We start from the raw sequence: 72,089 nt of genomic DNA, 5'->3' as shown, positions 1-72,089 counted from the left end.
TTTTTGAATCCCGCAAAATTGAACATACCAATATAATTTTTATATCAATACATTAAAAGAAAATAGGACTGAAAACAATATAAACATAGCAAGGGATATATATGAAACCGAACGTACCAAAATAAAAAATGATGTACAAATATCAATAATATGTACCAAAATTGCAAATAAACGTATCAATCAAACTTTTTTTTTTACAAATTCAACCGTACCCATTTGGAGGATTGCAAGCGAAAAGCTCAAGATTGATCATCTTGATGCTACAAACTTGCTTCCATCTAATAAACCTTGACGGTTACCACAATGGATCCAGTAGATTCAAATCGGAATATTCAGACCCAATAAATTCCATTTTCTAAAATTTGCACATCTTAAAACACTAGCTATTTCACTTTATTTCTAATTGGTCTTGACTCTTAACCCCCCAGCATCACTTACTTCCCACCCCCTCCTATTTTCTTGACCCCGATTAGTCTAATTTGATTCCTTATAACAATTTGATAGCAATCCAGAAATAAATAGTAAGAAGAATTTGCAAGCCGCCTATTCTATTAGTATCAAACAAAAGAAAATCAACATTTTCTTAGGTATGCATACAAGGTATAGTTCTCAATTCATAACCAATTTGTTTGTGTGATTTGATTTGAATTCGAAATTTTATATGTTTATCTTATTTGTAGAGTTAAATAGCTGATGAATCTTTATCAAATTGAAGCAGTTGGAATGGTTTTGTGGTTTTGTGAGTTGGTTTTGTGGTTTTGTGAGTGTTGCTTAGGTAAGAAGAAACAAAAGCAAAGTGTATACTTGAATTGATTCTAAAGTTAATATCTTTTATGGGATTGTTCGTGGGTTTGTGAGTGTTGCTTAAGTAAAACGTGGGTTGTCTAAATTTCTACATTTAAGAATGCGATTGTATTGCTGCAGGATTTTCATTTAATTTTTCTATGGATATTTTCATGTCTGTTGTCAGATATAGTTTGAAAACCCGCAGCAAAGTGCAGGCATTCCTGCTAGTAACAAACTATGATAGCCTAGCTAAGATATTGCTAAATGTGCTACTGACATGGAGCTACATTGTTGATCTGTGTCTTCAGAATTGTTGTGGTTTTGCAATTTTCTTGGGATTTAAGTAGAAGAACATTTGTGGGTTTTTGTCTTTTTTTATTTTTATTTTTTCACCATTTAGCTTGTTTTTCTCTTGTTTGAGCTTCCCTGGATGTCTTTTGATTGTGTATGATTTTTAATTTTATCTATTCGTTTAGCAAACTCTTGGTCTGGTGCCTGCATTGATTGAAATCGAAGAATGGCCAGACCTCTGCATCGAGGTCTGTTTAGGCTGCGGATGTATGGCAGTAGCAATGATTTTTTATTTTTGACTCTCAATGAAAGATAAAACAGATAAAGAAGATTTGGACAGAAGAGCTTCTTCTGATAACAATAGTTTTACATTTAGATTTCCTATTCGAGTAATTTCTCCGGACAATTCTCCTTCCAAACGTGGAAATACCGAAAATGGCTCTACATCTGATCCTTTCATGGCTGGTACTCCCAGAAGTCGGCACAAGTTAACGCTGCTACTGTTGAAGTTAAGTGTATTTTTATTCTAGCTCTTACCGGATCCTTTTGGTGGACACTCGCCATCTTAACAACTTCAAGAGCTCACATGTACCATGGTTACCGGCGACTTCAGCAGCAACTAGGTTCTTCATGGTTAAAAGACTTGGAGTTTTGTCCTCAGAGTACGAAAATAAAGTTCCATGCTTCAATGCTTCATTCTGTTCAGCCTCCTTGATGTTTAATGGTGTTGAAGACAACTCGCACTTAATTGCAGAAATGAATCAGCATCCTTTTTTTAGGATATTTTCATATAGGCGTAGCAGTTTTGAATTTTTTAGATTTAATATCTATGCCTTTTAGTGATTTGATTATTATTATTTTTTTTTTGTCATAATTTTGGTGCTATATGCACATTATATTGTAACAAATTTCCTATAATCTAGCCTTTTAATTACACTCTCATCCATTAGAGATAATTATTTAAAAAAAAAAAAGTTGGTTAGATTCAATTTATTTTCACAATAATGCTACAATTTAGCAATAATTATCTACGATTTAAAATGTTTTCTTTCCAAAATAATTTAAAACATTTTTAAATCCCATAAAATCAAACGTGCCGAAATAAGTTTCTTTTAGTACGTTAAGAGAAAATAGGATTTGAGAATAATATAAACGTATCAATACACAATGTGTACAAAATAAAACGTACCAAAATAAAAATAATGTACCAATATTAACAATATGTATCAAATCAAAAGTACGAATATTAACCATATATGTCAAATCAAATGTACCAAAATTGTAAATAAACATACCAATTAATGATTTTTGTAAATTCAAATATACCTGCAGATAATATATACGTAATGTATTGTACCTAATAATAATTTGTCAACAACTATACTAAAAAAAACAGCCAAAAAAAAATATAATTTCACAAAAAAAAATTGAAAAAATTACTCGGAACTTTTATGTTGATCACCAACTGTCACATCCCGGCCTGGGGTGGACCACTTCCCGGGCCCGCTCCACCACCATAGCACGATATTGTCTGCTTTGGGCTTACCATTCCCTCACGGTTTTGTTTTTGGGAACTCACGAGCAACTTTCCAGTAGGTCACCCATCATGGGATTGCTCTAGCCCTATTCTCGCTTAACTTCGGAGTTCCTACGGAACCCGAAGCCAGTGACTCCCAAAAAGCCTCGTACTAGGTAGGGATAGGAATATACATTTAAGGATCACTCCCCTGGGCGATGTGAGATGTCACAATCCACCCCCCTTAGGGGCCCGACGTCCTCGTCGGCACACACGTGACCAGGGTTAGGCTCTGATACCAATTGTCAAATCCCAGCCTGGGACGGATCATTTCCCGGGCCCGCTCTATCACCGTAGCACGATATTGTCCGCTTTGGACTTACCATTCCCTCATAGTTTTGTTTTTGGGAACTCACGAGTAACTTCCCAGTGGGTTACCCATCGTGGGATTATTCTAGCCCCCTTCTCACTTAATTTCGGAGTTCCCATGGAACCAAAGCCAGTGAGCTCCCAAAAGGCCTCGTGCTATGTAAGGATGAGAATATATATTTAAGGATCACTCCCCTGGACGATGTGGGATCTTACAATCTACCCCCCTTAGGAGCCCGACGTCCTTGTTGGCACACACGTGGCCAGGGTTAGACTTTGATACCAATTGTCACGTCCCAGCCCGGGACGGACCACTTCCGGGCCCGCTCCACCACCGTAGCACGGTGTTGTCCGCTTTGGACTTACCATTCCCTCACGGTTTTGTTTTTGGGAACTCACGAGCAACTTTCCAGTGGGTCACCTATCATGGGATTGCTCTAGCCTCATTCTCGCTTAACTTCGGAGTTCTTACGGAACCCAAAGCCAGTGAGCTCCCAAAAGGCCTCGTACTAGGTAGGGATGAGAATATACATTTAAGGATCACTCCCCTGGGTGATGTGGGATGTCACACCAACTATTTGGAAAAAAAAAAAAAACCATTTGGAAAAATAAATAATATTAAACGTTTGCATGACAAAAAAAAAAAAATATTGTGATTGAAAAAACATATCTGGAAGAAGAGAAAAAATTACTAATATCTCCACGAAAAGTATCATGCAGATAAAAGGATAAATTCAAAAAATATTTTAATTTTAAACAACATAATAATGACATGTAATTTAACTTGAGCTGATTATTGGTCAAAGCACTTTAATCAAATTTTAAAAAGGCACAGATGTTTAATATAAATGATATAGAAAAATTGTAGGGGATTCTAATTTTCCCCTTTTTTTTATGTGGTAGTTGGAATTGACATTTGGGTTAATATCTCACACATCACCCTTGGTAGCTCGGGTAATAAGTAGTTCAAATTGTTTCAAATGCGTTTGCATTTGTATTTTTATAGTTTTTTTTATATAAATTAAATTGTATTCTTTAAAAAATTTAAAATTAAAAAAAAAAAAAAAAAAAAAAAGAAGAAGAGAGAAAATAGCCATTTTAGGCTTCACCAAAAGTGTGCTCTAATTTTAGGCATTTAGGACCAGAGCATTCGGTGTGACTACAATTAGGAGAGGCATGATTTTAGTGTTGGAGGTTCATTCCTTTGTTGTGGATCCGTCTCCATTTCTTATTTATAATAACCATTTGGCTACCAACTCAAAGAGTAAATACTCTTGCCAATCTTCCAAAAGCAAAAGTAAAATGTATAAGTCACAACTAAATGAAATTTGACAACGCCGCAAATGGCAGTTGCCTGACTATAACACTACTAAGGTCGGTCCCAACCACATGCCCCAGTTCTTGTCCACTGTAATTAACTGTCAACCAACCAAGGACGGAAACTGTGACAACCCGTTCCAAATTTTACGTTTTTATTTTATTTTAAAAGCGCGAATTTACGAAATTGCCCTAGAGGTAAGGACTTTGACTTCTGTTGACCATCGTCTAGAGAGACGTATGATTTATTCTTTTAACATATTCTCGTAATACTCGTGGATGTGAACGCATAGGCGAAAGCCGTTTGCGAGTCCGGATTATAACGGTATAGTTACGGACGTTCGAAATTAGTTATTCAAGGTTTAGTGTTAATTAAATTAAATCCCCAATCAGAAATTGGTTATTTAAGGTGAAGCCAAATCAGAAATGGAGGAAAAGAAAAAAAAAAAAAAAAAAAAAAGTGGCTTCCCCTCCACCGCACCCACCACGAGTTCCCATTTTCCAAGGCCGATTCCGGCCAACTCCGGTGGAGTTTTTCGATGCCACCACCACCATCTTGAAGCTCTCATTCCCCTCTACAAAACCCACCCAAGAACCACCTTGATTAATCATGTTATGTGGCGGTTTGAGGCCACGAAAGTTGACGAAAATCAATGGTGCTCCGGCCACCCTTTTCGATTTTCCGGAAAATCGGCAAAGCGATGGCCGATGCCACCACTTGGGATTTGTAGCCCATCATCCCAGGAGCAAAACCCAACCAACCTTGACCCCGTTGGACCATCGTAGATGACGAATCGACGTCGGGAAGTTTTAGGCACCCGCCGGTTTTGTGGGCAAAATTGACCATCTTCCGTCCATTTTTGGACTTCGTGGCAGGTATGAAAGTTGCTCCACTCACTGAGATTTTCATTTCTGTGAAGTTTGAGAATTTTTGGAAATAGTTGGATTTTCCGGCGAGTCGGGGCGGCCGACCGCCACCCGCGGCGGCGCGTGCGGCGGCGCGTGGCCAGTGGGCCGCAAATGCTATTTTTAGGCTATGTCGAATGTCTTGAATTCAGTTTTGTTATTTGAATGACATAGGTTGATCGTTGGAACCTAAATTCGTTACGATACATTGCTTGATGAAAATGTGAATCGACGATCCGACCGTTGGATCGTCACCAAACTTGGTTACATTATAATACGTAATATTTAAAGATCATAGGAATTTATGGATCGGGAATCCAATGTACGGATCTTCCCGAATTGAATTTGTAAGTTAGTAAAATAAATGTTCACATCCACTTGGTTTTGGGCAAATGGCGGAGATCCAACCGTTGGATCGTAATAAAATTTTAATATGTTATTCTAGAAAAATATTGTGGATCGTTGGGAGTTGCAGATTGGAAATCTGATATGCTGAGGTCAAGTTATACAGGGTTGTAAACCCTACCGTCGATCTTTGATCGACTGTTGACTTGTGGTCAATGGGTCTCAAACTATTTTAGAATGTCGATGAGGTTGTGTTTTATGTGAATTACATATTCTATAGATAAGAGTTCTGAGATGTGATTTGATAATTGGTCACAGGGACCAATCATTGAGGACGCCTCGATGCGTGCGCTAGAGAATCATAGCGTGGACTCCAAGTGAGTGCATCTTTTCCTTTTTATCGTACATATTATTGAGAGTTCTATCGACACTTTTAAATTGATTAGGCATATTACTTTCATATATAATTATTGTGAATGCTTGAAGTACTATATGAACTACGAATGGCTTGATCCCTGTTTAGGGTACGTAGGCAGTCTAACGAGACGTTAGATGCAGCCATAAAATATTTGAGATAAAAGCCTTGCTTGGGAAATTGAGTAATGCGAAGGAAATTGGTAAAGACAAGTTTTAGTTTTATGAATTAGTTAGCTAAATTAGTGTTGATTGGGTTGTCATGGATAATTATCCCTGAAAATAAGTAGTTTGGGAGAAGGGCGTTATTGATTGTACACTTCTCACCGTATTGTTTATAATTGAAAATGCTACGACATGGTTGAGTATTAGATTGCATCATGGTATATCCATATGTATATTACTTGCATATAGTTATTGAGAATGTTTTCAAGTACAAAGGTGAACTCAGGACACCTAGGTAAGTTCAGGTGAGTTTATGGTATTAGTTGAATCGATTGAGTTATAGCATGACTACAGTTATGTGTTAGGCAACTTCGATACTATCGTACTAGTTGCCATGAGTTCCACATGTTATATTGAGATGCATTGAGAGCTCATAAACCTGCACCCCGGTATTAGTGTTCCCGCCCATGGCCAAGGCACAGCCATTCACGTGATGTTCACCTCCCGCACCTTACGCTCACCTTGGATCCAAGGTAGGTGCATAGTCCTGTCGTACAGATCACTTTAGGTGGTTCTGACTCGTAGGTGACCCGCGATTATTCGCACAATCTTCACGTGATTGTAGCACTTGAGCGTATTTATTTACACCCAGTCCTGTCGTACAGACCACTTTAGGTGGTTCCGACTCGTGTGCATGTATACTTATTGAGCTATTTGCTAGCCAGGATTGATGAGATATGGATAAGTCGTATAGGTCACTATAGGTGACTCCGACTTATATGCTAGCCAGGATTGATGAGATATGGATAAGTCGTACAGGTCACTATAGGTGACTCCGACTTATATGCTAGCCATGATTGATGAGATATGGATAAGTTGTACATGTCATTTTAGATGACTCTGACTGATATATCACTTTGTATTGATTAAATTCATTTGGCCTACTTATTAATGTATGATAGAGTTGATGGCAAACCGTGGTTTTGGTCATTTCTAAGTATGGTTTGGATATATGTATATATGTTGTACTGTCCTATAGAAAACGATAAGGGAATTACAGTGAGGGGTTATTACTGTTAGAAAGGTAATAGTTTTGGGAAGCTTGGTTTTACTACTTACTCACACTTTCTGTTTTGTACCCCTTCAGGTTTTAACTGCTGGGTTCGTATCGACGAGGATATATAGCTAATCTTAGTATTGGTGGCTACTTTTAAGGGTATGATTCTTACCCACACTACTGTACCTTACTTATGCTCTGACATCGCGTGTGAAATGAGTTTGCTCCTACTCGTAGCGCACTCTGGTACTTAGACACTTTTAGATTCAAATTTATTTACTTTTTATGCACTATCACATTTTATGGCTTCGTCATCTTCCAGGTGTCGGCCATCACAGCTCGATTCAGGGTCCAAATGAACTTTCTGGGTCGGGGTGTGTCAGAAACCAAGTGTCCCTATTATTTTTAACATTTTTTGTTCTTGGAAATTGCTTCCGCTGGCTCTAATATGGTGTAGTGTTGTTTTAGGTACAAAGCTAAGTAGAGGAACGGATTTTTAGGTGGATACTCGTTGTTCTATTTCTTAAAATTTTAATTATGACAAACAATTTTATTTTAATTTCATATTTGGTTTGTAATTTTAATTTTAATTTTGTTGAACTATGCATAATTTTTGTTAAAATTACAAACCAAATATGAAATTAATATAAAATTGTTTGTCATAATTAAAATCTTAAGAAATAGAGGAGTGGGTATCCACCTAAAAACCCGTTCTTGTGCTTAGCGTTGTACCTGAAACAACACGACATCATATTAGAGCCGGCGGAAACAATTTCCAAGAACAAAATATACAAATCAAAATATGTTAAAAATAATAAGGACACTTGGTTTCGGTCCTTGGTTGATAACTTTCTTAGACTAAACTCTTATTGATTCGAAATTGTTCTTTGTGAACGGTGATTAGGTTATTGAATCGATAATTTGTCATTAATAATTGGATAATAACCAATGACTAGTTTGGTGCTAAAATTAACTCACCGAGTTCAATGTTGGATGCAATTAAGAAAGGATTTTATCACAAATGATCCCTGAAATTTATCTTCACCATCAAGATGGTTCTTAAAATTAAAAATCAATCAATGTAGTCCCTGAAAATAGGTGTGGCAAATCAATGTGGTCATTTCATCACAATTCTGTTAAAAATTCAATTAAGTGTTGATGTGTCACATAAATGGGTCTCACAAGATTTACGAGTTTTTATTACAATGGTTCCTGAAATTGACACACACATGAGTGACGCAAGTATTATCCATTAAAAATTGGGCTGAACCAACAGTCTTAAAACAGATTTCTATGCTTTTAGCTTTGAGCAAAATCTGATTTTGTATATCCATGCCACTAGTTGTCCTCATTTTTAGAGGAGAGAAAAAAAAATACCCATGTTGGACAACAAAAATTCGACGGTGAGGAGATTTTTAAAACGGGAGCTTTAATGAAAAGGGTTTGAGTTAACTTTAATTTAATAAAAAACTACCTTATGTTATTATTTAACCAAAAAAACTTCATATTTAATCATAAGGATAAAACTAATCTGTATGAGACCCTACAAACATCAATCACACATGGACTGAATTAATAGCCCAAAATGTAATTAACTTTTTTTCGGCCTTGCCCCTGACGGAATAGGGTTTCCGTTAGCCAAATTCGTTAGAAAAAAAGTGAAAGCAGTGGTACAGGATAAATTGTGTCTTCATGAATTGTTTAATTCACAAGAGCGCTGGTGCATGCTTGTATTTTTTTGAACCACAACTTTGAAATCTTTTATCAATTTGATACATACATATATATATTTGTTTTTTTTGGGTCGAATATCAATTTGATTGGGTGTGTTTTGAAATTTGATCTTATAGAATCTTGAATTTGAATGGGTTGTGCCGACGTGTTCGACATGCTTGCCATTCGCTCGTTCAATATCATTTGTTATTTCCTAATTTTCTTATTGATTTTTAAAAGTATATGGATCAGGATTTTTCATTAATTCTCCTAATCAGGCCTTTACTTCGTTTCAGGAACTTGGCCTCATCCCTTCCGTCTCAGTTCATATTGTTCATTTTTGAATTATGACGATTAATCCAACTTTTGGTAGCCTATTAGTCTAATAATTAAAGACACTGTCGCAAGTATGTGCGTTGTTTGGGTACGCTATCTGGCTAACATTGGAGTAAGGCGGTGGTGCTGGCAGTGGTGAATTCAGAATTCCAATGCCGGGTTGTGTAGAAGTTCTGAAAGTTCCAGCATTGACCATCTTTGTAAACATCATCAGTTTCTATCAAATTTGGTTCACACCTTTATTTTCCATCAAATTTGGTTCATATTAAAAAATCACAGTTAAACTCAGATGTCCAAAAACCAACAAATGCTTATCGCCACCATAATGCAATTATGACTTTCCAAAGATGTAATTGGTTGGCATTACACACATCAATTCAAATGGTTAACAGCTATATTATAAATTGGTACTAAGAGTTTAAGATTGAAAAACTTACATGAATTTGTAGAAAAATGAATTAGGTGGTGGCACGGCAGGTGGTGGTGGAGAGAGGTGGTGGCGACTGGTGGGGTGGAGAATTGGGAAGATTGCACATTGGGCCTGGAACGTCTGGGTTTCTAAAATGAATCTGGGAATTAAACAGTGGGAAGGAAATGAGGGTTCTCGGGTTTGTAGTCTACAGGAAAGAGAGGTTTTTTTTTTTTTAATAATTTTTATTATATACGATCTGACTCAAATCGATGTCATTTTGGTCAAGTCATCTAAAAAGAAATAAAATTGTCACTCAGTACTACGATTTGATAGTATTTCTTTTTATTTGTGAGTGAGAGCTCTTAGTTCGAATATCGTGGATGATGAATTCAATACTAAATTAAATTGTCCATTATGTAGTTTAACCGAACTCCGCTCTCTCTTTAGTATAAAATATAAGGAAAACTAACGAAAAGTAACAAAAAGTCCTAAAAAATGTTAGTTTTTAATCAAAATGACAAAATAAAGGTGTAAGTAAATAGTACCAGAAGTGATTTTTCAAGGTAAAAATGATTTTTTTTCGTTAAAAGTGAACAGTATGAAAAGTGTTTCATTAAGATTTCCTAAAATATATCGTTGTACTGAAGGAAAAAAAAAACTTTTTTCTTCCAAATTTAAAACCTTCTGCCTACATATCCATGGAGACAATGATCTCTCCACCTTCAGGTCGTTTAAAAAGAAAAAAAAAAAAAATTAGAACCTTTTCTTCTTCCTCGTTTTGTTTGGGCCCAAAAAAATATTATTGGGTCGAGCTTAGGTTTATGTTCGGCCCAAGGCTCTTCCACTAATGCTATGGGCTGTCCAGTGGTCACAAGTCGCCTAATTAGGTTGGTCGAGTCCTATTGCAAGAAGGATTGATCTAGATAAGAGCGAATAAGTCGAGTCCTGATACAACAAGGGGATTTCAAAGTTGAAGATGTTGAGGAGATGGGAGTGAACTTGGTTCATTATGGAGCTTGGTTTAAAAACCTATTGGAACTCGGGTCGGCCAAATCCTAATCAGATTAGGCTTGGGAGTTTTAGTCTGAATACAACTTTGGTTCAGCCAGGAGTAGGTCCGCTGCTATATATATAAAGGGGAGTGCATGATTGAAGTCCTTCCAATTCAACACACAAACTGCCCTGCGCAAACTTTCCCTCTATGCGAAACCTCTCAAACATCTTGGGATTTATTTTTTTTTTTTCGCCGACGCATCTTCAATTTGGATAAACAGCACTGTGAAGACAACCGGTGAACATCTTTAGTTTGGATAAATAACATTGTTGCCGTAGAATGAGCCGATTGCGGAGTACCTTCAGTTTGGATAAACAACACTACATCAAAGGCTGACTAATTACCTATCCAAGTCTCGACCGACAAGGATTTTCGAGTCTTTGTTAGTAGAGGTCATCTCATTAGCCTTCTTGGCGAAATGAGGTGTTACGAGTTATTGGGATCGGCACATTGAACGTCGAGTTGTTTATGATTGGATCTTCATAAGTAAGTTTTAGAGTTCGGCATTCTGACGGTCGAACGACATTCACCATCAAGACACACATCTCTTTTGAGTACTTGTGTCCAAATAGTTTGGTACCGGTTCGGCTTTTACGAACATAATCACCGGGACCAAACCCGGCGCTGATGATCCGTGAACTTCGCAAGACTAGTAGCCTTGTCTTCAGGCTCTAGAACCCGAAGGCCGAGATGTGTTCCTTCCTCGGCCGCAGTCGCAAGATCAAGAAGTCAGCAACACCCTTAACGCAACATCAACACGTTTTACTCCTCGGCTGAGCGCGGCCGATGAGTTGGCACAAGCCGCATCAATCGAATGATGTAGTTAGCTCATTAGATACTCGGCCTGTGCGCCACGTAGACTTGATAGTTTTTAGGGTCAACACGTTTATAAACTTTTTCTTTTTCCTCATTTAAATTAATGTTGTGTTCTGCTTTAAAATGAGATGAAATTCCATAAGCACCCAAAAACTGGGAAGAAAAAAATAAGATTTAATGTCGGTTTTTGCATGTATATATGTTTAGTTTCAAAAATAGTGTTCATGTTATGTTTAAGAAATAGTGTAGTACCCGTGTTTAATTTCAAAAACAATGTAGTATTTCTATACACTATTTATGAAACTAGACCAAGAATTAGACATTATTTATGAAACTGGACCAAGAAAGAGAAACCATTTATGAAACTGTACTAACTACTGTACAATATTGATGAAACTAGATCAAGAATTAGACACTAATTATGAAACGTGACAAAAAAGTAAGCATTATATATGAAAGTGGACCAAGAACTAGACACTATTATGAAACTGAACCAAGAATGAGACACTATTTATGAAACTATGCCAATTGCTATACACTATTTATGAAATAGTACCCAATAACTAGACACTCTTTATGAAAGTGAACCAAGAACTAGACACTATTTATGAATTTGGACCAATAAATAATGTTGTACCGTTCAGTTTCATAAATAGTATAATACCATTTAGTTTTATAAATAGTGTAGTACCAGTCAATTTCATAAATAGTGTAACACTGTTAAGTTTCATTAACAATGTAGTACTGTTTAGTTTCATAAACAATATCTGTAATGGACGTACGAATCCCGCATGTCTATTTTTTTTTTTTTTTTTTCTTATATATAATTTTTTAATATTAATTAAAATTTAGATTCTTTTATCCTCTTCATTAAAATTTTAAAAAAATTCATAAAATTTAATTTTTTCATTAAATTAATTTATATCATCGTTTTCCTAAAATAAACAATGGAATCCCATGGCATAGTTCTCAATTCCATATTGTCTCTCCATCAATTTTTTATTTCGGTCAACTAAAGGCATGAACCTTTATTCAACACACAACACAAATTTACAAACTACTGCCCACAATTCTTAAAGGGTTAAAGAATCAAATATCAAAAAAAGAACACAACCAAAAAAATTTCTCATAAACCAAACAGTGAGAAGTAACCAGCCTCAAAAATAAAAAAATAAAAAAAATAAACACAAACACAAGCAAACAGACCAGGAGCCTTGGATTCTTCATGAGGCTATGGCTTGGTTTTGTTCCTTTTCTTTTTGGATCTGATTATCTCGAGATTTCAGCCATGATTTCCCTTCGGGTTTGTGCTAGGTGGTTGAGTCTCTCTCTCTTTTTCGTCATCATCGTCTCCAATTGGAACCTGAACCACAAGCATAAGGAATTCCAGGTACTGATATTGAACAAGAAAAATAAAGGAAGCAGATGGACAAAATCATACAGTTTTTTAGTCCTTATCATTAGTTTTCCTTTTTAAAATTGACCGCCACGGTGGTGGTCACGATGTCTTCAATGGTGGTTTGCAGGCCCGATAAGGATTCTCCAATGGTGGCTTCTATCATAGAAGGTGGAGACTAGGCTTGATTTTTGGCTGGATAGAATCATAAACACTTGGTACCATTTTCAATCCAAAAGGTTTCGTAACTGAATTAAAATTCTAATTCAGGAATAGAAAACTCGAATTTCATAAACTCATGCCACTTCGGAATTTTCAGCAATTTTTGGTACATAATACATTTAACACAAAAATAATGATCATCAACATGAACCAATTTTTATATATTCACACATCAAAGTCAGTTCTAATTATAAAACATATTCTCAAAATGGCATAACTGGATCCACATGCCTCATACTTTCCTAAACCAGTTTTCTTTCTAATTTTTGTTTGACTTTCAGTCACACCCTTCAATGAAATTGTTTTTGCCAATTGTAATTTTAATTAAAAATATGATACTTTTGTCCTCTCATTTTCAATATATATATATATATATATATATATATATATATATGTTGATGAAACAAAGGCAAGAGAGAATTGTGGAGAAGCATAGCTGGGGATTTGAACCTAGAGATGGGGAACGCACAGAAGTTATGGACAACCACCCAAGGATGCATGCTTTTTGCTATTTAATCAAGCTATCTCAATCTCAGGTCATGCACTTTACAAAGCAGAAGTACAATTCTTTGCTTCAATATTATACAAAGTGCAGGTAATCTATCGTCATTTGGAGCTTGGAGATGGGGGACCTTCTAAGCGAAGATAATCATACATAATACCCTGGAAAGGGCCTGTTGTGCTTCTTGGTTGCGTCAAATATATAATATTGTCTCCCTCGACAAGCCGAGAGCTTGGTACGTCTACATTGTAAAGCCAGTAAAGCCCGTGGATTCCATGCCTTGCTATTGAGTTGTCTTTCCCTATCATCCCGCTCGTGAATAGAGGGCGATTTGCCTTTGGATCGTTCACCCTAACCTATATATATAGAACATATACAGTTAATATTCACTAGTCAAAGCAGAATTTAAAGAATATGTTCTCGCCAAACCGCCTCAAAACATTAGTGTGGATTTGATCCATTGATAATCAAGTTGATTATTTTATGAATGCATGGTACGCACATATTCTTTACAGTTGGACAATATAAGAATCTATCTAGTAACATAAGTTTGACAATAGAATATATCCACGCGTAAAAAAAAATCCATGCATGGCACATTAATGATGAAATTATAATCAAATAGTGAGTTGTGAAATATACCTGCAATTCTGAATAATTTGCAGATGCAAGTGCCACTCTTAGCTTGTAGGAACCAGTCTTGTCTACATTCTCAAGTTTGAATTTAATTTGCCAAGTAGTTCCTTGATATTTATTATCATCTTTCTTCCTGTATATGGTAATCAGCAATAAAATGCCATAAATATTAAGCCAATCGATACACTGGTCATCGGTATTCTTGCTTCTAGTACTACATGTGATAACCGTACAAATTGCTTGTGGATCAAGAAAAAGCGATTATATATAGTATGGCATGGGAAGAAGTGGCACCTAGTAACCTGAGCAAAGAACCAGTCTTTACTGTAGTCACTGACACCTACGGTATAAACCAAGTCTTGATCAGAATATAACTCTGAGTATCTTTCCCACAGTCCGTACTGCCTAAACCTGCCAATTGAAATCTTAGTTCATACCTTATATCGAGTTGTTCCTCATTTATGCAAAATCACAGTCTGCCTCAAATCATTCTTATAATTTTTATAGTAATTTTGTATACACATGTCAGATAGTGATTTGCTGGTACTTGAATAATAATATGCTTAAAAGTACGAATAACAGCAAGGAGCATATAATTAAGCAAACCTGTCAGGATGATTGACAAAAAGTTTGTTAATGTACTTCGGATTAGGGTCGGGAACATAAAACTCTGCAGCAGAACGATCAGGAATGCCTATTTCCCATAAAGTAGGGCCATCTCTGGGAGGCTTATATACAAGATCACCCATATCAATGTCACAACCTGCATTGCATACATTGTTAATTCCATTTTTCTTTTCAACATTTTAGCATAGCCGATAGGCAAACGGAAAGAAGAAAGCCCTAAAACTAACAGTAGGGAATTAGTTGGACCACCTGAGGTTATAGTTAAGCCCTATACAAATTAACATTAGGGAATTAGTTGGACCACCTGAGGTTATAGTCATAACAACATCGTAATGATAATCTCCAATAAAACCAGGGACTGATGCATTCAAATTATAATCGCCCGTGCGTACCCCGTTGATGCAAAAGTAGCCATCTTCATCGGTTGTGGTCCAGAATTGATAGTCCTGATTAGTAACGAAATGTGAGATTAAGAGCAAATTAAGTTGAGAATTATATGTTTGAACTTAGTTTGAGCATGTAGGATTCAGTCACCTTGCACTCTCTTTGCCACGATCCAACATCTCCTGGCGGGGCTAACCCAACATATGCACCATTGACGGATACATAATCATCGCTAACGTATCTTGATGTTGAAAAAAATCAAATACCAAAATTCCAAATGGAAGCTTGTTTAGTGTCCATAGTCTTGGATTACAAGTTAATTATCAAAAATATTAAGACGTGACTAAAATAATTAATTAATACTTATAGTTGTGTACCTGTCTTGAATAAGTAGTCGGCCCCTAACATTACCCCGTTGGCGTGACTTGGGAAAATCCTCAGATGCTGGGAAGCTGTAGGGCCAGCACTGGACTTCCATCACCATCTGCGGCAGCAGTACAACTTCAATTTAATTAATTCATTGAAGGAAAATTACTTCTGCACTATTTCTGTCCCTTGATTCTTCGTTGATTTATTAAGTCCAAAAGCTAGTTAGGATTAAAACAGGGTTTGTAGGGGAGAAAAAGGGTGTCCAAAAATCACATCCCTTCAAGTGAAATGTCACTAAAATATATGTAAATCACCACCATTCATGTGATCTATATATAGTGTTTGGAAGAAAATTAAAGAAAATTTCATTAATATTGCTATTAATTAATGTAAATTAAACCTGTGATTTAGCATCCTCCCATAACGAAAGTGGATCATTTCCTTCATATGCAGAATTAACATACATAAAAACTGGCCCAAAGACTTTCTTCCATTCCTCACCAGCTGCAAATTTTGGCACCAAATCTTCTCCAGAATAGTGTGCGCTTAGAAACACCTGATTGTGTCATTCATATTTAAGCAAAAAATAGAACTAGCTAGAGCATTTAACCCAAAATTAGTTGGCATTGTTTGGAGAGGGAAAGAGTCAAAATCTTTTATAATACGTTGTTAGGTTTACTTTTCCAATTCTAGGATAAAGTTCAAGAATGACAAATTAATTAGGAGTTTGAAACAGACACTGTAACAAACATAGATGGTTGAGTTTTTTGGGTCACTTACCGCAAGGGTGGTGGGGCCAACATGGGAGGTGAGGTTTTGTTTAAAGGGTCCACCAGATCGGAACTCTTGGCTTGGTGTAATTAGCCAGAACCCTACCGGCGGCTCGGTGCATATCCACCCATGTACCTTACTATCCTTGTTGTCACATGAATATTGGTACTTATCATCCACCTGATTAATTAAGCATCAAGTAAGCAGGGTAATTGATAAGATTGTCATCTCTAAAAAAAGTTTTCTTTTTCATATTTTTTTCCTATGTAATACAAGATTCAATGAGAAAATAAATATAGATAGGAAAAATTGTTACTTCTCCCTTAAACTCCGGCTCCACAGGATTGACAAGAAGAACTGCCTCCGGATAGGCCAGGGCTTGGCCTCTCGGTGGTAAACGGTCATCAGGCAAGGGCATGTATCTTTTCCTATTGTCCGCCATGGCCATATAGTGAAAGCTTTTTTCAATCCAAAATGCCACACATATCACTAATTAGATTAACCCTTTAATCCTAGTAACTTTTTAAGCGCTAATAAAGTGCTACGTGTGTTTGGAGTAATTTTTAGTGTACATAGAATATCATCACGTAGTGTTACTATTTCACTCTAATTATTTAATATATGTATTTGTTTTTTGTTTTGTTAATATACCCTTGATCTATCTTTCGACCATATTGTAAGTGTGAAACAGTAATACCACGTAGTGGCATTACAGTGCACATAATTTTGTTTCTCTTTCGTATATAAAAAATTGAGAGAATTTGTGTACTTGTCTTTCCGGAGTTTGAAGGCAATTCTGGTTTCTGCAAGCTGGAAAGCAGGCCAGTCCTTCAAGTGCTCGTAAATGGCATAGGAGTAGAAGCCTGAGCACCCTCGAAGCATAATGAACCTACGTGCAAATCTACGTATGATCATTCATAGTAATCGAAACATCTTCAAGATCTATATATTCAATTAAAATGATGGCAATGTGGATAGAGAACAATGACCTTTTATCAATATTTAAGGGTACGAGTTGTCCCTCTTGGGAGGGATCCCAGGTTCTTGTGAAAGAGAGCTCCACCTGTTCATCATTTTGCATTATAACCGTAAAGCTTGTTCCTTTGATCCTGCATGCATATTGCTTTAGTAATGTGCACACTTTGTTCAAATGGAACATTGTTACCAACCGAAATTATAACATACAACTTAATATTGAAGGAATTATGTAGCGAAAAGGGGATAGGTGTAGGATCATCGTAGTGACCATGTATTAACCATATAGAACCTTTTATACATTTCAATGTTTTCCCATTTTCTATTTTAAGAGTTTTATCGTCCTGTTCTTGCTAAGAAGGTAGTGTGTTGTAGAGAGGAGCATATATTTCATGTAATAAGTATTACTAATTAGTTTATATAACTTTTAAACTACGTACCAGCCAACTAGTTGAGCTAAGCTAGTGGTAACGGTGTGATCTTTTCTCAGCATTGGAAGTACCATTTCTAAACTCAAGTTCGTCGACCAAAAAAGAAAAAGAAAGCAAATAAGAGATCCGTTGTGAAATTTCATGTTCATAGTCAATCGTTTTAAAATTACAGATTATATAAAGATATTAGGACACAGATTGAGGAATATATTGTGTTATGTTCTGATTATACCATAACTATAACTATAACTATATATATATATGGGACGTACACATCAAATGTTCCTGTTGTTCCAGTAGTAGCTGAACTCCAAACAAGGTCCCAGTACCTACAATATTTTCCATTCAAATTAACTACAAATTAAATAAATAAAAATTATCGATCAGGACTATGTTGTAAGCTGTAAAAATACCCTCTGTTAGATTCCTCGTTACGAATTTCAAGCAAGTTATCGATGCCATTGTATCGGATTCCAGTCACGATTCCGTCTGGCTTTGATAGCGTCACTTGGACAATCCCATTATCCATCATTACCTGCAATTCATTTCACCATGAAAAAGTTTCAAACCAAACCAAAACATGCATGCATGCATGCCTACAGATTTATCAAACTAATATGCAGAAAAATTAAGAGTAATTTGCACTGTAGATTTTATCAGGTAATTTACATGGTCATCTTGGACAAGCAATTGCACCCCAATAGGTGCCATGATGGATGATCGATCGACCTAATTTCTGGAACTTATTTATGTACTCCAATGGGAATATCAGTCTCAATTATTTATCTAGTTTTATAGCACTGACCTTCTAAAAGAAAGAAATAAATAAAAAATAAAGAATAATGTGCTTACTTGGACTAAAATGAAAGCAAAGCATTTCCAGCTTTCTTTTGTGTAATATATATATCGTTACGTAGTCGGCACCATTGCTTAATTGTTAGGCGTACAAGACTCGTTATGTAGAGCAGGCCAGCCGCTATTATAGGTTACGATTCTGGGATCAAATCTTTTACATGCTCAAGCATAGAAAAAGCTCGTAATCGCAAGCTCAAGCTCAACTCGGATAATTTTTCAAGCTCGAGCTCGGCTCGACTCGACTCCGCTTGTTTGTAAACTATACATGAGTTTTTTGTTGGCTTTGCTCAACCCATTCCTTAAACAAGCTCAAGCTATGTTTAGTTCGATTTAATTTTCATTAAAACCTAATAAAATAAACATAATAACAAACCGTTGATATTACTACTGCAAGAGTGTGCACAAAATAATAAGTTAAATGCTTTATATTGACTGCATATCCAACATAAAAAGATACGAGCTTCTCAAAAGCTTTGTGAGTCGAACGTACCAAAGCTTAAGCTCAACTCATTTTTTTTAACGAGCATAATATTTTGTTCAAGTTCAGCTTGTTTAACATACGATTCACGCATGAACGAGCTCAACACAAGTCAAACTCGAACCGTTCGAGCCGACTTATAACCCTAGGCATTAGCTATAAGTAATAGCCGTCTCAGGCTCCAATGCAAATCAAACAACCAATGAAACTCACTTCAGATACCTGATAAGTAATGTACAAAGGTAATCTCTTTGGCAATAGATAGATTATTGTATACATCGGACAGTGAACAATGCACATGAGTACCATTGAATTGTAGGTATGTAACATTTTTATTTTATTTTGAGAGAGAGAGAGAGAGAGAGAGAGAGAGAGATCATACAACATAGCATATATTTTATTTTGAACTACAATTACATATATGTATGTAATATTATTCAATTGTATATATGTAGATATATATATATATATATATATTTACATGAAATATTACACACGCTGATGCAGACATATGAGTTTCAATCTAAGATGGACTCAAATTACAAGGCGGGGGGACCTTCAAATCGTATATAATCGTACATAATCGCTTGGAAAGGGCTGGTGCATCTTGGTTGTCTGAAATAGAAAGTATTCTTCCCCTCAACAAGCTGAGTGCCTGGTACATTAATGTTGTACAGCCAGTAAATCCCATGAATTCCAAGTCTCGCAACCGAATTGTCCCTCCCTATCAATCCACTAGTAAATAGAGGTCGCCTTGAATTTGGATCATTAATCCGAACCTTACGAAAAGAAAAGAAAAGATAAATTAGTGTGAGTTATAACTACCAATGAGAAAACTCATGATATACTATACCTGCAATTCGGCAAGAGTTGCAGATGCAATTGCCACTCGCAATTTATAGGTACTGTTCCGATCCACATTTTTCAGTTCAAACTTAATCTGCCATGTTGTTCCTTCATGTCCGTTGTCCGTTTTCCTGCAGTACACAAGAACTTTAAGCACCAGGTAACCAACACGAGTCTCACTTTCCTTATGATTTTCACAATGACGGTCATTATTTAAAAGAAGAACCGCACCTGGGAACCTGAGCATAGAACCAATCTTTAGCATAATCACTAACACCAATAGTGTAAACTAAGTCTTCATCAGGATATATTTCAGCATATCTGTTCCACAGCCCATATTGCCTGAATCTGCCAGAAGGACAAGGTCAAGATTTTAATAAGTTATTACCGAACTCTTGAGCATTAACATGGGTTTGAGATCCTAGGTTGGTTTCCTCCCTCACCCACTATCGTTTGCATAAAAGAAAAATATAGGCGCTTAATTTGGCTGATGGATCATTTTAAATGAATAAAGCGACGTACAAGATGATACAGATAATGTTTCCACCATTTGCATGTTCGAACTTACAATTATACAAGGCTAGTTTTGATCACATTGGTATGACCTTATGAAGATCGACAAACAATCAACACTTTAACACTGAAATAAGATAGCTTACCTGTCAGGATGATTTATGAAAAGTTTGTTGATATATTTTGGATCAGGATCAGGAACATAAAACTCCGCAGCAGAACGATCAGGAATGCCTATTTCCCACAATGTTGGGCCATCTCTTGGGGGCTCATACACAAGATCACCCATTTCAATAAAAGAACCTGCATCACAAGTTATGAAACCAAAATGTTCAATAAAGGGAAACAAGAATGAAATGTAAAAAAAACAATTGAATCTACAATTATGAAGTTCACAGAAGTTGAGAAAATATACCTGAGGTTATGTCAATGACAGCATCATACCGGTAATCACCAATAAACCCAGGCACCCATGCATAAAGATTATAATTGCCAGTACGCACGTTGTTAATAGCAAAATAGCCACGGTCATCTGCTCTTGTCCAGAATTGATAGTCCTAAGAAGTGTGATAATGAAATAAGAATGTCTTTAGACATGACTTATGGACTTTGGATGGTGTTTTGGTACATATAGTATATAATATGGTTGCTTCATATAGTTTCAATATTAAGAGATATAACAAAAGGCATGTATCAACGAAGTATGCTATGCCATAAAATAGATCACTTGAAACTTTTTCTGACACAAGATCACGTAAAAAAGCAGCTCAGTGATAGCAGCATTATCACAGTGCAATTCATATTTCATCAGGCTCCTCAGAAATCATGAGTTATACTGTTTCCAGTTGCATCATTTTGAAGCACAGTTTCCTCATTAAGAAAATAAATCTTAACATCTTGCAGGCTCTTTATTATATGGTGGACATGCAATTGACTGAGAAAGTAGCATTTTTTAAAATATGAGATAATTGTTTGGGGTAACTGTGAGACCTTTAACACAAAAACCACAAATGTGGGATAATGTTCCAGTGCTCTGTGACTGTGGCCTTTAATGAAGCCAAGCTATATTAAAGAATAGAACCCTGATCTAGATTTCAAATACCTTATCAGAAAATTAACATAATTATAAAAAATAAAAACCATAAATTTTCTTCGACGTAGCACATAACTAATCAGCAAACATTGTGCAGCAGCCCAATATGTAATTGATATAGAGGTTCACAAAATTCACCTTGCATTCTCTCTGCCATGATCCCACATCTCCTGGTGGGGCAAGACCAACATACGCACCACCTGCTGGTGTGTATTCTTCACATATGTACCTGGACATTGTAATTAAGAAGACTGAGATCAACTTATGCATACTCAGAAAGATTTTGAGGTAAAACAAATGTACTCGACCATTAGTTTTCTTATTTTTCTTTCTACAATGAGAGCCATCAATGTGATACTTAGAAATTAATTTATCATCCACTCATGTTAATTAATTGCTTATTTTCAACTTAAGTTTTCAAATAAACTAAGAAAAGAAGTGAAACTGATAGTATGCCAGCAAATCTTTTCAATACTCAGATTTAGTAATTAATAGTACAAACCCTAAAAGATAAAACTAATAATACAAACAAGTGTATCTCGATACGAACCTGTCCAAGACAAGTAGTCTACCACTCACATTACCCCGTTGATCCGACTTTTGAAAATCCTCAGATGCTGGGAAACTATATGGCCAGCTTTGTACTTCTGTCATCATCTGAATACCATTTTGTATCAGCAATTTCTGATTAAAAACTCTCTTTCCTAATTTTCCATCTTTAGAATGAAATTAGGTTTGCTTTCGACGACCAACCTGTATTTTAGCATCCTCCCATAGCCAAAACGGATCATCTTTAATTGTGGAAGAATTGAGATAGATAAAAACAGGGCCAAAAACCTTCTTCCATGGTTCACCACCTCTAAATTTTGGCACCAGATCTTGTCCCGCATAATGACCACTAAGAAACATCTGATGACACCAATAGAAAGGTCCTAATCAGACTAATATCCCAAAGTTATACCAACATCTCTGACAAGCAAGTGATCCACATTGCAAAATGTTCACAGTGACTAGTATTCTAAGAATAATCACATACAGCAAGAGTGGTAGGGCCGACATGTGAGGTTAGGTTCTGTTTCAGAGGTCCACCCGATCGAAATTCATCACTGGGCGTGATCTGCCAAAACCCGACTGGTGGGTTGGTGCATATCCACCCATGAACCTTATTATCTTTGTTGTCACACGAATACTGGTACTTGTCATCCACCTACAGCTCACAAAATTATAACAAAAGAATCAAAACATAACAGAGGTTTTTATGGCCTTCAAAGTCCAGAACTTTAGTTTAGAAACATCTTGACCCACTAACGGGGTAACTTCCACCCAAAGAAAAACAATGACAATAGTAAAATAACTTGGAAGAATATGTGAGAAAAATTGGCTCAATAGTCCCACGCCACTATCACTCCCGAAACAGAAAAAAACTCCAATGCAGTACTATACAGTAGGAAGTTGTGAGAAAATACCTCTCCTGCGAGTTCTTTCATCTTGGGATTGACAAGTAGGACAGCTTCTTGATAGGCAAGGGTTTGGCATCGTCCTGGTAACCGGTCATCAGGTAGGGGCATGTATCTCTGCCTGTTGTCTGATACAGCCATGTATTGGAACCTATCCACTCAAATTGTACCATTGTTAATAATTCATATACAAGCTAAAATACTAAAAGGAATATGTTTATTACTAATTATTTGTTATAGCATATGCTGAGAAGGTAATGTAGGACACACACACACACAATAAGTCAATAACCTTTTTTCTCACTTCAAGTTTGAAACGGTATTACGAACACAGAAAAAAAATATACTTCAAATAGTTAAACACAGAAAAACAATATACTTCAAATAACTAATCCTGAGAAACTCTACTAACTACAAACTAAATAATCCTGGAATTCTAATACATATCCTTAGTTTGCAACTTTGCACCTACCCAAAATTATATACTCGTATGTAACATAATGTCTACTAATAATTAGTTTCTACAAAACCACTATGCAAAATGAGAAATAGTAGCTAATAATATGAAAGCAGAAGTATATATTGTTTACTTGTCTTTTCTCAGTTTGAAGGTTATTCTGGTTTCACCAATGTCGAAATCAGGCCAATCCTTCAGGTGCTCATAAATGGCATAGGAGTAGAAGCCCGAGGAACCACGAAGCATTACAAACCTAAATGAAATACAGATAATACTATCACTGACATAAGAGGAATCATAAGGTTACAGTCAGTTTAAATAAGCCTAGATCCTAAAGTATAATTGGAATTCGCTGTACTCATAATAATAGAAACTTTCTATAAATTCAGGAGTGACCTTTTGTCTATATTTAGGGGAACGTATTTCCCCTCAAGAGAGTGATCCCACATTTTTGAAAACGAGAGCTCAACCTGTTCTTCATTCTCCACTATAACCTTAAAAGTTGTACCTTTTATCCTGTATAGTTATCAGATAATTTCACTCCATCAGATAACCTAAAAAGTTGCTCCACTATATATGTAGAGAGAAAAGAGGGAAATACATACACATCAAATATTCCCTTACTTCCTGGTGCACTCCAAACAAGGTCCCAATAACTACACATTCATTGGAATCCAAAGTCAATTCTTAATCCTCAAAGACAACAAAGGCTGAATATATTATATTAAACGCTGAAGAAAACAAGAGAAAGAAGGAGAAGGAAGCGGAGGGACAAAAACAGAAGCAACTAAACACGGTGATCATGTACCCTCTGTTCGTTTCCTTATTAAGAGGCTCAAGCAAATTGTCAATGCCATTATATCGTATTCCAGTGACAATGCCATCTGGGTTCGATAAGGTGACTTGGAGTATGCCATTATCCATCACCACCTGCACATGGAATCAAGTTCAACCACATAACCGAAACCGAAAGAAATTCGTTTTTCCTTAACAAAAATCCAAGCTCATCCATTGATCAATTCAAATTATATCTAATTTAGCAACTTGTAGCCTACAATAAGGCCGATAATTCACTCACATGGGGACCTTGAATATGCAATCGCACCGCGGCAGATGACATGGTGTGAGACTCTTGATATCAATTGGAACTTGTTGGCCACAAGAAAAAACCCAGAATATGAATTTCTGGAGAACACAGAAAACCCAAATTCATGATGCGTGGCACAATCAGATCATGGAAAATATGTGATTTGCAATAACTACCCAGATGGATTTTAATTTACCAAAAACACATGTATGTATGTAAAGATCAAAACTTTAAGACATGAAAACAATATTTGCGTTTGTTAAAGTTGAGATCACTTACACGAGAGAGATGGGTTTGCCGGGATTTGTGAAATTACGAAGATGCACCGGAAGATGTCATCGTCTTCTTCCCTCGATGAGGGCGGGTGAGTGAGAGGGAGTGAGTGTGATGGGGTGGTGGCATATGATGATTAATTTGATAGTTGATGGCGGCCGTTACCGCGCACTAGGGAGAATGAGGACGGTTTCGGTAGTTTGATTTAACGGACGGAACAAGTCGGTTGGGTGGTAAATATTGCCAAATTTCCTCGTCTTTATTTATCTAAAATTAGATTAATGAAATTCTTTTTGTCAATTTCGTAAAAAAACATCTTTAATTTCTATCATAATATAAAAGTTTAAGATAGTAACATAAGTTTACAAAATAAATATATATTTTTTTAAATCTAACCTACATGTAAGTTTATCATCTTTAATTAAAAAAAATAAAAAACAATCTTTCTTTCTCTCTCCCACGTTCTCTTCACTCGTTCTCTCACACTCTCTTCCTCCCTCCTGCCTTTTAACAACCAAAGTAAACAATTTCACACATTTTATGTATGGGCATATATTAATTTATTTATTTAATAGAGCTAAGCAAGGGAACAATCAACAGACCGAATTTACAACCAGATGCATAAACATGATATTACTGAAAAAATGTCATTATTATTCTTTCTTTATTTTGATCAAATGCCAAATTACCAAATTTGTTTAAAAAAAATTATGGCAACAGTCTTAACTATTGGGACATCGGTGCAAAGGTCTTAACTCTTAACCAATTAAACTATAACTAGTCTTCACACACGAGCTCACGCTCGTGCAGAAGACATTTTTTGAATCACAGCATACCATGCGCGACTTACACGTTTTAAATGTATTTATATATGTAAATTGACAAAAGGAAAATTAAATATATTTGAAGTAAATGAATAATTTTCGATCATGCTAGAACAAACCCCTTATAAACTAATTAAAGTCGCTGAATTAACATAATAAAATCGGTTTGTATAAAATTTACATTAGGAATAGAGAAAATGATATTTAATAAACAATTGATTGAATTACATTATTGTTAACCCATTGTGAGGTTAAGCGCACTCCCTTCCCCTTAGTATGGATAATATTATTTGTTAAAAAAAAATCATTTGACAATTAATTTAATCACATTATTATCCGCGTGCGAAAGACTTTTTTTATAAAGAAAAAAAAATGATCATTTGACAACTAATTGAATCATATTATTATATGCATGCAAGAAACTTTTTTATAACCGGCACCATGCACCTCTTAATTAAAAATTGAGAAATAATATTTAATAAACAATCGAGTGCAAAATACATTTTTTCAATCACAGCGCTACTCGGGATTTATACATTTTAAATGTTTTTGTCATTTGTTTATTTTTTTCTTTCTTCCCCTTCATTTTTTTATTCTTTTCTCTCTTCCCACTTATATTTATATTATATTTTATGATAGCTAAATTACCAAAGTACCCTTACTGCATTCAATTTTGCTGTTGTATTTTTTGTGGATGAAGGGCATTTTGGTCCAACCATGCGTGACCCCAAAATTTTGGCTGCATCTGCACTGTTCATCCCAGTTATGACAAAATTATTTAAAAATAAATTTACCAAATTACCCTTGGATTATTTTATGCATTCATATTTCATGATTTGAAATTTTTTTGGCTGAGGGGTATTTTCGTCCAATTATTCTTGTCGAAGCCGGTGACACCAAAGTTTTCTTCAGCATGTGCACTGTTTTGCACTGTGCACTTTTCCATTGGCATTCTACATATAAGATAAGATAAGATATATGATCGATTAGGAAAGTTTCAAAACACATCAAATCTAATTATCTATTTTCTCTACCCACCGTCTATTATTTTCCTCCACATTCATTTCTCCAAATTTGTTATATGTTTAGCTCATAGGTAATAATAATTAATGATTTGTTAAGAAATATTTTTAAAATAATTGAAAGGAAAAAAAAAAATTTGAATTTCAAAAGCACTTAATATGCTTCCTACAAAAAAAACCATTCATGTGAAGGCACAAGGGAGAGCCCGAAAAGGTGGAGCTTTAGTCCGAAAAATAAATTATTGTTTTAATCGGTTGGATTTTGGGCCAACTAGCAAAAATAGGTGAGTTGACAGAATCCAGTCCCAAATATTGGGCTCCGAAAGGAAATATAAAAGCCGAATCCCGGTACATAGAGTTTAGAAAACTAACTGTTGGAAATGGTATCAATAAAAGAAGATAATGCAAGAATCTTTATACTGCTTCATATACAAAATTACAAATACAAAAATAAAGGGAAACCTCAGATCTTCAACACCCCTGAAAAATGAAGGCATCAGAACAGTCATATTAACTGTGTAACACTGTCCATAATCATGGCCTCACATTACTTGCAAGCACCCTTCTCCGGATGCTTCTCACAATTCTGCAACGTCACCGGGAGGATCAAGCTCGCGAGGAATGTTTCCAGGATAGACTCCATCAAACTGCCAAGGCAAGACCAAAACTTACAATTCTGCGCAGGTTTTCCAACGACAAGCTCACCTCCTATCAACAACTAGCACTGAACGATGCTCACAATTAGCGAAGCTGCATAGAAACAACAAAAAAGACAACAAGAAAGGTAATCTCCTTTGTCTCGACTTTAAAGATGAAAATTTCATATGGAAAATGACATAAAAAAACAAGTAACTTGTAAAACAATCAACAATATTCAGTTAGAAAAAGAACATATTCAGTTAGACAAGCAATCAAAACCAGAGCTTTCTCCGGTACATAATCACACTAAATCACTTGTCCGTGAAAGATCATTTGCAGGAAAAAGAGGGCGATACTCGATAATGTTTCTTCTCTGCTCACATGGATGATCACCCTGCAGTGACAGAGGAAACGCACATTTAACTGCAGTGTTAAATTAAAACGCAGTGGTTATGCGGAGTGTGGGAGGAGGAATTTTGAAATAAACCTCTTTACACAAACATTTGTATGAAAACTAGGTGAATAAAATATGTCCACAGTAGTGTGGATATAGGTATCACAACTTAACATATTGAAGAAAAATACATTTACCTGTTGGTGAAGTCTCACTGGCACGGAACAGCTTCAAGGTAAATTTGATCTTCACCCAGTTGAAAAGTTAAACCATTTGCAAAGGAAAAATAACCAGTGAAATACGGAATCTCAATCTCTCTCGCCTCACCTTCTACACAAAACTGTGACAGCTGATATTAGTTTTAACATAAAATGACGTACCAGATGGTCCCGGCAAAGCTCGACCCCTATAAATGGTGGGTGTTAAGACTTAAAACTTTTGGAGGGTCACGGTTCCCTGCATTTGCAACCACTTGAGACAGACATCTATTCTATCTGTGTATGCTTCACCCCCACAGACACATACAATGCTACCACTGACCAAAACAGGTTGTTTTTTTTCTTTTCTCAACTTCCACCAAGTGAAACATTATGACTCGTATTTGTTTGGTATACAGGGCAGAGTCTTCTAAAAATAGATGCGCCTCGACAAACTGCAACTAAATCCTTTCAAAGAACGTAGACTCACCAATCAAGTATTCAATCGATTAATCAAGTAGTTTCATACATTAATGAAAATCAACAGTTAACACCTTTCCACATTGCCAAAAGAGCTGAATCTACAACTTAAACCAGTAACACGTAGGTCCACGAAATAGTTTGATCAATTAGATTTATTGTTAAACTTACAATTACATTACCACTCCAATCAATTCCAGAAAGTGGTCGGCTATGAAAATTGAAATGGAAAAGAATATAAGCTAAATGTTCAGATGCTATGCAAGATTCAATCAAGTGATCTCTATTACAAGGGGCAACCACAGGCCCACTTAGTACAATTAAGATAAAAGCCTAAGAAGAATGTGACAGAAACAGAAGACTGTTAATAACATGACGTACCAAATGTTCCCGGCAAAGCTCACCCGCCGTAAATGGTTGGCAGATTACACTTGAAACTGAATGATGGTTACTGTTCCCAGCATTGCAACCTGTAGAGGATGTAAATCTTTTCTGACTGTATACGCTGCCATTGGTCAATAGACTCAATACAGGTTCCTTTTAGATTTTCAACTTCCACCAACCAAGTGAAACATTCCGACTCTTTTTTGTTTGGTATATAGGGCACTGTCTCTTCAAGAGTTCCAACACAACAGTGCCTTGACAAACAGCAGCTAAATGTTTCGAGAATCATAGACTCATACAAATCAATCACTCATTGAATTACACAACTGAAAACTAATTTCTAAACCAAACATAAAATTCACCAAATATTCAGCAGCCGCAAAAAGATTCAGTAATTCAACAGCTATCATCGCTTTCAAAAGGAGATACATCTAAAAGCAAGGCCGTAAAGTCAGCAGACGCAAAAGTCAGGTATATGCATATACGAATAACCTAGATGCGAAGAAGTTGTATTGAAGAACAAAATCGACTTGACTCTGTATGTAGTGGAGCAGATCATCCTACGACTACGCCTATCATGTGGAGTTATTGGAGAAGACCCAATTTGCTATTCTACACTGTAAAACCTCAAATAATGATGAGAATTAAAATCTGTCTATTTCTCTTCGATCCATGTGCTTCACTGCCGGATCGTTGACCACTTTCAAAAACTTGGGGAAATTAGGGTTTCGTGTAAAATCTAATAAGTGAAGTTGAATTCTTCCAAAAATAAAGCTACAAAATTGAACCGAACAACACGCAAACCTGGGTCGTCAGTGCTCAACCACCACGGATCGGATCAACGATCTTCTGCTTCTTCTGAAGAAGAAACTCTTCAACCGCATCGTTGTTTGTAGAAGATTCACACTCAGAAAGCCGCTTCCTTTTCAGATTTGTCGATGTAGTACCCAGACATGCGGCTGCACTCCTTCTCAGCGACCTCTTCTTCTTGGGAATGATGATGGGGACTGACGAAAACCCAAAACTTGTTTTCTTGTTGGGCCTTCTTCTCAGAGACGACCGCTTCTTCCTCGGAACGATCGGGAAGGAATCAATATCAGATTTCAATTTCTTGGCAGCACAGAAACGGATGAAATCTGCAACAACAGAAAATTCATCAAAAATCCACCTTTTCTCTTCCTCCCAATTCCGAAGGACAACCGCAACCTCCGACAAAAGATTCAAATTCAAACTCATTCTCACAAAACCAAATCAATTCAACAGAATGAGAGAGAGAGAGTGGGTTTAGTGTTTCGGATCAGTAGTCAACAGAATGAGAGAGAGACAGAGTGGGCTTAGGGCTTTAGGATCAGAATTCACAGAGACGGAGAGAGAGAGAGGAGTGATCGATCAGGCGCTGTTTGCACAGAGAGAGAGAGAGAGAGAATGAACCGTTGGGAGGGGAGATGGATAGATAGCCGCTATAAGGCGGTTCAACGGTCGATTCTAGAGCGAGATTTCAAATTTCAAATTTCAGAATTCCAAATGCCTTGCATACGTCCTTGCATACGTCAGACGAGTGACGATTATAGTGATTGGACTGGAATTGGAAGCTTAAGTCAAACCTGGTCAACTCTCTCACCATTTTTTTTTTTCTTTTGCATAATCCCTAAAATCAATTTTACCCCTTTCTTGTTATTTTAGAGCAGTTCTGCCAATAAGGATTTTGTGCCAGCACCTAGCCCATTTATCCACTTTAGTGAACAATAATATACTCCAATGAACAGTAATAGACCAAAGCATATCCATCCCTAAAAAAATGCGCTGGCACCTAGTCTAAAAATGCAATGGCACAAACAATCTCCACCCCTACAAAATGCGCTGGCAGTCAGCCCATTTAAAATCTTATTAATTTTTTTTATAAAATAATAAATAAATAAAATTGTTTTAATTTCGGATAGGATTTTTAACCAATCTCGTCACGCTACGTGTCATTATCCGAATGTACTATTTTAAGTTTATGTAATTTTATTTAGTGTTTTTTTTTTTTAAGTTTATTTGGTGAGGTTATGTAAATTTAATTGGTGTTTTTTTTTATTTTTAAGTTTATTAGGTGAGTTTATGTAATCTTATTTAGTGTGTTTTTTGGTGAGTTTATGTAATCTTATTTGATGAGTTTATGTAATCTTATTTGGTCAGTTTATGTAATCTTATTTGATGTGTTTAAATAAAGTACAAAAAATAAATTTGAAATTGCATAAAGTTCTAAAAATTTAGACGAAATTACATAAAGTAACATCTTCACACAACGTAGTGTGCACCCAACATTCACACAACGTAACATTTTCAATGAGCTTCCACGAAGGGTTTTTTTTTTCTCTCAAAGTGTAGAAAATATTGAAATGTTGAAAGTGTAAAAAATATTGAAATATGGTGTAAGGTGGAAGATGAGGGTTAGGTATTTATAGAAAAAAAAAGTTTTAAAAAAATTCTCTATATATTTTTTTTAATTTTTAATAAATTTTAATGTATTAATTTATATGTACCGTTAGATTTGAAAAATATTCAAATCCAAGAGCCAAGGAGCTGCCACGTGGCCAACGGTCATAATTCTGATTGTTGAGCCTTTTTTTTTTTTAATTTTTGGGGGAAAAATTGTGGACCGTTGATCTATGATCGAACGGTCCAGTTTAAAAGTAAAATTCAAATTTTTTTTACCGTTGGAAATCCAACGGTCTAGAAAAACTAGCCGTTGAAAATCCAACGGCATAGAGAGGGCCACGTCGCCTACTTTCGAGTGAAGAGCAAGTGGGCTGATAGCAGGCCCCACCGCCTGCACCCTTGTCCCCTACTCGCGCCCACGTGCGAGTGAGCTGCACGTGTCAACCAAATAGGCCAGTCCTTGGGTCAGTCAAAAATGGGCTAGTCTCTTGCCTAGCTTGGGCTGGGTGCCAGGCTGTTTTGTGCGCTGGAGTGGATTGATAGACCCCCAGTTTGGGTTTTTAACTGGGTGCTTGGCTATTCCACCTCTGGTGGAACTGCTCTTAGAGAAAATTCTTAAACGGCAATTTAAAAATTAAACAATCTGAATTATTGATTCTTCGTAGGGTACTTTAATTCATGATTTTTAGCCATGACGAGATGCCAAACCAACTCCAAAATAGTCCCTACTCAATTTTTTTCTTTCAAGAAAACTAATGAAAAGAACTTGAAAACTGAGTTTTAACGATAAAAACAAAATAAAAGGTAAAATGAATAGTACAAGAATTGATTTTTAGTATAAAAATGTGATTTTTCATTAAAATAAATAGTATCAGAAGCTTTTCGTTAAAATTTCTTTTTTTTTTCTAGCCCCAAGGATAGTCATCTATAGCTAATGTCAACCACGTTTTTTTATTTTATTTTTTATACGAGACACGATGAGTGGCCAGACAAAAAAGTTGTGCATGGTGCCCGCCCCAATTGTCTGTTGCACACATAATAGCTACTTCAACAGCTCTATGAGGCGTGGCACAATCATGTCCATCCAATTCCAACGGTCATGATTTTATTTATAATAAGTTGTTACCAAACAAGTTTTATATTTTCATTTTATTTACAGTAAAAACGAAAAAATTAATGCAGAAGTGATTATCAAACAAGCTCGTAATGGTTTCCATTGAAAAATTACTAAACGAAATACATGATTAGATCAAGCTTGAGTATGGATTAGATTAAGCTTGAGTATTGACCTTGTCAAGTTTCGTTCGGCATGCTGTGAACCTTGCCCTTCAAGCTATCGCTTAAGACATTAACACATAAGTCAGTTCCAACCATAGAACGTCTTCTATGTGTGCCTGCATGACTGACTGGGAAGACAACGTGCGATCCAAAAACAAGTAACTTGTAAAACAATCAACGACATTCAGGTTTCCCTAACCTTTTAAGACAACTAAATCTCCGTCTCCGGTGTAAAAATAAACCACCAGCCCCTGAAAAATCAAGTGTTACTTGCATAATCAGACCCCATCAAACTGCACACAGAAGACAAATTATTAAAATTCCGAATAAGCTCCACTACATATATGCGTGTGGTGTCAAAATATAACGAACAAGAAGCTCACCTCCTATCAACAATTACCACTGCACGAAGCTCACAATTAGCAAAGCTGCATATAAACAGAATTCCACTCTCAAGCTTAGCATTCATACAAAAATTAAGGAGAGAAAGAAAAGGACTAGTTCTCCTTAGTTTAAAGAACAAATATCCGAGACCAGTAGAACGTTTTTATACACATACGATTATAAACATTATCCCGTGCTGCAGAGGTACATCTATCCCGTCTCTGTATGCTTCTCCCCCAAAACAGCCGCTGCTGTCTGCAATGTCCTACAAGGCAACTATTGGTCAAAACACAGTCCTTCGACCTAGTGAAACCTACATAAGACTTTACCAATCACTCAATAATTAGTCAAGTGCAAAACTGAAATAATAAAGGAAGCATGTCTCCTCTTAAATCAAACTAGTCCATAATTTCACCTATTCGAGAGTATTCTCGGCAAGCTAACCAATGGATAACTGCTTCTGCTTTCATTATTTAAAGAGCCTCCATTAAGTACAGTATCAGGATGCGTTTTTCTTCTCCTCCTATTATGGTCAGCCAAACCCTTACGGCAACTTCTCTTCCCTTCATCAAGCTCTCGAAGAGCATGAAACCTGTACATGAGTGTTAACCCTGTTACATTTAATTCAACAAAAGAAAACTTCTGCAGAACCCAACAATACTAAAAAAAGATTGATGAACAGCCATGGACAACAAACGCATAACAAGAAACTTACACAACCAAACTCTGTATTTCATCTTCAATAAACAAAATCGTGGAAATTTTTCGGCCAAACAAGAAATAACAATAGAATGGTACCAACCTGCTACACTGTTGACAGAACCGCTGCATAACATTTCCAACCAGTGCATTAGTTGCCTTGAAATGCATGTCACAGACCTTATGTCGTCAGTGGTAATCCTTGGCATTGCAAGATCAGTAAAGAAAACAAAAGCAAATAAAATAGCATTTGATACGGAAGAAGATTGTTGCATATCTCATGTTTACTTTTTACAAAGTCGTATTTATTCCAACCAAAATGGCGAAATTAATAAGTATAAAACAAGCATATGGCAGTATGGCAGAATCAGTCAGTGTATTATCACAGTCTCAATGTAGTTTAATACGGTTACAGAAGTGGGTACGACTTCAGAAGATTTAAGATACATATAAATTGGAAGCTTGAAAAAGATCTACATAACCCAATGAGTATATCTTCTCAGTTGCTAATGCACACGACTCTCGTCTGGCTTTCTCTGGAAAAAAAGAGACCCTAATAGAACAGCAATGCCTGTTAGTGCAATGGTGAATATAAGCCGCTTCTGTGAAACCTCGTTTGCCTGTCTTCTTGGAGGACCTTGTCTTCTTTCAGCTGGCCTAGCATCCCTTCAGATGAAAATCCAAGGATTAATACCCGACAGATGAAGACAACAGGAACAACACTTAACCAGTCACCGTAATTATAAGATTAGGCCATCTCCTAATGTCAACCAATGAATACACACGCTAAAAGGTTAGGCAGTTTCAAATGAAGTAAACAAAATAAAGTCTCTCCCAACTCGTTCAAAGATGGTGAAACGCTGACAGTGCAGGATTACAAAACCAGGGTTATTCACAAGATTCACCAACCCAAAGAAATCTAACGAATCTGATCCACTCATAATCAGATTGTAACACCATGCTAAATAACATGTAAATCAGCTTGTACTGAAAGCAAGAGCTAGAAATCACAATATCGTGACTCAATTTGACTTCTCTTTTGTTACTTTACAGCAATAAATAACAAACAGTTGCAAATGAACCCAAATTAAAAAGAAACTGACTTCAAAGACTGATCAGTCAGAAAGATTTGTGTAACTTTACCCTAATTAATTTTTTTTCAATTAACTTGAATAAAAAAGCAGATGAAGGTTTAGCTACACACTTAAGGCATCAATAATGGAACAATTGAGGACACTTTTCTTTCTCTTTTTCTTTCCAAATAAGTAATTACGTCTTTTTGGTATCAAGGATTTGATTGGGTAACTCACTAGATTCAAGATACGTTGAAGTACGAAAAGGAGGCCAACATCCAAATTTTATCCATGGATGATGAAGGTTAGAAATATATTAGTCATGAAGGAAACTTACTTCCTTTCTAATCCAACCATTTTGTGGGGATTGGAAGGTAAAGTTTCCTTCATGACTACTCCATCCTTTCACTTGGACAAAATTAAGAAATTGACCTTCAATTCTTACTTTAACATAGATCAAATCTAGTGGATTATCCAGTTTAATCCAATCTTAGGAACAGAATGTGACCAAAAAGGATAAAAGTCTGTAATATTACTATGAGTAACTACTACTGATACTAGCATTGCTACCCAAACAGAGGACCAGCATGGTTCTTTAATCACCCTAACATAACAAGTGCAACGTTACAACACTAAAAAAATTCTGAGATGCATAATAAAGGTCACTAAATTCAAACCAATTATGAAATTATCAAAAGAGATACAGAAAAGAAAAAAAAAAGAAGCATGCAAACATAAAACAGCACCCAATGTTACATCATTCACAATCAATTAAGACTTCTGAAGTAGTTTGTGAAGAACACTTTGCCATAAATTAGGTTGATATACACACAGTACAGTTTCTAATAAAAACAATACCATCCACAGAATTAGGGAGGGGGGAAGGAAATAAGAGATGTCCAAGAATCGATAACTAAACCTATGAAACACAGGTAGTTGACTATCAATTATAGGCTAAAAGATGGCAAGTGAATTTGTTCTTACGCCTTCCTCAAAGATATTTCACTAAATTACTCAATTACACACAGCTATAAAATTATACCATACCATTTAATATATGGAAAATGCTAAACGATAGTAACCAACCTGGAAGGACCAGCAGTATTATCCGAGACACCATTACACCTAATTTCATGGTTATAGCGTTCTCGCAGTCTGATGTATCTGTTACAAAGATGACAAAGTTCTGTTCGATTCCCGCATACTTCCTACAATTACAAAGAAGCACTGAGATAACAGTAACACTCATTTGGTGCTGATGTATATTATTCAATGTCATCAAATTTAAAATTTTGTTCAGTGTTTACCTGATGCTCAGCAAGATCAATTGCAGGCAATGGGAACTCACAGAACTCGCACGTGACAATTCTTTGAGGGCAGTTTTCACCTTTGTGGATGGCTAATATTTCACGTTCCATTGTCTCACTACAAAGTGAACAGGCTACCTGCAATAATACACGACAATTTGGATGCAAATTACAGTTAAATGGTAATATCTACCCAATTTAAGATAATCCTAAACAAATAAGATGCGTTGTTAAAAAATAGGGTGAATTGCCAATTTAGTCCCTGATTACCACTTGAGTGAAAATTAGGTCCCTAAACTATTTTTTCAGAAAAATCAGTCCTTGAATTATAAAAATCTGCCAATTACATCCCTAATATTAGATTTGAAACTACTATATTCAATTTTCCATCAAATTAAGTCACGTTACTTGCATATGATCCACATTGGAGGGTAGACTGCTGATTTTCCATACAGAAATTGTGTATGGAGTTAACTTTGGAGGGTAAAGTAGACGTTAGATTCGCAAACTATATGAAAAAAGGTGCATGTTCAGGCTACACCGCTACAGTATAGATGAAAAGCCTTCACTCTATATTAAAGGACATGCAAGAGGCATAATTAATGATTTGTATGCTTCCAGAATAATATGAAGCTTTTGTTTGATTGCTAAGTAAACTGACAAGGAGCTTGATACAGAATGCTGAAGTTACCTTTATGATCATTAACATGTTTTAATCATAATGTAGCAGAAATAGTGTATTAAAAACCTACTTGAGACACTTGCTGCCCTACAAGGGGTTCGATAAATAATGACTAAGTAGTTAATAATTTCCAACATTGTACTACCAAGTTTCAACAATTACTATCTAACAAGTAACAGTCAACTCAACAAAGCCCCAAACTAATTAAATGGAATCTCTTTTGCTAACTATCCCAGTTTGAAGAGACATTCTTTGATAGATACTAACCATGTTCACGTGTACAGACTACAAGCATGAAAGTTCTACAAGTGCATATCAACTTATTGTAATAAAATAACTAAGTCACTCTTAGTGTCACTGTCAAGACAAGAATAACGGTTGGTCGTAAATGGATTCTCATATGCCTCCAATTATCATCTAGAGAAGGCATCTCTGTATCCTCAAATACTTCTAGAAGCTTTAGATTAAAACTAAAGACCAGGTTACATATGTTATTATGATGGCCTAGGACTTGAAGAATTGAGGTCTCTGAACGTTACCATGGTGGAGTGACTTCTGAAGGGTTTAATTTAAATGAAAAAATTTAGGGAAAACTTTCTTATAAAAGTATTCAGCAAAGAAGTAGCTAATACAATTGATAAGATAACAGAAAAATGAGATCCTTTAAACCCAGAGGATGGCAACACTCAACACACATATTAAAATATTGTAATCTAACTTTTCTCATTGAATACGGGTAAAAGCTGGAAAAATTTAGGCGAAACAAAAGCAGTGCAACTGTAGGTTTTCACTTAAAACTAACAGGAGAAACTGCATTTTGTTTAATGTTTCATGAACTGCACTAGGAAGAAAAAGCGAATATGGAAACACACATACCGGAGCATGGGTGTTCGAGTAATGTTCCTCGGCATATTTTTTTGGAACCATATCACCACAGACTTTACATTTTTCTAGATTGCGGAAGCAATGAGCAGAGTGCAAATCAATATTTGACGAGGGGATAGCTCTGTGACTGGAAACATAAAAACAAATATCCATTAGGAGAGTACAGTTAGTGCAATGAAGCACCTGAATGTTTACAAACATCAAGCAAAGTAAACAAATTTGAGGCATTGAACATCTAAAGAGTGTGTTTGATCTTATAAAACCGAAACAAAGAATAAACCATTTAAAAGTACGTAGAGGGAAAACGAAGTTGATTGACTCAATGCCTAAATGATCTCAGCTCAAGCTGGGAAAATTCACACATTTATGTCAAATTTAAAAATATTAGCATCAACTGGGGTATCTCACAAAATTCAAACCAACTGCCAAAAATTTAAAAACACAAGAACCCACTTAATAATTATGGTAATCCATGATTTATCTAATCGGGGTATCCCGGATTTCTCAAATCATTACAATTAAAACACAGAAATCATGCATAAACATGTATATATAATACCAGAATTACGAAATTCGAGACGGAAACTGTAAAAAAATAAAAAATAATAATAATGAAAAAAATCACCAGTGATTGCATATTGTGGTTGCTTCTTCAGATGCAACAGCCATATCGTTTCAGAAATCTTGAAAAACAAAACAAAATATCAGCAGGAAACAAATTAGGCAAAAATCACATGAAATTATCGGGGGGAAAAAAAGAAGAAGAATTTGTGAGATGAAATCTTACAGAGAGCAAAAAGGAGCTTCTGGGTTCGGCAGGCTAGACAATTATTGTTAATTTTTTGATCGAACGAAAGGGAAGGAACTCAGAAATGCTTTAATAAATTTAGGCAGCCTGTTCCCCTTTTATCCCTTTTTTTTTAAATTTTATGAAGACTTTTGCACCCAATAAAACAGAGTAGCGGTCTAAATTGACCATGGATTGTTTGAGAGAAGGCTCAGCTGTCGGTATCCAACCAGGGCTTTGGGCCTTCTTGCATAGGTTTATCTCTCTCTCTCTCTCTCTCTCTCTCTCAGTCTACTGGGTTGCCGAGATTAAAATAAGGACGTTGAGAATAAGTTCGTGTCAAACTGGTCGTTTAAAATTTTCAAACATAAAAGTCTTACATTGAGCAATTCAAACCCAGCCCAATGCAGTTACTATACACCTTGAAATGTAATTGCCTTAGTGTAATTATACTTGTTTTATCAATGTCATCGCGATCACTATTCACAAACACACACACACACACACACACTATTTTTCATGTTTTCTCGAATTTTCGAAACATTTATTTTTTTAGCTTATGATTGCATAAAAGTTTTACGAAACTTTGTTATTCCAAGTTTAACTATGTAGTTGTTCGGCCAAGTTCAATTTGAACTCTCATTCTCTTGGCTATAAGAGCACTTCCACCACCGATGGATGGCAAGAGTAAGGGCTTGAAACATGTTCTTCAACCAAAAATCACCTCCATCAGGCCAAAGTAAAGAGGGCAAGTGGTGGGCCATGTGAAGTCCCCCAAAGCCCGAGCAAGTTAAGCCCGACTTTGCTCCAGCAGACAAGAATGATGTTAGCATAACTTTAGTCGTGTTATATTTTTTTATTTTTTTTGTCGGGAGCGTGTATTACACACGCAAGGGGGAGAGTGGCCGCCTAAATTTACAACGGTGGGTTCCCCTGCGGTAACTCATCAGAAAAACCCCACCGGCTCTATGACGTGGCGTGATGAGAGCATTGGATTTCTAAGGGCCTAATGATCTGGACCGTTGGATTTTCAACAGTAAAAAAATTGAAAAAATTTCGTTGTGACATATGGCACATTTTACTACGTTTGATTTTAGATGACATGTTCTAGTGTGTCGTCCGTTAGATGCAGTAGGAAAGTATAGATGTTGAAATGTCTTAGAGACGTTTGAGAATCCTTTATTGGATCTAAGAATTATCTTTGAAGAATCCTTTATTGGATTTGATTGCGTTTCCCATAATAAAGGAATATGTCTTCAATTAGGAAAGCTTAAAGGTAAGAATTAGTTATTAACTCTATCTTTAATTTTCTTACCATATCTCCTTGACATGGGCAGAGGAGCTTGGAGAAATTGTATTCTACAACTTAAGCCTTCTTCATTGGTTGAACTGCTAGTAGAATGACTGTGGACCTCCCCAAGCATTCTCGTTAATTTTGAACGCAAGTGCATGTGTTAGTTCTAGAATTTTCTGAATTATTTTTGGCTCCACAGCAGTGGATGGAAAGCAATTATGCCTATGCACCATGATGCGAGTTCGATCCACAATGATCCCCTCCCCCCTAAAAACAAACAATTTAACCCACTAATACTATCGTTTGTCAAAACAAAACAAAACAAAACAAAAAAAAAAAAAAAAAAAAAAAAAAAAGCTAATGTATTTTATCCTTGATATTAAAACACATTGAAAGTCTATTTTTACTAGCTAGAAAGGACTAGCATAATCACTAAAAGAGAATGAGAAAAGAACATGCAGAGACGGAGAAGTAAAAGGATTTCCGGTTTGCTTATACTCAACTTCTTTGTTGTAATCTGACTAAACGCCTTTACTTTTTGAGCAGTAACATATGTAAGTCCAAGGCTACAAACTACTTTGCTGGTTATCACATAAATGCCAATACTTAGTACAGTGGTATTCCAATGTCTGAATTTGCACATACATGTATAACACAAAAACCAAAAAGAGTGTATATTTAATCATGTATCCAGTCCTAGTAATGGAATTCTTTTTCTTTTTTTAAAAAAAAAAAGAAAGTAAAATTTCCTTAACATATGTACAAGTAAGAAAATTTAGAACATTCAATGGTTCAGAAAATGACTCCCATGCCAGTGCTTCAGAGCATCATCAGTTACCTAGAGATAAGTGTTAGGTGTGCATCCCAAAAGTTTGGCTCAATGATATTACAGTTTGTTTCAAGGATTCTCATCACAATGTAGAATTTTAGAGCACTATAACAATTTCAAATTTTTTTTTTTTTTGTTATACAGCTATATATTCTTAATCATGTTACTAATTACCTCTTTGAACTTGGAATTTTTTAACTATTATATCACTCAAAATTATTGGGACAAAATCAATCACAGACAAGTTGATCTTATTAACGAAAGAAACTAAGAAGGATCTCTAGAGAGATGAGAGAGAGTTGAAGAATAACAATGGCAGAAGAAAGAATTGTACTTCACAGAAAAATGGATTATTACACAATGATCATTTAATGATGGCCTCTATAGCTATATATATATATATATATATAGCCCTCCATACACTTGTCTGAATTACACTTCTACCCCTCTAACTATATTGATCAAAACTAACAAACTCTCTTAATCATCAAATGACACATGGCATTATTGTTAACAATTTCTATTATTACTGTTATTACCCCTCTCTCAAACTGAGCTTAGAGCTCTTGAAGCTTAGTTTGCATCAAGTGATTGAAGCATCAGAAGAATGGAGTGATCGATCTGGAATTCCCAAGCCAAAACCCCTACAATGCTTGAGAAACACATGACTGTGTTTGGTGAACACATCTGCAATTTGATTTTCAGTAAGAATGTATTGCACCACCAAGTCACATTTCTGCACTTTTTCCCTTACAAAATGATAATCCGTGTCAAAATGCTTGATTTTGGAGTGGAACACTGGATTTGAACTAAGAGCCAAGGCAGACAAGTTGTCAAACTGCAGTAATGGAGATTTTGTAATTACATATCTTTAAACAAGGATCGAATCCAAAACAAGTTTGCAACCAAGTGTGCCAATGCTTTATATTCAGCTTCTGTACTACTTCTTGAGACAATGGTTTGTTTCTTTGACTGCCAAGATAAAGGATTGAGTCCCAGATAGACCACAAAACCTATGAATGAACTTCTTGTGTTGATATCCATAGCCCAATCAGAATCTGAATATGATGTGAAGTTAACTTTAGACTTTTCTTGTAGTGCAATCCACATTCAATTGTACCTTTCAAGTATTGCAGTATTCTTTTAACCAAATGAAAGTGTAAATTAGTTAGTTTTGTCATGAATTGACATACCATATTCACAGCATAAGTTATATCAGGTCGAGTGAATGTCAAGTACTGAAGAACACCTACTAAACTTCTGTACTGAGTAGGATCAGCTAGGTCAAGACCTTTACTCTCCAACAATTAAGTACATGGTTTTGAAAGTGTTGATGTAGGCTTGCAAATCTCCATCCCAGCCTTCTTTAATAACTCTTTGGTATACTTTGACTGAGTAACAAATAGAGAACCATCATCTTTGTATTGAATATGTAATCCCATCATCTTTGTATTGAATATGTAATCCCAAGAAAAATGTGAGTTTGCCCATATCCTTAAAATTAAATACTTTTGCAAGATCTTGAATCACAGCTTGAATCTTAGCTACACTGGAACCATTCACAATTATGTCATCCACATATAGTAGTAAGAGAATAATATCATCACCGTCAACTTTAACGAACAAGCTAGTAATTGATAATGAAGTTTTAAAGCCAAGAGCTGGAAGATAACTTGTGAATTTTGAATTCCAGGCTTTCGGGGCTTGTTTTAAACCATACAAAGATTTAATCAATTTGCAAACATAATCAGGACATGATTTATCCACAAAACCTTGAGGTTGTTTCATATACACCTCTTCCTCTAGGTCTTCATGCAAAAATGCATTTTTAACATCTAATTGCCTTAGACTCTCAACCATATTATGCAACTAAAGAAAGAATGACTCTCACAGTGGTGTGTCTTACCACTAGACTAAACGTTTCAAAGTAATCCAAACCTTGTTCTTGATTGTACCCTTGAGCAACCAACCTTACTTTATCTTGAGTTTCAAGTATAAATTTCTTTCTTATATTCCAAAATGTCATGAAGTTACAAAAGGAAGATGAGATATTTAAAGGGTAGGAATCAGTGCATATGCCATGCACTCAGTCATCCAGAAAACTCTATTAAACACTACAAAAAAGCTAGTCTAGGAGACTTACACCAATGCTAGGAGACTTACACCAAATCTAGGAGACTTACACCAAATCTCCTTAAATCAAGGAGTTGACAACAAGAGAAAAGACTTACACCAAATCTCCTTAAATTAAGGAGCAGCTAACAAGAAAAATAATACATACAAGTTGACAAGGTAACACATAAAGCAGCACCTAGTCCCTAGAGCTAATACACTATTGTACCCCTAATAACCACCATCACCATTATTCCAATACTCCCCCTCAAGCTCGATCCAGCAAATTAATGGAACCAAGCTTGCCCAAAAGGCGTTGAAACTAATGCATAGGCAAGGATTTAGTGAATAGGTCAGCAAGTTGATCAGTACTTCGAACATAGTGAGTTTGAATAACCTGTGTTTGCACTTGTTCATGCATATAATGACAATCCACTTTGATGTGCTTGGTTCTTTCGTGAAACACTGGATTGGATGCAATGTGTATGGCTGCCTGATTGTCACAATAAAGAAACATGAGCTGAAAATTGAAGACTCCTAAATCACAAAAGAGACCTCGCAATCAAATTAGCTCACAAGCAGTGGAAGCCATTGATCTATACTCAGCCTCAACACTTGATCTGGCAACTACTGCTAATTTTTTGCTTTTCCATGTGACTAAGTTTCCTTCCACAAAAATGCAATTTCCAGTTGTTGATTTGTGATCTATTGAATTTCCAGCTCAGTCAGCATCACAATATCCCTTTATTTAAGTGCTTCCATTGTTCTTCATGACTATGCCACGACCTACTGATCCTGTTAAGTAACAAAGGATTCTTTTGACAAGATTAAAATGCTCAATAATAGGTGCATGCATGAACTGACTTGCAATACTCACAGAATATGAGATGTCTGGTCTTGTTATAGTGAGGTATATCAACTTACCAATAAGTCTTTGATAGTAACCAGCTTTGTGAAGAGGTTCACCTTCCAAACTGAGTTTAAGTTTGCTATCAAGAGGTGACTTGGCTGGTTTGACATCACTCATCTTGGCTTCCTTGAGTAGATCAAGCACATACTTTCGTTGGTTTAGAAATAGGCCTTTATGGGAATAAGACATTTCTATACCTAGAAAATACTTCAATACTCTTAGATCTTTGATGTCAAACTGTTGTTGGAGAGCTTGTTTAAGATTGGCAATTTCTTCATCACTATCACCAGTGATAATGAAGTCATCAACGTAGATTAGTACCACCAATTTCCCTACATGTCCTGTATGCACAAACATGGAAGAATCTGCATTGCTTCTATCAAAACCAGCATTTATGAGAACTGAGCTGAGTTTGGCATACCAAGCTCGAGGTGATTGGTTAAGATCATATATAGCTTTATTCAACTTGCATACCATCTGTGAATAACCACTTTGCAAATGTCCAGGAGGCAATTTCATGTAGACATCTTCTTCGAGATCCTCATGCAAGAATGCATTTTTAACATCCATTTGATACATTAGTCATCCCTTACTCACAACAACTGAAAGAAGTACCCTTACTGAGTTTATCTTTGCAGCAGGAACAAAGGTTTCCTTGTATTCAACATCAAGAGTTTGTGTGAATCCACGAGCTACCAATCTTGCCTTATGTCTTTCAATTGATCCATCCGAGTTGAACTTAATCTTATATTTCCATCTACATCCAACAACCATTTTTCCTTTTGGTAACTTTACAATGCTCCAAGTGTTGTGTTGATCGAGTGCATGTAGCTCATCATGCATAACTTTCCTCCACACTTCAGATTTATTTGCATCATGAAAATTTTGAGGTTCTGTGATCTCATAAACCTTGTTGAGGAATGCACTGTGAGCAAATGCCAGCTTGTGGTAAGAGACATAATTAGAAGTTGAATGCCATGGCTTGTAAGTCACATAGTCTTGCAATCTAGCAGGCAATTGTCTTTCTCTTGTAGGATTGCGTCGTGGTGCAATAGGTGTTGATTCATGTTCCATGGCTTCTAAGGTCACACTTCGCAAGTTTTCACACCCTTCATCGGCAGGATTGCTAAGAGACTAACCCTCATTGATTTGTTCACTTGAAGGAAGGGTTACTTGAACACGTAGGTTGAGACTTGAATTTGAATCTTCAATGATCAAGACATTTGTGGTTGGCAAGGGAAACAGATCCAATTAGTTCTTCCCCTGAGTGTTAACTTCAAGATTCTTACTGTAAAAAAGGTTAGTTTCATGAAGCTTAACATCCTTAGGCACAATAAGTTTCGTAAGTTGAGGGTTGTAACATTTATATCCTTTTTGAGTTGAAGAATACCCAAGAAAGATGCACTTTGCTGCTCGAGGATCAAGTTTGTCTTGATATAGAGATTGAATGTGCACAAAACATATACATATAAATACTCTAAGATGAGAAAGATCCACTTTTCTTCCTTTTATTATCTCCATTGGAAACTTGAACTTCAACACCCTACTAGGCAATCTATTAATTAAATAAGCAGCTGCCATAACACCATGTGACTAGAATTTCTTAGGCACATTCATTTGCAACATAAATGCCCTAGTTTTCTCCATAAGTCACGATTTTTTCTCTCAGCAATGCCATTTTGCTGAGGGTTATAGCTAGTTTGATGCATAATGCCATTGTTGCTCAAGTATTTTGACATGATTTGAGACATGTATTCTGAGCCATTATCAGACCTTAGAGTTTGAATATTTGAAGAGAAATGATTTTTGACAAGATTATGAAAGTCTTTAAATATATCCATTACTTGACTTTTTGATTTCAAAAGATACAACCAAGTGGCCCTTGAATAATCATCAACAAAAGTTACAAAATATTTGTAGCCATCAAAAGATTCACTAGTAGGACCCCAAATATCTGAGTGTACAAGTTCAAAAATCTTGCTAGCCCTAGATACAGACTCTCCCAAGGGTAATCTAGTAGCTTTGGAAATATGATAAGTTTCACCAATTGCTTCTTTGCTTGAATTGGGAAACAAAGCGGACAAAACATGTTGGGAAGGATGAGCTAGACGTTGATGCCACAAAAAATTGTCTTGGTTAGGAATTGACTTGACTTGAAATCCACTTGGATTGTTTTTTGAGATGTAATACAGTCCATCTAGGAAAAAAAAACCCTTACCAATCATCTTCTTGATGATACAATCATGAAAAATGACACTTTGTGGTGAAAAAAATGACCAAACAGTTCAAAGTATTTGTGATTTTCCCCACAAATAAGAGCTGGAAAGGAAATGAAGGTACATACAAAGCCATTGACTCGATTTTATCTAGAATCAGATGAATTATTCCCTTTCTTACAACCTTAGCCCCTTCACCATTTGCAACTGACACTTGTGATGGTTCATTCAATTTTTCAAACTCTATTAGTTTTTACACTTTGTTAGTCATGTGGTCTGTGGCTCCAGAATCAACAATCTAGAAATCATGCAACAAATTAACATTTAGAGCAATTTTGAAAGACTTAAGATACCTTGATGATCTTGTTTTGGTATGTGATCAACATTTGCCAAAAAACCAGCAAACTTGCCCAACAAGGCAATGGTATTTCCAACTTTAGGATCAATAGCTTGATCAGCTACTTTTCTTCTCCTTCCTTTTGTATGAAGGTTGCAAACTTAGTTATAAGATCTACAGGGTTAGCTGTGAACTGGTTGTAATGATCATGACTGTTGATAGTTGAAGATGAAGCCATGTTGGCTCGGTGGGAAAGTTGTGGTGAATGATATCTTCTAGGTGGAACCTTGTTTTTCATAAAATCAGGTTTCAACTCTGGATGCAAAATCCAGCAAGTCTCCTTATCATGCCCATTGTAATGACAATGCTGACATTTCAAGTTAGGGTTTTCACCCTTGTATCTCTTCTCATTGGTCATATAGGCTCGAGCTTCAGTTACATTCACTTTGGTTCCTGCATTCATAACCTTTCTTCTCACTTCCTCTCATTGAATGGTAGCACAAATGCTTGTGAAGGTTGGCAGTCCGGGATTCATGAGGATATGACTTCTTAGATCTTCATAGTCTGAGCTTAGGCTAGACAAGAGTTGAAAGATTTTATCTTTCTTAGCCCTTTTTAGGAAAACTGTGGAGTCAGTGGTATGTGGCAGCAGTAGACATCCAGTTCATTCCACATACCTTTTAGAGATCCAAGATGCTAAGTAAAGCTCTTACCTTCTTGCTGGATACATGATATGTCTTTTTTAAGTTGAAACTCGCGAGCAGAGTTGTTTTGGTTCTTATACATCTCCTTCACAGTTGTCTATAGCAAGAGAGAAGACTCAGAATAGGTGAAGATCTCAGTTATTTTTCTTTCCATGGAGTTAAGTAACCATGACATAACAAGTTGATCTTTGCATAGCCAAGCTTTATAATCTGAGGATGAAGCTTTTGGAGCAGGAACATTACCATTAATGAACCCAAGTTTGTTTCTTCCACCAAGAGCAAGAACAACTGCCCTTGATCACGAAAGATAATTGAACTCATTCAGTAATAATGAGATTAGCCTTTGGTTGGGATTGGTATCCACTTCAGACAGATTCTCAAGTCGAGAAGTGATGGTGTTTTCGACTTCCTGGTTGACTGAATTTTCTTCAGCCATTTGTTTGAAGATTAGAGATGTTTACATTGTGATACACACAAAAACAGGCTCCAAAGAAGGTCTACTCTGATACCATCTTGAGATTCAAGTATAGATTTCTTTCTTCAATTCCAAAATGTCATGAAGTTACAAAAGGAAGATGAGATATTTAAGGGGTAGGAATCAGTGCACATGTTGTGCACTCAGTCATCCAGAAAACCCCATTAACCACTACACAAAAGCTAGTCCAGGAGACTTAAACCAAATCTCCTTAAATCAAGGAGTTGACAACAAGAGAAAAGACTTCCAGCAAATCTCCTTAAATTAAGGAGTAGCTAACAAGAAAAAGACTACATACAAGTTGACAAGGTAACACATAAAAGAGCACCTAGTCCCTAGAGCCGATACACTATTGCAGCCCTAATAACCACCATCACCATTCTTCCAATACCTTATATCTGGAAATCGAGCCATCAGGGTTTTTTTACAAATGTGTGGTTAGTAAAGTATAGAGAGTGCTGTTGAGAATGAACCTGGAAAACCCTTTTTTAAAACTAATGAGATGTTATTGGTAGGGTTGCGGACCTTGTGATTCTTTAGTTGAGTGCCAGTTGAATGCCCTCGGACTACACCAGTAACGGCGTGCAACTGCAACGGCTCCCTCGATTAGCTATCATGTGCATTTTCACTTGCAGGATTTTCATTATATTTTGACACTGCTATTGCCTCCTGGGTTTGGAGATTTTGGATACAAGATGAGGTAATGGCCGCTGCGATATATACCCTCGAGCATGTAATTACGTAGCAATATTTAGTTATAAATATGAGCTAACTACTCAATGGTGAGAGCAATCCAGTTACATGGTGAGATCAAACTGAAGGGGACGTGTGTGTATTTATGGGCAGAGTTACTCTTCGTTGGCTAAGTTTGTTTCAACTGTCATAGTCACTCATATTTTTCATTTGCTTCTTATAATTACCTTCTATATCCTTCTTTTTATCTATAGGTTGGAGATCCTGATTGACAGATAAAAGAAGTGGTGGTAGGTTTAGTTGGATGCTGACTAATCACCATCGTTCACCAAAAGTTAATTCGTTTTAAAATATTTGATAAGTTCATCATGAATAAACAAAACCAAATATAACAAGTCATTTTTCTCGATGCATCCATCTTGAGGCCATTATTCTAACTGTAAGCTTTTGTGCAACAGAGAGAAAAAGATACATGAAAGGAATAATTGTAATTGAAATAATTTACAATGCAACACGTCTTTTGGTCTAATTTTAATTTTGTAGATTTAACTTTTAACATTTCAAAAATCATTTTAGCATTTTTGTGGATCAACTTTTTCAAATATCAAACATATTCTTCAGGATAAGAATCATGTAATAATTAAATATCGTGATCAAGAATCCGTTGCATACCAATGATTCTCATTTATTAAAACTCAGTGCAATGCTCTGGGCATATTGAATAAATAATTCATTATGTTGACAAAGTATTCAATAAGAAAAATCTATCACAGATAATTATATAAATAGATTAGTTATTATCGTATTTATAATGAGTCGATAAGAGATAATAACAGCTCGTCTATCATGTCATTAAATAAAATACAAATAGTATGTGTGCGCATGCATATATTACTTTTACATAGGGCAAATTATCTCACGCGCTTGGTCATTTTAAGTACTACAAAAAGCCATGATTCCAACCACTTGTCGATAAGTCCTATGTATAATGTGTTCAATGTGGTTGGCAAAAAGAAAGTGTTGACTGTGTTGAATGGTTATTTGGTGGGCATGAAAGTGCAAGTGGGTCAATGTATACGGTTGATGGTACCAACTTTGGAACTTGTTTCCTAGGGCGAGGGAAATTTCAGATTTGGAAGAGGGGAATCAGGTCACTCAGGTGCTTTGGCAACATCAACAAAGTGAACTAAAGTGAAATCATGGCAACTTTCCCGTTTTGGTAACCTTGTCCTTTGGAAAAAACGAAAATAAAAATTGTAGTCTTTCATACCACTTTCGACTTCCCACGTTGTCATGTTCTGACGTGGCTTGTGACCTGACACATTTTATATTAAAAAATTAAAAAAATATTATTAAAAACTAAAAAAAAAAATTTAATATTTTTTAACTATTAAAATAATAATTAATTAAAGATTTTTTTTTTTTAACCCTAAGTTTGTCTTCCCCCACCCCTGCAACCCAAAAAGAAAGAAGAAGAACCATCTTCAATAAGAAAAATATATGTGATAAGTAAAAAGCGGTTCATAAACTTAGTTTCCATTTTAATTTGCAGGCACATGAATTAGGCACTGTTTATTTTAAAAAGCACTAGCCATATCACAACAATTTTATTATAAGTTTATTTTTAGCTAGCTACGCCCGTTGGAACTCGATTTTAATCTCATTTTGCTCTCTGTAACTCAAAAGTCGTTACTTTACTCTATGAAACTCAATTTTGATCCCATTTTGGCCCATAAAACTTGAAAGTCGTCTCTCTGAAGCTCAAAATTCACTCCGTAATGCCTTCAATTTGTTAATTTCTTATGTGAGTTTGCTTTGGGTGTGCCAGGCTAATCAATTTTTTTCATCTCTTCAATTTCTTTTCAACTTAGTATTCTATGATTCTTGAATGTTAATGCATAATGGAGATTTATAATCAAATTTATTGCACATGTGGCATAGTTTTATTGGGTGTTAGCATCCCACATATGTTTTAGGAGGCAACTCATAAGTTTCAACGAGAAGAGAGAGTCCACAAATCAAACTAGAACAAAGTTTGAGTTTCAAAGAGTAAAGTGGTGGCTTTTGAGTTTCAAATGGCAAAGTAAGATCAAAATAAAGTTTTAGGGGGTGTAGCTAAAAATAAGCCTAAAAAAGCAGTACTAGCCATAAGAATGTGATCCATGTTCTGAGATAACTTTCTTAACTTAGATTTTTCTTTTTTAGTAGAGTGATTGAAAGCGTCGATGGATTAAATAGTTAGTTGTAAAGGGATGTGTTAACTTAGAGTTTAGTTGTTCTTAATCTTCACAGTTGACATAGTTACTACTAACAATAAAAGAAAGAAATTCACTTCTATTGTTTGCCAGACTAATTATTCATCATTACTTTTTTATTTCACAACTGTTTGTAGCACCAAATACGTCCAACCAATTTTAGACCTTAAAGTGTGTGGGTAATTCAACTTCACAGATAGTAGCTTTAATATTTGCTTCTATTATCAAACCATTACTTACTAGATGAATATATTAGTGTTCCACAAATAATCTAAGTTGGGTAGGACAACGTGACCTTGTCACATCTAAGTTCCAATCCCATCTTCGTGGGTTAAACTAGATTAAAAATATCGCTCAAATCATTAGAAAGATTCTACACCATATGAGCAAAATAAGAAAAAGAGCGAGAAAGAACGTGGAAGTGGAAGGGAATAGATTGACAAAAAATTGTATATTACGAAAACACATTATACAAATGTGTGCATAATTTTAATAATAATGTTATTCTTATCATGTTTTTATACCACATTTATATATCACCTTATGTGGCATTTGATGTAGATAGCCACATCATTTAAATTAATCAGAATTTAATTTAAATTAAAAACATTTAATAAACCAATAATTAAAAAAAAAGCTAGAATTAAATGGTGATTATGGCATACGAGGAGTCTTTTCCTTCCTTCCCCATTCAATCCTGCTTCTTTTCCCGTTTCCACGCCAGTTCTTTCATGCCATTTTTTCCTACTTCTTTTCCCGTTTCTTCTTCCAAGCCAGTTCTTTCATGCCATTTTTTTTCACCCCACTTTTTTTCACGTTAGTGTGGACTACCACCCTCTTTTGTACTTCTGTACCCACTTGTATTACAAACCATGTCATCATCAAGCTTCCAAGAACAACAAAAGCAAAGTATGATGAAACACTCTTCTTTGTGAAAAATCGAGCCAAATAGAAACCAGCAACTGAAGGCAGCGGAATGAACTGCAACACAAAGGACTGGCGTTCAAATTAGAGTTCAGAGCCACATCATAGTGCAATAAACTCATTTATTCAACATTCCAATTACAAGCCTAATACACGTTCAGTTTGGAGGATTTTGCCTACAAAATGGCGTGAAAGAACTAGCGTGGAAGAAGAAACGGGAGAAGAAGCAGGATTGAACGAGGAAGGAAGGTGAAGACTTCTCGTATGCCACAATCACCATTTAATTCCAGCTTTTTTTATTATTTTAATTATGATTTATTAAATGTTTTTAATTTAAATTAAATTCTGATTAATTTAAATGATATGGCTATCTACATCAGATGCCACATAAGGTAGTATATAAATGTGGTATAAAAACATGGTAAAAATATCATTACTGTAATTTTAAACAACTTTGAACTTATATTGTATAGTTGTATACAAATAAGTATACTGTATAGTGTATACATACAATATAATAATACTTATAGGTTAAGTAGAAGCAGTTGCCTAAACATCAGCATTGTCTTGTAGAAACTTGGATCACTTTTTTTCCATTCAATTATGGCCTCAATCAGGCAAGTATTGATAATTAAAAAAAGAAAAATGTTAGGGACACCATCTATATTTTGTAAACACATGAAGTGGCGGTTGATAGTTGGATTCTTTATTTAAATCATTAAATAAGGAATACAATCATCAACTGTCGTATCATGTGATCAATAAAATATGATTTAAGTAAAGAGTAATGGTAGATTAAATTTACAAACTAAATTATAGGTCAACAATAAGAAATAAGTTCGTTAATCAGCACTTAAGTAATAATCAAATCATTCACTTTTATGTAATTTAGTTTACAAAATTTAGTTTCCCTAATATTACTCTTAAAGTAAATAGTCTTTCTAGCACCAACCAAGTATTCCAATATTCACTACGTCAAAGGTACCCACTTGTTTTTATTTATCTTGGAAATGCCAAAATGGATTGACAAAGGCCACCCTATATATTTAAGAGGTGTGATATCCACACACTTTTTTTTACTTCTTACAACCTTCTTATTTTCAGCTGTTAGATAGGATGAATTGAAGAAGATCAAATGACAAAAATTAACAAGGGGTACGTGAGAAGTTAAAAATAATGTGTGGATAGCACACCCCATATTTTATCATGTAAAACTGAATAATGTGAGATATTTTATGCATATAATGATATACCACTTCTATTTCAAAGAAAGCACAGTAGTGTTAAAAAAAAAAAAAAAAAAAACAATAGGCGAGCGCGAGGCACCCATGGTCATATCTATTTTATCAATTCACTAAGTTCTGCGTTCAAACTTTCATCCTTTTCATTAGTGTAGATTAATGTAAAACATTGCTTGTAATTAAAATAAAAATTAAATGATAACTAACGATAAATGGATTTGGGCGCCCTGCTTAAAATGAGACCGGACGCTCGACAACACATTCATGTCACTTCACACACTTACCTAAATTTGAGACAGAGGCATTTTCAGAGCTCTGCTTAATTACAAGTGAGAACACATATGAATCAAACGAAAATAAAAATGTATTTTTTCATCCAATGTGTATATAGTACCGAAAAATAATCTCCCCCATTGATGAAAGAAACTAATCCTACCTCTTGACTCAATATGGTTAGTCTAGGGAGGAGAAGAAAAGAAAAGAAAATTTTGCATCACGTAGAAGCTAGAGTTTCCAGCAAGAAAAAAGAAGAAGCTAGGACCCTGATTAGACATACTTTGTAGTTGGGACCAGTCACAAAATAGGGTTGGTGAATCCATGTATACGATGAATATATATATATATATATGGAAGTATGCTCTTAACACCAAAAAAAATAAAAAAAATATATACATGGAAGCATGCTTTCTTATAAAAATGGTACCAAAGTTTTCTTTCCATAAAAGATAAGGTTCACCTGCATCTGATCATCGTCAGGAATTCAGAATTCATAAGGGGGAAAGAAAATTTAAAAGGAAGGGAGAATGAATCAGTAGAGTGCCATTTCCACTCTTAGATAATAAAGCAATCAATGAAAGTGGCATATTATCTTATATATCCAATAAAAGTCAGGAATATAATGACTTATATTGAATGGGTTTAACGTCACAGTAGCATCCTCTTCTAATAAACAATAAATTTTTTTATTCTTATCACATATTTATATCATCATTTGTATCATTTCTCTAAAAAGATAAGGATCCGTTAGTGGGTCCTATCTCTATTAGAAAGATGGTAAACATGATAATACAAATATGTCGTAATAACACACTACTAGAATTTTGGCTAGAGGACACTCCTTTCATTGGTGTCTATTATAAATAGTGGGCACTGACATTGGTGGCAAACCTCAATTACCACCAAGCAGCCACTAAATAAGTGTACATGTCCTATAGAGAAGTCTCTATTGTAACAATGGCTACCCTTAATAGATCGGTGCTAACTAAAACAATGCCACCCTAATTCATTGGTGTCAAAGTTGAAAATTATGTTTTTAAAAAAGGATGCCCTGTGTGGGCACCCAAATTGGAGTATCATATTTCTTTTCAGTTTTGGTGAGAAAACAAATTGTAATATCATTAAAATATAAGAATACAACTATAAATTTGCATAACTGATATTTTATACAATTTTGTACAAATGTTGGAACCATACTTTAAAAAGTCTTCGAAACCCTTTGTTTCCAACAGCTTTATCATCTTAATAACTTGAATCTGATCATCAGTTGCAGCTTGCACCCAAAATCAAACCCACAAATTTCGTAAGAATAACGTTAACTCAAGTCCAACTGTTAAAGTGATTAGAGTTGAGGACAACACTGAGATATGATCATATAAATACATGGGAAAAGTAGATTTTCAAGGGATTTGCGATCATAATTTACCATACAAAAATCTCAACAAATTCACTGCAACCTTTCTGCAACTTCGACTAAGAACATATATGCTATCAACTTCTCTGTGATCTGTAAGCATCAAATATAATTACTGAATTGCTTCACAGAAAAATGGACAGAGAAACCCATATGAGTGGTACCAAATACACTGAAAAGTTAGAGTGAACGAATGGCTAAAGGAGAAAAGCTTCCCTTGCTGAAATCATAATTCTGTTACAAGATTAACCTACTTAAGACTTACATTTGCTCCTTACACGAAGATAACAACTTCCTATAAATGCATAGCACACTGATCCAAAGTGCTCGTTTTGCTAATCCTTGTAACATCTTTGCAAGTGGGTAGAAAAATGGAAACACATGAGATGGAATATATATAGAGAATTTCTTTTATAAATATGCACTTAAAGCAAACGTATAGAATTGGACATGAACATGATTTTTCCTATTACAACAAAATTTTAAACAGACATATTGTCTTCATATTTGAGCTTAATGATATTTCAAACAGTTCACAAAACAAAATTAACATCTGTCATCGTTAGAATTTGAAAACCAACAAATTGTTGTCTTCATATGTGAGGTTAGTGCCATTTTATTTACGAACCAAAATTAACATCTGGAAAAGATTAAATCTTAAATATAACTAGCGCTAGAAAATAAAATTAAACATTAGTTAATGGAAAAATAAAGTATGAATTAGAAAAGATTGTGGAATCGACTTTGAACTTTAAACTCTACATCAAGCTCACCAAAAGCATTACCCAGGGAATTCGCAGTGGGTTCTTCAAAGCATATTCACAAGTTTCCCAATTTTTCTGTCATTTGGTTCAGCACCCTGCCAAGCATGGTTTTGAGAATAAGCAGTGGGTTCTTCGACATGCATAAAAAAAATGGAGTTAAAATTTGAAATCTACAATCGATCCAAAAATTGAACGTTTTTGTTTTGAAAAAGAACTTACACTGGAGGACAGCCCACGAGGAGAGGATCATCTTTACCTCTTGGGTCAAGGTCCAATTCTGGCATGCTTGGTCATAAATTGGTCGGAAAACATGCGGTTACTATTTCTTAGATTTGAAGTTGAGGAAATTCGGCTTCGAATTTGATGAAACTAACTTGGGGGTTGGAAAGAGGATGGGAAGAGGATTTCGGAGGTACAAGTTGACGGTCATTGGTGACTGGTGGACGTCAGTGCTGTTGTGTGAAGAGAAGAGGGAAAGGAGAGAGAGAATGAAGCGAAGGAGGAGTTGGAGGTTTGTGAAGGGTAGAGAGAGGATTTAGCTTTTTACACAAAAGCAAGACACCAATCTCAGCTTAAAAGACATCAAAAATAAAAGGTCACCAATCTCAAATTTGAAGGTCACCAATATTAGTGGCATTAGCTAAAAGGACACCAAAAAAAGCCAAGAGTGCTATCTTTATGTCTATAGTCACCGATTGCAAATAGTGTGCAAACATCGGTATCCTATAGCACTAATTCTAGTAGTGACATTATTCATAAAACAATGATACATGTAAGTTTTTCAATAGTTTTTCAATACAAACATTATACTAAAATGTTAAAATGTCACATAATAGTGCACTCATTACGTGTAAGTTTCTATAGGGAGATTAAGTTTCTTTTTGCTTCATCTGCTTAGTATCATTTTGGCTGATGATTGAATTGAACTTGCCCTCCCTTAAGTATTGGGAATCATCGCAGCCTTGATTTAAGAATGGGATGCATTTAATTTTTTATCAGCATACAAATCTCGAGCGTAATCTTAAATGGACTAAATTTGGAAATTAAATTTGCAAACTAAATGATGTGTCACTGATAAGAAATAAGCGTGTTAATCAATATTTAACTAATAATCCAATTATCAACTTCCATATCATTTAGTTTACAAAATTTAGTTTATAAATTTAATCTCCAAGAGAAGTGCTAGGTAGACTAAATTTGGAATTTAAATGATGCGTCACTAATAAAAAATAAGCATGTTAGCCCAACACTTAAATAATAATTCAATTATCAATTTTTATGTCATTTAATCTACAAAATTTAATTTATAAATTTAATCTTCCTAGCATTACCAAATATCGAAGGTTGCCCATTGGGTCGATGCCTTACTCCCTAGTACATATCGAATATCATTCACATGAGTCAGCCAATCCACACAACTACTCAAGAAAGAAGAATTTTCTATACAGTCTTCAATGAGATTCTTTGAAAAACAAAAACTAAAAGAAAGACATAGCATTATAAAGGGAATTCTTTTAGGCATTAGAGTAAGCCCACCCCATTAATGCAAGTATTGTCTTGTCATTTGGACAAAGGCAGTTATTGCCTTAGTGATTGTTTGAGTGCATTTTCACCCCGTAAATGAATTGTTTGGACAATTGTTATTAAAAAAATTATTTTTTAAAAATTAATGGAAATTGTTATTGACACTCCAAAAATTTTATTTTGCACTCTAAACTTTCTATAATTATAAAGAAAAATGCACATGTGAGGAGTGTAGAATAAAATTTATGTAGTGCAAATAACAGTTCCTAAAATTAATATTTTATTTTATTTCGAATAGAACTTTTAATTAATCTCGTCACACCATATATTATTATCCAAAATTACAATTAATCTTGTTTTGCTCACTCATGGTTCATATTATCTTACTTTTTTTTTTGTATTTTTTTATAATTTTTAAACATGTTTTACTAACAGAATTAATATGGACCAGTGGATAACCTTTTTTTAGCAATCCAAGAGTCCAGGTTGTGCCATATGGTCAAAAACTCTTTTGCAGATATTTCCTTCTTTTTTTCTTTCTAATTTATTAAAAAAATTCGAATTAATATGTACCATCGGATTTGGAAAATCCAACAATCCATGTTCGCAGTGGACTAAAAGTGCCTACACATTTCGCCTTCATTTTGTCAGACCACTCACACTCACGCGAGCATGAAGCTTACGCGCCTAGGGCAAAAAAAAAAAAAAAAAAAAAATTATAATGTGGGTGACGTCAGCTGGCGTCACATGACCTCAGGTGCTAGGTTGGGCTATTTATGCCCAATTGAGCAGTCGAGCTCTGCTACCTCCCGCTGTAGCCCGAGGGATTGGGCTTGGGGTGAAGAGGAATTTACAAAGCACACTTGAAGATATTCTGATTGATTTTTTAAGAAAATGTTATTGAAACTATGAAAAAAATTATTTTTCACCTTTCATAAGTGAATTTTCATTTCTAAATATAAAAAATTTGAAGCTTACTATTACTTTTTCGGAGACCAAGCAACACCCATTTTCTAAATGGACTATTACATCACTCAAAATTGTTATAACAAAATCAATCACACAAAAGTTGTTTTCTTGTTAAAAGTAGTTATAGTAAAGTCGTTAGAGTCGGTCCACGGGTGTGAATGAATAAGGTGATAGGTAATAGTAGTCTAGAAATATAAAATTTGAGATTCGGTTGTAAAAAAAAAAAATGTTAGTAGCGTAGTGAGAATATACAAACGGTTTTATTGTAACCTGCAAAGCCCTTTTTTAGAAATGGTAAGATGTTATTGGCAGGATTGTAATTCCAGTTGAGAGCCAGTTGAATGCCATCGGACTATACACCCACTAACAGTGTGCAAATGGCTTCCTCGATCGATTAGTTATATTTTGCATTTACACATGCAGGGTCTTTCAATCATATTTTGACATCTGCTAGCTATTGGCTTCCATGGGTTTGGATACAATATCATATTATATATGGAGATTGCGACATCAACCTCGAGCCTGTAATTACATAGAAATTAGTTGTAAATATGAGTTTACTCAATGGTGAGAGCAATCCTACAATTGTGTTTTGTTCATGTCCAAGTTACATTCGTTCTGAAAGAAACATAAATATAAATAAATAAATATATGTATGTATGTATGAACCTTTAACCCATATTAGCTCTGGTGAAGTTTGTTTCAGTTTTGATATCACCCATATTTTTCATTTGCTTCTTATCTTCTATAATCTCCTTTTGATTCTATAACTTGTACCTCTTTCGACACCCTTGCATGTTCTTCTACAAGTATGGGTTGAAGGTCTGGATTGACAGATGAAAAACTATATATAATGGTAATTAAGTTCATACATAGAAGAAATAAAACATAATGGAAGATATCATTTTTCTAGTTGTTTAAATTAGTAATTGTAATTGTAAGTTTGCCTTGCATGTTCTTTTACAAGTATGGGGTTAAAGGTCCGGATTGACAGATGAAAAACTATATATAATGGTAATTAAATTCATATATAGAAGAAACAGAACAGAGTGGAAGATATCATTTTTCTAGTTGTTTAAATTAATAATTGTAATTGTAAGTTTACCTTGCATGTTCTTTTACAAGTATGGGTTAAAGGTCCGGATTGACAAATGAAAAACTATATATAATGGTAATTAAATTCATATATAGAAGAAACAGAACATAATGGAAGATATCATTTTTCTAGTTGTTTAAATTAGTAATTGTAATTGTAAGTTTGTGGAGCAACAAGTGTATTGTTCTAAATCTGAAAATTGATTGTAATATCTCAATAATCATTTTATCATTTTTGTGGAGCAATTTTTTATTTTCAAATGTCATACACATTTTTGGAGTTTGAATCCTATAAGAATTAATTATCAAGATCAGGAACTTGTCACATGATAATGATCCCACTTATTGAGCCCAGTGCGATGCTCAGGACATGTTGAATAAATAATTCATTTCGGGGCACTTTCGGCGAAGCATTCAATGAAACTTATTAATGATATATATTTTGAATGTCAAAAGATAAATAACAAATATTAATTTGATGGCTAAAGTGACAATGTCAAATATCCTCTTATTTCAACCGATGTATTTTTTTTGTTATAAATGATATTTGCATCATCTATTTAAAAATAAATCAATTAAAAATAAATTTTCAAGATCTAGAATTGATGTAGTAATGGGACCCACATAATAAAATAATTAAAAATTAGTTGACATAAGCTTTCTTATATGTCAAATTTGTCATATGAAAACTTATATATGTCAATCCACATAGGATTGACATATCAGTTGAAACTTACTCTTACCTTCAAATTTGATTACATAGCATTCCACTTAGGATTTAATATCTCATTTTGAATTCAAAATATATATCATTAATAAACTTGTTCCAACTACTGTAATAATCACATATTTTTCATTTGCTTCCTATAATTACCTTATTTGCATATCCTTCTTTTTATGTATAGGTTGAATGCTGACTCATTAATCACCATCGTCCACCAAAAGTTAATTAGTTTTAAAATATTTGACAAGTTCATATACAACGTCACTCTTGTCGATGCATCCATCTCGATGCATTTTAACTGTAAGCTTGTGCACGAGAGAGATACATGTTGAAAGGAATAATTGAAATTGAAATACTTTAGAAGGCAATGCATTTTTGTTCTAATTTTGATTTACTGGATCTAACTTTTAACATTTCAAAATTCATTTTAGCATTTTTGTGGAGCAACTTTTTCAAATGTCAGGCATATTCTTCGAGCTATGAATTCTGTAATGATTAATTATCATGATCAAGAATTCGTTGTATAATAATGGGTCTCATTTATTAAAGTTCAATGCGATACTTTAGGCATATTGAATAATAATTCATTATTAGGGTCATGTTGACGAAATATACAATAAGAAAAATTCATCATGGATAATTATATGTAGATTAGTTATTATTGTTTTCATAATGACTTAGTAAGAGATAATAACAACTCGTCTATCATTATAAATACTCAAGAAAGAACCACATATAAAATAAAAGAAAAACAAATAGCATTTAAAAGGGAATTCTTTTATGCATTATATGAATTTAAAAGCACATTTGGAGATACTCTACATTTAAGGAAATTTTATTGAAACTACAAAAAAGTTATTTTGCAGTTATCATAAGTGAATATTTGTTTTTAAATATAAAAAATTGGATAATGCTATTGGCTCGCATGGGTTTGGATACAATATCAGATTATGTGGAGATTGCGGGATCAACCTTGAGCATGTAATGCATAGAAATATGAGTTAACTCAATGGTGAGATCCATCCTAGAATTGTGTTTTGTGCATATCCAAGTCCATTCGTTCAAGAGCTTAGCTCTGGTGAGGTTTGTTTCAGTTTTAATATCACCCATATTTTTCATTTGCTTTTTATCTTCTATAACCTCCTTTTCATTCGTTAGTTTGTACCTCTATCGACATCGATCCTTGCATATTCTTTTACAATTATGGGTTAAAGGTCCGGATGACAGATGAAAAACTATATATAGTGGTAAGTTCATATATAGAAGAAACGAAACAAAATGGAAGACATCATTTTTCTAGTTGTTTAAATGAATAATTGTAATTGTAAGTTTGTGGAGCAACAAGTATATTGTTTCCAAATCTGAAAATTGATTTTAACATCTCAACGATATCAATTTATCTTCTTTGTGGAGCTATTTTTTCAAATGTCACCCACATTTTTGGAGTTTTAAATCATGTAAGAATTAATTTTCATAATCAAGAACTTGTCACAAAATAGTGGATCCCATTTATGTAGCGCAGTGCGATACTCCGGACATATTGAATAAATAATTCATCATCAGGACACTTTCAACGAAGCATTCAATAAGAAAAATCTATCAACTTTGATTTATTATCAGTTTTATAATGAGTCGATAAGAAATAATAATAATAATTCGTCTATCACTCTAGCGATAAGTTACGTACATATCATAGGTGTACACATGCACATATTACTTTTACATAGCATAAACAGCTCACGCACTTGATCATTTCAAATATCATAATTTAGTCTCCGAAAATATCGTAATTTAGTCGCAAAAGAAAACTACATTGGGACAATCAACATCTAATAAGATAATATAAATATATCACTGGGTCAGATAAATGGATGCTCAATGTCCATTGGTGTAGAGTATTTAATTTCTTTTGTAAAGTAACTGAATAAGAAGTCAAAAAACAAGATATAGTTGGACATTGTTAGATGCAGCTGAAAGTTCAAAGTCGAGAAGAATGGTATTGAATAGAAAGGAGGGATTACAATATTGATATTGAACCAATCAAACTTCTCAAGCAAGAAGACTAAAATACATGAATATTTATTGAGATTGGCATAGAAGTTTTGCTATTATCAAGTAACTACCAGGTTTAATATATGTAAAAGTACAGAAGCCATGACTCTTACCACATATGGATAAGTCATGTAATGTACTGTTGAATGATCTTTTGGTGGGCATGAAACTGCAAGTGGCTTGATGTATGAATTGTTAAGACCAATCAAATATCAAGTATATAGTATATAATGATTTGGACAGTTTATTTCGAATGAATATTCCACAACAGATACAATATATCAAAATATAAACAATTAATGAAATTGCATATAAAATCACAAAACACTAACTTGTTTATGAAGATAGAGGCTTGCAGTAGCAATCTCCTAAGACAGAAATTCGCCCCTACACCAGTGCATTTAGTTCAACGGACATCTATCTTGCAGGATACAACTATCTAACTCAAGTTCTTGCACTCAAACTTGGATTTTTGGCGAATTGATTGTGGTGTTTCTCTGAGAAGAATGAAAAGGAAGCGATGGAATTGATATCTACATTTCTAATATCACAGCCATATATACAATGGCATTCGTGAATGGTTATGTTTGTTCAAACTTATCCTTCCAGAAAGGATGTAAATGTTCTTATCCTTTCGAACATACTGAATCCTTTAAATAAAAAAAACGTAAAAATTGGACTTGTGTTTTTCTTCCATCCGAGCCCAAGAGCCCCAAGGTCTAAGGCCCATCTTTGACAATTAATATATATATATATCCAAACCCTCCAAGTCCAATGCCCAAGGTCCATGGCTTTGGCTCAATTTCTTTCAAACCATAAGTGAGGGAAAACACTTACAAAGAGGAGCTAAATCTGTGGAAAATGGGCAATGTGGGACTATATGTCCCTCACAAGTTCCAACAATAGCCCACATTTTCTATTCAAACTCGAACAATACCGCACATTTGAATAGAAAATAAGATACTAACTAAATTAGTAAAGTCTTTGCTATGAATAGAAAATAAGTTGAAGCATGATTATCGTCATCATTTCTCGTAGTATCATCATGTACTCTTTTGTTCAAAACATATGACCAATCTTTGTAAAGAAAAATTCCTCAAAGAACTCAGCTTCTGCAGATTCAAGTATTGTATTTACATGAATGTCTGCAATTTCAGATTTATGAACCAAAATTCTGTATGCTAAACTATTGTTGGCGTGATCAATAAATATGCAATCTACTGTTTTTGGTTCAAGTTTTTGTCTATTCGGAAGAGGCACTTGAACTTTCGCAAGACAACCCCACACTTTCAACGTTTTATATGTAGGTAATCTAACTTTCCATATTTCATAAGGATATTGATTGGTCTTCTTATGTGGAATTCGGTTCAATATTGTGTTGGCAACAAGAAGTGCCTTGCCCCATAAATTATGTGGTGCACTAAAACTATTTAACATGAAATTAATCATATCTTTCAACATTCGATTTTTCCATTCAACCATTCCGTTTTGTTGAGGAGTATATGGTGATGTTGTTTGATATATTATTCCATGTTTCGAACAAAATTATGCAAAGTCATTAGATTCGTATTCACCACCTCTACCCGACCTTAAGACTTTTATTCTTTTGTCTAGTTGATTTTCGACTTCGGCTTTAAATGTTTTAAACATGTTTAAAGCTTCATCTTTGCTATGAATCAAATAGACATAACAATACTTGCTGCAATCATCAATGAAAGAAATATAGGAGTTCTTTCCTCCACTAGTTGGTGTGGACTTGAAATCACAAAGATCACTATGGATTAAACGAAGTATTTCGTTGGATTTTTCCACTGATTTATATGAGTGTCTTGCATAATTGGATTTTTCCACTTTGTTCATGGAACATTTGGGCAATAAGCCTAAGTTAACCATTTGTTGAAGAGAGCGAAAATTAACATGTCCTAATTTTGCATGTCATAATGTAGAGGACTCAATCAAGTAAACAGAGGAAGCACTAGGCTTGGTATTATTATTAATAGCATCAACAGAAAGTACATTCAATTTGAAAAGCCTTTCAACCAGGTAGCCCTTTCCCACATACACCCCACCCTTGGTGATTACAAACTTATCAGATTCAAAGACTAATTTGAAACCTTTGTTACTCAGAAGCGATCCAGAGATCAAATTCTAGCGAATATCAGAAACATGCAGAATATTGGTGAGTGAAAGCTCTTTTCCATAAGTGAGTTTGAGCGTCACTTTTCTCTTCCTTGCAACGGCAGATATAGTTGCATTTCCCATGTACAAATTTTCTCCACCATCAACTGATTAGTAAGAAACAAATAAATTCCGATTAGCACAAACATGCCTTGTTGCTCCTGTATCAACCCACTAGTCATTGAAATTAGTCAATAAATTGACTTCAAATACAACAGCAACAAACTTGTCTTTTGCAATGTTTGCTTGATTGGTATTCTCAGTATTCTGATCCTTCTTGTGACGGCAATTATTTGCCCTATGACTTGTTTTTCCACAAACCCAGCAACCTCCTTTGATTTTCCTAAAAGTTTTCCTTTTCGCAGCAGTCAATGCTTTCTTTGCAGCATCCATGCCTTTATTTTTCTGATGGTGCTTTGCCTTGTGTGAGTCTCCTCATTCCACAACATTGGCTTTTGCCTCCAGCGATGAGACATCATACTTCTCATTTTTGCGATGATCTTTATACACATGCAGTTTGAGAATTAATTGATCTATGCTCATGTCTTCAGTTAGATGTTTCAGATAAATCTTAAAGTCTTTCCAATTCGAAGGCAATTTCTCTATAACAGCGCCAACCACAAAACCTTCTTTCAGACCAAGATTTTCTTCATCTAACTCATGAACAATCACTTGGAGTTCTTCAACTTGCTTGACAACAAACTTGGTGTCACTCATCTTGTAATTCAGAAATTTTCGAATCACAAACTTCTTGGAACTAGCCACTTTAGACTTGTACTTTTTGTCCAAAGACTCCCACAGTTCTTTAGCTGTTTTATATGATCAGTAAACATCACACAAAGGGTCATCTAAAACATTCAAAATGTAGTTCTTGCATAGAAATTCACTGTGAGTCCAGGCTTCTATAGCCTGCAGAATTTCGATAGGAATATCTCCCTCTTTTGGTGCTTTAGGGGCCTCAGAAGTAATGACGTGACTCAAGTTCAGAGTTGTTAAGTAGAACAACATCTTTTGTTGCCAACGTTTAAAATCAACTCCCTTGAATTTCTCAGGTTTCTCAACGTGTTACTTGACGACACCAACATTTGATTGATCCATGGTAGAAATTTTTGTCTTAGATTGTTAAAACCAATCAAATATCAAGTATATAGTATATAAAGATTTGGATAGTTTATTTTGAATGAATATTACACAACATATACAATATACCAAAATACGAACAATTAATGAAATTGCATATAAAATCACAAAATACTGACTTGTTTATGAAGATAAAGGTTTGCAGTAGCAATCTCCTAAGACAGAAATTCGCCCCTACATCAATGTTGTAGTTCAACGGACGTCTATTTTACAGGATACAACTATCTAACCCAAGTTCTTGCACTCGAACTTGGATTCTTGGCGAATTGACTGTGGCGTTTCTCTAAGAATGAAAAGGAAGCGATGGAATTGATATCTCGGCCATATATATAATGGCATTCGTGAATAGTTATGTCTGTTCAAGCTTATCCTTCCAGAAAGGATGTAACTGTTCATATCATTTCGGAAAAACTGAATCCTTAAAATCAAAAACGTAAAAATTGGACTTGTGTTTTTCTTCCATTCAAGCCCAAGGTCCATCTTTAACATTTAATATTTATACCCAAACCTTCCAGGTTTAAAGCCAAGGTTCATGTTTTTGGTCCAATTTCTTTCAAATTATATGTGAGGGAAAACACTTATAAAGAGGAGCTAAATCTGTGGAATGGGCGATGTGGGACTATATTAGTTCACAAGTTCCAACATGTATTACATATATATTTGAAAGTGCGAATTTTGGAACTTGTTTTGTTTCAGGTGAGAGACAAAACTAGCACTTGGCAGAGAGAATCAGGTGCTTCATGCCATAGTTGTTAACACCAAAAAAAAAAAAAAAAAAGAGGGTCGAGTTCAGTCAGGTGCTTTGGCAACATCAAGTTAAGTAGTGCATAGAGAGAAATCATGGGAGGCGTAGCCAACTTTCTTTTCCGGAAACCTTATTTTTCTTGAAAAAAAAACGAAAGAGGAAAGTTGGCTTTCATAAGTCTGATCGAGTCCCCATTCCATTCCCGACGTATTTATGTTTCTGACTCCTGACTCGTCCCACACCACACATGTCATGGGAACTGGGGACTCGTGATGCACGTGAGTCGTGACCTTCTTCTTTAAGTTGGATTAAAGTGGCAAATACACACTTGAGCTTTTGGAAATTGACCAGGATGTCCTCTTTTTTAATAATTTGTGGGACTCGGCAGGGGCTGGTAGGTCTGGTAATTGATTTAGGTGGGAAGGGAAACATCCTAGATGGACATGACGGCAGTGATCATACATACTTGTTGAAGTGATACAACTACATATTTACATAATAAGATGTGCTTTAAACGTGCTCGGTCTTTCATTTGACTTCACCAATAAAGCAATGTCCAGTCCTTTTCTGGGACTTATCGGTCTACTTCTAGATCGATATAGTATGCAAATCTATTCCACCAGAAAAGAAAAAGAAAAAGAGTTTGCTACCCTCCACACTCAAAGTTTGAGTTCGAAACTCCCATCCTTTGTTTTGTCTTATTGAAAAAGAAAAAAAAATCAACTCTTTCAAATTAGCATGAATCATGTGCATATTTAAGTATACCACGTTGTTAATGAAATTAATGTAAGAATGTGAAAGGAAAAGAGTCTCACATTGGTAAAAGAATAAACCTTACAAGGGCTAAGAGGTTGGACAACTCTCCATATTGCCAATTGGTTTTATAGTGAAACCTCAACTTCTTTATGATATCAGAGTAAATTGACCCATGTGTGAAGCCCAATGGTTCACGTGCTCCACGTCAACAAGTTCGTATTGTCCATATATTTGAATTGAAAATTCACCATATGTGAGAAGACGTACAAGAAGGTAAATGTAAAGAGTTGTGAATATATACGGAAATATTTCCACCTATATTTGATCACCCCTAATATTAATGGTACACATCTTTGTTGTTTTTATTTTGTTTGGCATAGAATTCTTCCTTAAATTACTCTACAAATATTAGAAAGAGATCCACATTTTCCATTTTAGACCATGATAATATTCAATAGTACTTTATATTTTTACAGAACCACAAAAGTCCAACCAATCAGTCATATATTTCATTAAAAAGTTGTTAGTGGGTAGGTGATTCAACTTCAAGCTTCATCTGTTTGTTTTGGAATTTTTCTGAATCATATCATCTTACCATGTGTAAACAGCTAGAGATTTTTGTTAGGAGTATTAAGATCCTATGGTTGTGAATTAGATATGTGTCAAGAGATTAAAGAAGTTAGTTAAAGTTTGTTATTGTGTAGCTTAGAGTGTAAGCTACCAATACAAACTATATAAACCTTGTAACCATCATTTATAACTAATAAGAAAGATAATATGTTTTTTGAAATTCTCTTCTCTCTTTAACTCTCGATCTTCTCTTCTTCTTCTCTCTTTCTGCATAACTATCTTCATCAACATTCTTCAATTGTTTACATGGTATCATTCGCCTAAACAAGCATAGCAGCTTGACGGTCTTTCGATCTTGGTTTCATTTGCTTCCGCTTCTACAATCTTCTCTTTGTGATCTTTTCTCTATGGATTTGTGATCTTTTCTAGTAAATTGGGGTATTTCATCAGTATTTCTACGTCTGGTTTCGTCTTCTTGACTAAATCATTTTGCCACCAGTCGTGCCTTATATCTCCCAATTGAACTATCAGCATTCTTTTTTATCTTATACACCCATTTACACCCAACTAAGTTCTTGTGTTTGGGCAATGGAACCAAAGACCATGTACCTTGATTATGTAAAGCTAAGATCTCATCATTCATAGCATCATACCAAACTGGAGATTTCAATGCAGATTTATATGTTGCAGGTTCCACTTGAGTCAAATCAACACCTCCTTTTTCATGAACAGCAGCAAGTAGAGCAATGTTTTTAACAATCCCACTCTTTGACCATGTCTGCATTGGATGTAAGTTAACTGGAGGAATAGGGAGAACCACTTGCAGTTGGTCAGGTTGGAATTCAGGTACCACAGAGAGTGTAGAGGATAAGGGCTGTGTTGTTGATGAAGATTGAGTATCAGAAGAACCGTCTGTATTGGAACTTGAAACTTCAATTGGGACTGGAGTAGAATCTGCGGAAGATTGATGTAGTCCAGTATTTGGCATGACACTTGGGATAGAATCTAATGGTATAGAACTGGATGATGAATTTAAAGTCGAGGGTTGATGTGACTGTGGAAACATAAGAACATTACTGTGATCTGGAACTGGATTTGGGATTGGTATATGTGATGGTAGTGATGAAAAAGAACCGGGGTGAGATCTAGGCACCAGAGAACGATAAGAAAACTCTGTCTCATCAAATAGGACATGTTGAGAAACATACATTTTCTTTTTAGAAACATCATAACAAAGAAAACCTTTATACTTGGATGCATACCCCAAAAATACACATTTTGTTGTTCTGGGATCTAATTTGGTACTAGTGTATAGCCTCAACCAAGGGTAACAAGAACACCCAAACACTTTCAAATGTTGTATTTCAAGTATAAAGTTGTACAACAATTGAAATGGAGACTTATTCCCAATAACGGAGATGGCATCCTATTAATCAAATATATTGAGGTTTGACAAGCAAAAGACCAAAACAAAGATGGTAAGGAAGCAGATTGTAATAAAGTGATGGATGTTTCAATGATATGTCTGTGTTTTCTTTCTGCTATCCCATTCTGTTCTGTTGTGTGAGGGCAGGACAATTAATGCTTTATTCCTTTATCAGATAGAAACTTTTGAAATGCTTTACCTATATATTCACCACCACCATCACTGTGGAGAGTTTTAATGGATGTTTGAAACTGAGTGATGATAAAATTGTAAAAGGAAACAAATATACCAGAAACATCACTTTTCTTGCATATGGGGAAAATCCAGCAATATTTTGTACAATGATCAATGAATGTGACATAATATTTAAATCCTTCTAGAGAAATACAAGGAGCAAGACCCCATACATCACTGTGGACAATGTCAAAGGGTTTTACAAATTTTTCTCCTGAAGAAGAAAAGGGTAGTTTACTAAATTTGCCCTCTAAACATGGTTGACACACAAAAAGATCTTTATCAGCAACACAGGAAACATGAGAGGAAGTTAAAACTTGAGAGACAATGGAATTAGAGGGATGACCTAGTCTCTTATGCCAAATACTAGTTGTAACTTGTTTTCCCAGAAAAGCTGCAATTCCTCCTTTATTGATAGCCAGATGAGACTATGATGGGATGATAGGATACAATCCATTATGACATATCCCTTTGTAGAGTATCCTCTCTGTGGTTTTGTCCTAAATCCAAAATGAAAAAGTATCGAAAATCAACCAACAGTTATTATCCAAACAGATCTTATGCACATATAATAAATTCTGAGACAGTTTTGGCACATATAGAACAGAATTAAGCCTAATAGGCTGCATTGGAGTTCTGAGAAGACTAGAACCAATATAGGAGATAGCTAAACCTTCACCATTAACTGTTTAAATGATTTTATTTGAAGGATATGGGGTTGACAATGAGAGATTTCCCAGTTCAGAGGTCATATGATTATTTGCACCAGAATCAGTAAGCCAAACTTGTTGTTGGGATGAAGCTGATGGCACTGAGAATGAAGAGTAAGTACCATTGGTTGTTGCAACATGCATAGCACTCATTTGAGACATTGCATTCTTCTGAAAACATGTTTCTGTAGTATGGTATGGATTCCCACATACATGACAGCTTGATGCACCACTTTTATTTCGATATATGCAGGTGTTAGCAAGATGATTGTGCTTGCCACAGATTTGACAACCTTGGGAGACATTGGTATTTCTGAATCGACATGTAGATGCCAAATGATTATTTTCCCACAAATTTGACAAATTTGAGCCTGAAAACCCTAGTTCTGTGTTCTTGGTGGTGATGTACCAAGAACGCTAGGTGCCGGACTTGCATGAAAATTCTTGCCATTATAATATTTCGGATTGAAGTTGTTTCCAAACTGATTTCTGCCTTTACCATTTTGATTAAAGGACTTATATGCATTGGAATTAGAACTAGCACAATTTCCATTAGAATTGGAAAGAGATTGATTCTTGGATGGCAGGCCATTGGTTTGTGCCATTAGTGCAGATAACACTAGTGATGGAGGAATAGTTTCAACCAGAGTTTCTTCAGCAAGCAATTGAGACCGAAGATCTTTTAATGATATCACAGTTTCACGGCCCCTAATCATAGATGTTATTATGTTGAACTCAGTAGGCAGACCATTTAGTATAATAATGATTATATCATCATCATCAAAAAATACACCAGCAGCAGACAACAAATCTCGTGCTTTTTTAATTTTCTGCAAATACATAATGATATAATCATTCCCTTTCTTTATGGTTTTCAATTCAGATTTAAGTTGAAATATACTCGTTCTTGTGATTGTAGAGAATTGTTCTCGAAGGTGAATCCACAGTTCTTTGGAGCTAGTGTTCCCAATGGCACAGGAAATCGCAGCCGGAGATAATGTTGCAGTGATCAACTACATTAATGTTTTATCATGCATTTTCCACACCTTGTAGTCATTAGATTGAACCTTTGTAGCAGAATCACCAGAAGATTCATGACAAAACTGAGCAGGACAAGGCATCGAACCATCAACAAAACCAATTATGCTATGTCATTCAAAAAGCAACTCCATCTGGAAATGCCAACCTAAGTAATTTGATTCATCCAATTTCACATTTACCGAGCTTGAGACGGATGAAATCAAAACGCAATCAGTGATTATAGAATCTGTAACTGAGCAGCAGTCACCATTGTTGCCAATTACGTAGAAATCCTGACAGAGAACTAACAACAAACATTTGGTAGGCACACTTTTGAGAAGACTTTGAGACAATTGGATGTGAAAAATGTCTTTCTCCATGGCATATTGCAAGAAGAAGTCTATATGACATAGCCACCTGGGTTTGTTGATCTAAAGCATGCAGATTATGTTTGCAGGTTACATAAATCACTATATGGTTTGAAACAGGTACCACGAGCCTGGAATGAGAGGTTCACTACTTTTCTACCATCTTTGGGATTTAAGTCTACTTATGCAAATTCATCATTGTTTGTGAAAACTGTTGATAATTCTTTGGTGATCTTGCTTTTATATGTTGATGACATAATCATAACAGGGAGTGCTACACATGTTATCACTAAAGTCATTTGATCCCTTGCTAAAGAGTTTGAAATAAAAGATTTGGGACCCCTTCACTACTTTCTGGGAATTCAAATTGTGCAGAATAAGGATGGCTTGTTTCTTTCCTAAGATAAGTATGTTACTGATCTCTTAACTAAGTCTAACATGCTATTATCCAAACCTTGTGCTACCCTATGTTTGCCATACAATAGACTGCTCACAGATGATAGAAAGTCGTACAATAATCCTTCATTGTATAGGAGCTTGGTTGGTGCCCTACAATACTTGACATTTACTAGACCGGACATCGCTTTTGCAGTGTATCAGGTTTGTCAATTTATGCAAAGACCAATGGAATCACATTTTGTGGCTGTAAAAAGGATCCTCCGGTACTTAAAGGCCACTCGAGGTTGTGGTATTCAATATGTCTGAGGCTCTTTTGATATAACTACATATAGTGATGCAGATTAGGCTGGAGATCTTAATGATCGAAGGTCAACTATTGGAATGGTGGTGTTCTTGGGTTCTAACCCTATTTCATGGATGTCCAAGAAACAAAACACCGTATCTAGATCATCAATGGAGGCTGAATATCGGGCACTATCTACTACAGCTGCTGAATTGGATTGGATCAAGTCTCTGCTGCATTTTCTCCAGATTCCGATTATTGAGAAACCCCTCTTCTTTTGTGACAATCTGTCTACGATAGCCTTGACCTGTAATCCTATTCAACACCAACGCACAAAACACATTGAGGTTGATGTTCATTTTGTTCGTGAAAGGGTAGCAACACAGCAACTACATGTGCACTTTATGTCTTCCACTGAGCTGTTTACGAATATACTTACCAAAGGGCTTTTTGCACCAATTTTCCGAACTCATTGTGCCAATCTTAGGGTTAATTTCTCTGCTCCTGAGCTTGGGGGGAGATGTTAGGAGTATTAAGATCCTATGGCTGTGAATTAGACATGTGTCAAAAGATTAAAGAAGTTAGTTAAAGTTTGTTATTGTGTAGCTTAGTGTAAGCTACCAATACAAACTATATAAACCTTGTAACCATCATTTGTAACTAATAAGAAAGATAATACATTTTTAGAAATTCTCTTCTCCCTCGATCTTCTCTTCTTCTTCTCTCTTTCTACATAACTATCTTCATCAACATTCTTCAATGGTTTACAATTTTGATTTAGTCTGCAAAACTAATTATCTATAAGATAAAGTATTCAACTCTCTAATATGCTTCTTGTTTTATTCATTGATTTTAATATTTAATTTGTTTGTTTATCTTAATGTTTGATCATCATTATGATTGCTTACAAATTATATGACCAAAGTTGTAGTACACATTATGCCTAATCTTGGTTGACATGTGAATGAATAAAGACAATGATATGCATACATCCTGCCATGTATTTTGTATGGTTATTGAAGTTTTCTTGTATGTTATTGACTCTTAATTTGCAATCGAATTTATACATCCTAGTTAGGTTTTAGATTATGAGAATTTGATCATAACCACACATCATATGGCTGATC

The 72,089-nt window shown here is 35.1% G+C and overlaps 2 protein-coding genes, 2 long non-coding RNA genes and 1 pseudogene across 9 annotated transcripts; all 5 read right to left on the bottom strand.

Annotated features, from left to right (window-relative positions):
* Positions 1-13,589: 13,589 nt before the first annotated feature.
* LOC137718259 (uncharacterized) lies at positions 13,590-21,847 on the bottom strand. Of its 2 annotated transcripts, XM_088698423.1 has the most exons (19): positions 21,734-21,847; positions 20,918-21,059; positions 20,649-20,805; positions 20,221-20,337; positions 19,997-20,120; positions 18,224-18,345; positions 18,083-18,139; positions 17,394-17,513; positions 17,174-17,293; positions 16,721-16,862; positions 16,414-16,584; positions 16,034-16,189; positions 15,642-15,748; positions 15,415-15,505; positions 15,185-15,326; positions 14,860-15,016; positions 14,548-14,664; positions 14,260-14,386; positions 13,590-13,973 (listed from the first exon to the last, which is right to left on the bottom strand). In XM_088698423.1, exons 1-19 carry the CDS (start codon positions 21,830-21,832, stop codon positions 13,722-13,724), a joined length of 2,520 nt encoding a protein of 839 aa, XP_088554549.1. In that variant the 5' UTR covers positions 21,833-21,847; the 3' UTR covers positions 13,590-13,721. The 2 variants fall into 2 exon arrangements, with proteins under 2 accessions (XP_088554549.1, XP_068313878.2); XM_068457777.2 differs by lacking the exons at positions 19,997-20,120; positions 20,221-20,337; positions 20,649-20,805; positions 20,918-21,059; positions 21,734-21,847 and adding an exon at positions 18,480-18,577.
* Positions 21,848-27,073: 5,226 nt separating this feature from the next.
* On the bottom strand, positions 27,074-30,343 carry LOC148694614 (uncharacterized). Its single transcript, XR_015965140.1, has 2 exons — positions 27,946-30,343; positions 27,074-27,748 (listed from the first exon to the last, which is right to left on the bottom strand). It is a non-coding gene; the product is annotated as an uncharacterized LOC148694614 (long non-coding RNA).
* Positions 30,344-32,418: 2,075 nt separating this feature from the next.
* Positions 32,419-38,532, bottom strand: LOC137717931 (uncharacterized). Of its 4 annotated transcripts, none has more exons than XM_088699211.1 (10): positions 38,326-38,532; positions 38,164-38,221; positions 37,530-37,665; positions 35,972-36,109; positions 35,751-35,872; positions 33,695-34,257; positions 33,308-33,484; positions 33,068-33,215; positions 32,892-32,936; positions 32,419-32,801 (listed from the first exon to the last, which is right to left on the bottom strand). In XM_088699211.1, the coding sequence occupies exons 2-6, from the start codon at positions 38,205-38,207 to the stop codon at positions 34,098-34,100; spliced, it is 600 nt and encodes a 199-aa protein (XP_088555337.1). In that variant the 5' UTR covers positions 38,208-38,221; positions 38,326-38,532; the 3' UTR covers positions 32,419-32,801; positions 32,892-32,936; positions 33,068-33,215; positions 33,308-33,484; positions 33,695-34,097. The 4 variants fall into 4 exon arrangements, with proteins under 4 accessions (XP_088555337.1, XP_088555336.1, XP_088555338.1 ...); XM_088699210.1 differs by having other exon boundaries at positions 33,068-33,157; XM_088699212.1 differs by having other exon boundaries at positions 33,068-33,147.
* A 15,186-nt stretch (positions 38,533-53,718) lies between these two features.
* LOC148694613 (uncharacterized) lies at positions 53,719-55,321 on the bottom strand. Of its 2 annotated transcripts, XR_015965753.1 has the most exons (3): positions 54,989-55,321; positions 54,271-54,864; positions 53,719-54,098 (listed from the first exon to the last, which is right to left on the bottom strand). It is a non-coding gene; the product is annotated as an uncharacterized LOC148694613 (long non-coding RNA). The 2 variants fall into 2 exon arrangements; XR_015965752.1 differs by having other exon boundaries at positions 53,719-54,864.
* An 8,164-nt stretch (positions 55,322-63,485) lies between these two features.
* Positions 63,486-64,409, bottom strand: LOC148694612 (uncharacterized; annotated as a pseudogene).
* Positions 64,410-72,089: the final 7,680 nt, after the last annotated feature.

This window comes from Pyrus communis, chromosome 8 (genome assembly GCF_041283825.1).
Source record: "Pyrus communis isolate YQ-2024b chromosome 8, ASM4128382v1, whole genome shotgun sequence".
NCBI lineage: Eukaryota > Viridiplantae > Streptophyta > Magnoliopsida > Rosales > Rosaceae > Pyrus > Pyrus communis.
The sequence above is the reverse complement of the archived record's forward strand: the minus strand, read 5'-3'. Positions and strand labels throughout refer to the sequence as shown.

What these genes read in the sequence shown, in the direction of transcription:
- LOC137718259 (XM_088698423.1), bottom strand. Translation starts at nt 21,832, where the DNA reads ATGTCCAGGTACATATGTGAAGAATACACACCAGCAGGTGGTGCGTAT. An exon ending in CAACTCTTGCCGAATTGCAG is followed by an intron (nt 18,346 to 19,996) that starts GTATAGTATATC and finishes AATGAATTGCAG; the next exon opens with GTAATGATGGATAATGGGAT. An exon ending in GGGAGGATGCTAAATCACAG is followed by an intron (nt 15,749 to 16,033) that starts GTTTAATTTACA and finishes CTGCTGCCGCAG; the next exon opens with ATGGTGATGGAAGTCCAGTG.
- LOC137717931 (XM_088699211.1), bottom strand. Translation starts at nt 38,207, where the DNA reads ATGGCTGTTGCATCTGAAGAAGCAACCACAATATGCAATCACTG. An exon ending in ACTCGAACACCCATGCTCCG is followed by an intron (nt 36,110 to 37,529) that starts GTATGTGTGTTT and finishes GTATTATTGCAG; the next exon opens with GTAGCCTGTTCACTTTGTAG. An exon ending in TTGATCTTGCTGAGCATCAG is followed by an intron (nt 35,873 to 35,971) that starts GTAAACACTGAA and finishes TTGTAATTGTAG; the next exon opens with GAAGTATGCGGGAATCGAAC.